Source organism: Benincasa hispida, chromosome 7 (genome assembly GCF_027475165.1).
Source record: "Benincasa hispida cultivar pf3 chromosome 7, pf3_genome.v1.1, whole genome shotgun sequence".
Lineage (NCBI taxonomy): Eukaryota > Viridiplantae > Streptophyta > Magnoliopsida > Cucurbitales > Cucurbitaceae > Benincasa > Benincasa hispida.
In genome coordinates this window covers 14,044,653-14,116,741 of record NC_143484.1, presented here as the reverse complement: position 1 = coordinate 14,116,741, position 72,089 = coordinate 14,044,653, and the positions used below count along the sequence as shown (strand labels likewise).

Here is a 72,089-nt window from a genome sequence, read left to right as displayed (position 1 = left end):
ATAGATACATTTTAGTTAAAAATGTTTATTATATTCCTTCCTAAAGGTATTAAGAATTGTTCTTCAAATTTAGAAAATAACTTATACGTGTTAAAAAAAACTAAGGTAAAAGCCCTTTTGAATATAGAGATGTGTAAAACAGCTGAAACTCATAAAAGAAAAGAAAAATTTATCCAAAATCCTATGTTTGGCACCTAAGACTAGGTTACATGAATCTCAATATGATTGGAAGATTGGTTAAGAGTAGACTTCTAAACCAGTTAGAAGATAGCACCTTACCGCCATGTGAATCTTGTCTTGAGGGTAAGATGACCAAAAGATCTTTTACATGAAAAGGTCTTAAAGCCACAGAATCCTTAGAGCTAGTACATTCCATTGTGATCTGATGAATGTCAAAGTGAGAGGATGGTATGAATATTTCATTAGCTTCATCGATCATTATTCAAGATATGGCTACATTTACCTAATGCATCATTGAAGGAAATGTGGAGATCGGAACCAATTTTTCTTATTTCCTAGAATTCTCAAAATCACATAATATTCAAGAAGAAGATTATGAATTCAAATATTGTTTCACAGCATGCTAAGAAAGGGAAAAAGGAGAAGGAAAAATTTTACCTTTGAAGAAACTTTTTATTCACATAATCCCTCGAACAAAGTCACGTACGGATCTCCCAAACAAAAATCCCAATTGGGACACCACCGAAATGGAGTCTTCTGTATTCTCCTTAGTGTTTGAGAATTTGTAGGAGGTGTGGACTTTGCCTTAAATTTGGTGGAGGGAAAGAGAGGATTGAGAGAGGGAAGAGAAGAATCCTTATTCTTTATATTATTTTTGTAGAGATTTATTCTTTTTTTTTTTTTTAGAGAACCAATGTCAAATCCATTTTCTATGGAAGAAGATAACCCAACCCTCTGCACGTAGATGAGAAAATGGGGCGAGAGAGTTATAACTCTGGTAAGCCGAGTTTACCGTCACACATAAACCCTTACAACACAAATAATATTTTTTAATCACCAAACAAACTACTTATACTGACTGGTAGTCAAGCGGTAAGTCTAAGGTCGAACCTCAGATAAACGCGAAAGATTAGTTCATCGAAGGGTGTTTTCATTTAAAGAGATAAATTGGGGGGGGGGGGGGGGCGGGGTTGGTGGGGATTGATAATTGAAAGTGCATAAAATAAAATGCAAGAAAAGTAAAGATAGAAATGCAATTAACCAAGATGTCTTAGCTTAGAGGAATGGATTCACCAAATGTATTATGTTCTAGGGATTATGCTAAGATGAGTGTTTAACTTCCAACGCCTAATTATTTATTCAATATGGTTTTTCTCAATTAGCAATTTAAATCATGAAATTTATAAACACTAAATTCAGTCAGACCCATAGACAAGTCTGTATATATCATAAAATCGAAATCTCCCAAAATAACATTGAGTTCCTCCAAATCCGTAGGCTAAGAAACCAAAATCTTACCTTCTCGTGAAGGATGAGAAGCTACAATCCGACATTACTCGATTAACTACTAAAGAAACACCTAAAGAACAAGTGGAAGAGAGAAGAGAAGGAAAAATCGGCTAGAGGTCGACAGTGGGCGTCTAATTCTGACCTAAAGTAAAGAAACATATATATAGTGCAACATCGCAGTGTTGCAATGCTACACAGTTGAAAATTTTTAGCGTTGCAATGCTACTCTGCCTCACACGTGCTTCAATCTTCAATTTGCAGCGTTGCAATGCTGCCATATTTTGCACAAAATAGGTAAGTACTGCCTTATAGCATTCCATGACGCTCTGTTCAGAGTGTTTTTGTCCTCTCACGTCCTTTTCAAGCCCGGTTGCTCAAATTAGTTCTTAATTACTCCAAATTAACCCCGACTAGCTATAATTAATAAGTGGAAGATAGCACATTTTTTGTGCTATCAAACACCCCCAACTTAATTCTTGATCATTCTCGAGCAAGATAGAATCACACATTTACACAGAAAATTATGCTTACTCAATCACATAGGTCGTTACTCTAGTCTCAACAGTCTATAAGGATGAGATTTGCAATAAAAAATGAAATCCAATTACAATCAATCCATAAAGCACATTTTAGAAAAGATTCTAAACTATTCATGCTCAATTGAGTTAAAAGTCATACTAATTACACTAGCAAAACTCGGAATGGTTTTATAAGGCCCTCAGTTTGTTTTCCCCCACACTGGCTCGAACGTTCAAGAGCTAAGCTTCCTAGGCTTAACTTTGTAATGACACACTTAAGGAAACCAAACTTTTATTCTATTTTTTTATTTTTATACTTTACACAAAAGAGGAAACCTTATCTAGACACGTCACCTTCGTTTTGGCTTGCCCAAATGGGTGTTATGTAGGTCATCCAACTACTAGCAATGTTTCCTAACAAGGTGCCGAAGCTTACTAATTCCTTGGGGTACTTTAGCTCAGAGGGACATTATGGGTGTCATAGCCGCCCTAGGTTAATCATAACCCCAAGAAAGAGGAGTAATCCCCTTTAAAAAATAACATACAAACTTGTTTTTACTTTACAACATGCTCTGCCTTTTACAAACTTTCTTTTTACATATTCTACACTTGACTTTTACAATACAAAACAGGAGTTTGGCAAAAAACTTAGGTATGCATTACTAGGTCGAGCTTCAGTCACTTAACACGTATCACCTAGGCCTTTCGAAATGACAACAAAAATATAAGCCCAATAATACAATTCTAAGCATGCAAGTCCTAATTTTGTTGGACAAGGGACTTAAAGATGCATGTGTGATGAGAATTTTTTTTTAAAACAGGCTAAAAAACATGATCATGCTCTTTAAACATAGTTTCATGCAAGCCTAATCACCTTCCAACTACTCATCATAACAAACCAAGCAAGAGAGAAAACAAGAAAATTCAAGCACACAAACATCGTCTGAGCATAGCGCTCAAGGATCCCAACAGTCAAAATATACCCCATCCCCAACTTAAGATGATACATTGTTCCTAATGTATCTCTAATCTAAGCTCAAAAAAACAAGAGAGTCAAGGGAAAAAAACTTCCCTTGATGACATTTCCGCACACGGGATGGTGGTAAGAAGGCTGCCTTAAATCGACCTCTTCTTTAGGGTAGTGGGAAAGAACCTACAAAAGAAAAATATGAAGTTAAACTAGAAAGCAGTAAAGGAAAGCAGTAAAATTTTCACCTAGCTCCCTCTAGGAAGGGCAAATTTTTAATGTCGATTGCTCGAAGTGGCATGTCCCTATCAAGGTACAAGGAAATTCTCATATTTTTATAGTCCTTTCTTGGATGAGTCAATATAGCCCGATAAGGCTATAAGGCTTCTCATCTTTTGAAGAGAACCAGACAGGTCAAATTTGGGTTTTTTGGAATATGGCAAAAAAGGTAAAAAGAAAGAATCAAAAGACTCAAATGACCCAAAAGTGTTGAAACAAATCAAAGACCCAATAGACTCGTGAGAGATAGGGGAAGAACACTCAAATATATACGAAATAGCAGGAGTCAGAACAGGGTGAGGTCTTTTGACTTCATAACTCTATCACCTGGATGTCGTCGGATTCAGGCTAAAATTCTCCTTAACCTGACAAACTTGTAAGCATAGAGTGATGTCCTCCGAGGTACAGACGACGGGTTGCTCTGGCACGCTCTCTAATCTCTACATGGCCTCTGTGAGCTGGGCAACATGAATGATCAATTCTTGCAGCCAAGCTTCAACATCCTGCTGAAACTCAAAAGTAGTGTTAGTAAGTTTAGAAATTAAAAACTCCAAACTCAAAAGCACGAATCTCCAGGAAGTGGTTCCTGCTCCTCCACTGTGTCGACATGGACTACCTCATGCCTTTGGGCCTCTAAAAAATCAAAGGAATTGTATGGCAATGGCTCGTCCGACCTTCCAACTGAGGTTGCAAGCTGAGCAAAAAGGTCACTCAGACTTTATAAGTTAGTTCTAGCCTCTGCCCCAGGGTTGCTCTCCTGTTGGAAGCGCTCAAACTCTTGCTACCTATGGAGGTTGTCTTGCTGAAAGCTCCATAACCAAAGCCTCTAAAAACCTACCTGACCTTGATGACTAAACATGAGTCGACTAGTGTGGTGTTGTGAAATCTTGGTAGTCGAAGCTCTACTGCCATCCTGAGTATCCACGGTCAAAAGACTCCTCCTATATCGGATGATGAGACTCGTAGTCCATATGAAAATAATACCCCTCCTCGGCAAATCCACATAGTGTTGGCATCCACTGCAACCTCAGGCATGCTTGCGTGAGAGGCCCCTCGAGTAGACAACTCCCGCACACTTCTACCTGTTGTGAACTCCTATCCACCAAGTGGGCAACTAAGGAAGTTAACTCGGCAATGCGGCATCGAAGGCCACTTACCTCGTTGTCAAAATCTGTAAGTTGACTTTCGGACATCCAATATTGATTCGAAAATCCCGTCATGCTCAACTGACACAAAAAGAAAACAAAGAAAAAGAAAAAGAAACTTCAACTAAAAACTTACTAAACAACGACGCCAATTTTGTAAGCCGAGTTTACCATCGTCCGTAAACCCTTACTACACCAATAATATTTATAAATCATTGAATGAACTACTTATACTAACTTGTGGTACAAGTGGCAAGTCCAGGGTCGAACCTCAGGAAAGTTCGGAAGATTAGTTCATCGAAGCATGTTTTCAGTTACAAAAAATAAGGTGGGGGGGGGGGGGGGGGAAGGGGGGGTGGATTGATAATTGAAGTGCATAAAGTAAAGTGCAAGAAAAGTAAAGATAGAAATGCAATGAATCGAGATGTCTTAGCTTAGAGGAATGGATTCACACAATGTAATTTAGATCATTGAACCAAATTATGATTTAAACTTCTTGTTTATGTTTCACCCAACTGAATGGAATCTCAACTAATGGTCCTAATTATCTAATTAATCGACAAGCATAGAAAATGAATCCGCTCCATACAAATTGATAAATTGCATTATGTTCTAGGGATTATGCTATGATGAGTGTTTAACTTCCAACGTCTAATTAAACATTCAGTGTTGTTTTTCTCTAGATTGATAGGAGTAATACTATTCTTTTTAGACGACAAATCTCGGCCTAATTAATCACAAGCCTAACTAACTTATTGCTTTCATTGGGATTAACTTATAATTAAATTTCACATATTACAAGTTATCTCAAAGCATTAGAATTACACAACAAAATCATTGGGCGTCAATCAACAATTAAAATCATGCAATTCATAAATACAAAACTTGGATTGAAACCCATAGACAAGTTTGTATACATCATAAAATCGAAATCTCACAAACTAGCATTGATTTCATTCAATTTCTTTGGCCAAGAAACAAAATCTTACCTACCCATGGAGGATGAGAAGCTACAATCCGACATTACTCGATTAACTACTAAAGAAACACCCAAAGAACAAGTGGAAGAGAGAAGAGAGGGAAAAATCGGCTGGAGGCCAATGGTGGGCGTCTATTTCTGACCTAAAGCAAAGAAACATATATATAGTGAAGTGTCGCAGTGTTGTAACGCTGCACAGATAAAAATTTGTTGCGTTGCAACATTACTTTTCCTCGCGCGCGCCTCCATCTTCAATTCCTAGCGTTGCAACGCTACATGCCCTGTTTTGCACAAAATAGGTAGCTATTGCCTTATAGCATTGTACAATGCTCTGTCCAGGTATGTTTTCGTCCGTTCACGTCCTTTTGAAGTTCGGTTGCTCAAATTAGTTCATAATTGCTCCAAATTACCGTTGCTCAAATTATCTTCTGATTGCTCCAAATTAACCCCTGAATAGTTCATAATGATGGATTCTACCTCCAAGATGCTCGATAATTGTAAAATCACTAAATAAAAATATTAAACATAAAAAGACCTAGAATTAAGAAGTGAAAAATAGCACATTTTCGGTGCTATCAAACTCCGTCCCTTTAATTAAATTAAAATCAATTTAATTAAATTAATAATAATATATAATAACTACTTTCTTATATATATGTACACTATATATTATATCAAATATAACATATAACCTATAGTTTTATATTGTATTGAATATAATATAACCTAAATATTTATTTTCTCTCATTAATGCATGACATTTAATATAAATCATAATTATATTAAATTTAATTATGAATGTCATCCATATAATTAGTATTTGAATCATATTCAAAATATTTAATTCCTCTCAAAATACTTTATATTATAATGTATCAAATACATCATATTAATTATATCACATATATAATTAATTTCATGAATTATATCTTATATCATTAATTCTCTCAATTAATTTGAACACTTCAAATTAATCAAAAAATAATTTTCAATTACATCCCTGTTAAGCTACAAAGGGGACCGTATGGACCTGTAGATCGAAACTCCAATGGTACTTGTGTTCATGTTGATGCCTTAAATCTCGTAGGGTTCTGTAGTTTGTAAACATCTATATGAACAAACAGTTTTGGTGATTTATAATATGAGATATTTTATTTACTTCAGTCTATGAAATATGAGATATTTTAGTTGTATTAACCACAAACCAATAAACTAAGATGTTTACACTATGAGTGTAGAGAAATACAAGTGGATCGTGATTTAAGTGATAACTTAAATGGTCTGTAGTATATGTATAAAGAAGGAAAACCTTATCCTTTTGATACTACGAGTGTGGCCCGCTTTGTTGGTGTATAAGTGTTGGAAAGTGCTGTAAATGGTCTGATCCTGACCATTCATGTATTAGACATGTGAGTGGAGATACTCTATACAAAGGCGTTTGTATAAGACCAGACAATAAAATGTTTAGTCTCGTTATATAACACAGTTCATGACAGAGACTTTCATTTCACTAAGATGACCATAGGTAACATGACCTTAATCCTGAGTGAGTTGTGAACTCCTGCCTATGAGGGCGGTCCTTTGATTTGCATGGGTAAGAGTGGCCAGATCGCCGACTCAACAAGCCTACCATTTTAGGGATTCGTTTGATTGCAGAGCTGGGAACTCAGCTACACAAGACAAAATTCACTCCTTCCCGAAGCAGGGGTAAGTAGATAAATTTCTCCCTTAAGAGCTGTTCTAGGGCTTGAACAATGTGGCACCACACCTTTCTTGGCTTGAGAAGGGTTTACTCATTGTGGGATTATGATGTATTATTCATTAGAGGAATCAGTGGTACTTAGGGAGTGAAATGGTACTTAAGGTGTTAGATGTAACTACAAGAATTAGTGGCATTTACGAGCGATTTGCGAAGGGTCATCATACTGTTACTTGGTTATATCCGATGGACACAAAAATACATCTGTAGTACGAAGAGTGCAGCTATCGGTCTTCAGTAGAGTGCCCGGCAGTTAACAGATGGTGGATATTGTGATTAAAGAGTTTAATTAGTTATTTATGTACTGTTGGAGCGTCAAGCTACAGGTCCATAAGGTCCCCTTGGTAGCTCAATGGATGCATGTTAAGAATAAGTTTTTTTGGTTAGTTTGAAGTGTTCAAATTAACAAGAGGTAATTTGATTATATATGATATAATTAAATTAATTTAATTCAATTATATATGATATAATTGATTTAATGTATTTGATACATTAGTATTTGATTGGTAGAATTAATATAAATATGATGTGATATTAAAACTATAGGTTATAAATATAATATGATAATTAGTTATTATATTTATTTATAATAAATTAATTATAAGGTAATTGATTTTTGTTTTTCTCTAGATAACCACGTTAGTGGGTTGTTTTAGTAAGGATGTGGCAACTAAATGGGTAAAAGTGAAAATAGTTTTTATTTAAAAAATTCAAGTGCAAAAAAATATCAAGTTATACGATAGCTTGGTTGAGAGAGTAAAGGATCAATCTAGGATTATATATAATAGATACTCGTTACTAAGCGATCAAGTACCCAATTCTAAACGACAAACTTCTTCCTTCTCCACTTACTCGATCGTCTAGTTATTCCATCCCTCTTCCAAATCCATACAGAACCTACACCTCATAGATTCTCACACTGAGAATACCAAGGTAGCCTAGTGCTGGTGTCGAGTTTCTGTTCGAGGGTCGAGGATCAGGTTTCACTCGTTGCTGTTCGATGATATTCTAAAGGTGTGTTGCGTTCGTGCTATTGGACGCGTTGCTGGTCTCAATAGAAGAAATACTAGAAGAAAAGGTTCTTCAAGTGTATGTTTACTCGATACCTTTGTGGTTATTCTTAGTAGCATGCTGTAATTTTATTCTTGATGCATAACTGTTCTATTAGATTGTAAATGTTCGTGTTCTTTGATAATGGGATTTGGAATGATATGCTTCCGCTCAATGGTTATCTAGATTTAGAGTTCCTTCAACTTGGATTATTAATAAACTCTTTAATTAAATTACACAACTTCCATTAACTGTCAGTCATTTTACTAAAGACGAGAGCTGCATTCTTCGCATTACATATATATTTATGTGTCCATTGGATATAACTAATCAATAGTGCGATGACCCTTTACAAATTGCTCGTAAGTACAGTTGAGCCAAAATTACCATTTTTCCCCCATAGTTACATCAAACTTCTTAAGTATCACTAATTCCTCTAATGAACAATAAGTCAAAGTCGAAGTATGACCAAGTCCTTCTCGGGCAAGGAGAGGGTGTGACCACTATGTTGAAGTCATAGAATCAGCCTTTAAGAGAGAAATTTATCTACTTAACCTGATATCGAGGATGGAGTGAATTTCATCTTGTGTAGCTATGTAACAACCCGACCCCCTAGGACTCAATCTAGGCCATTACTAACGCATCATGTATGTAAGTTAAAACGAAATTATTTTTATAGTGAACTAAATGCTAAACAAATGAGATAACTAAAAAGATTTCCATTAAATTTAAATATTTAAAGTCAAAGGATAGGGTACCTATAAATCATCAAAGGAAACAAATAACTTTGAAAAAAAAAACTTAAACAGTAGTCTCAAATCTCAAAACTAAAAATGTAAAACATAAAAGAAATACTAAAATATGAGCAGAAGCATTTAAACTGTTCCTAGTGGTTTGATCACTGATTTCGCTTGTCAATCGTTGGTGCATCTCTACCCTTACCTGAAATAGCAACATGAGAAATGATGAGTATAAAATACTCAGTAAGTAACCTCACAACTGGGGTCAGACTAGGCATCTAGATGCCTTTCTCTAGTGGGGCATTAATGCCCTCTAGTCCCCATGGTACAAATATCAACATTCAAAACTAACCTCTCATCCTACTGTAGTTAAGTGTACCTATTACCTGTTGTGAGTCCTGTAGGATCCACAACCTCTGGTGATCCCGAAGGAGACACCACCTCTAATGAATCCCGAAGGAAACACAACCTCTGGTGAATTCCGAAGGATAACACCACCTCTAGTGAATCCCAAAGGAAACACAACCTCTGGTGAACTATCAAGAACTTACCATTGTAAGACTTCAGGTCCAAATCCAATCTATCAAGAACTTACCAAAGGAATTAAAATCACTTCCACCGTCTTTGACGATGCCTCCTTTAACTGCCAAACTCCTTGATGGCTTAAGCTTCAAACAAATATCCAACAAAGGCGAGTCATAACACTGAAAAAAATATTAATGGCCAAAAGAACGAACCGAACCGACACAACCTTAACCCAACAGATTTGACGAAGACCAAGATGAACCCGATGCGGCAGGACGACGGTGACAAGCAGCGACGCGTCTGGTGCGATGGAAGAGGCTGGCTAGACGAGCGGCCCGATTGGAGCGGCAAACGGGAGATCGGTGGGAGGCGGAGATGGCTGAGTGGCAAACGCTTGCGAATGGCCGAGGACCTCAGCTGGCTGGTAGACGCTTGCGAATGGCTAGGGAATGGCGAGATCAGTACGGGCGACGCAGGTAGGAGACAGACTGACAGCGGGGCGAGGCTGACAGATCTGGCCGGTAGCTAGGTCCAATCGACGGAAAGAGAAGAAAAAATTCGGGGGGGTCTTAGGCAGTGCGAGGGTGAAGAGAAGAGGAAGGGAACGGAAAAATAAAGAAATAAAAAGAAAAAAAAATGAAAGGAAATGAAAATATAAAAAATAAAATAAAATAATATATATTTATTTTATTTTATTCTTTTCCTATTCCACTTTATTCTATTAAATTCCTTACCTTCTCAAAATGAAATTAATTCCTGCCATTGATTTCCAAATTGAATTATGTGAAATGAAAATTCCAATTTCCACAATAATTAAACTTCAACAATTACACTTAAATGTTAAAATTTTCAAAATCGACATTAGGTAATAAAAATTACTGAAATTAGACTACCACAAACTTTTGGAGTGTTACAAGCTATGTTCCCAGCTTCTCAATAAGACGAATCCCCAAAATGATAGGCTTATTGAGTTGGCATTCTGGTCACTCTCACCCATACAAATCAAAGAATTACCATTATGAGTAGGAGTTCACAACTCACTCAAGATTCAGGTCATGTCATTTATTGTCATCCTAGTGAAATGTAAGTCTCTATTATTAACGGTGTTATATAAAGTGACTAATCATTTCGTAGTCCGGTCATATACAAACACTTTGTATAGGATACCCTTGCTCACATATCTCCGTATGAATGATAAGGATCATATCATTTGTAGTACTTTACAACACTTGTAACACCTACAAAGAAGGACGTATATGTACTATCACCAGAATAAGGGACGACGCTTTATCTATCTACTGCAGACCATTTAGGTTATTATTTAAATAGAATCCACCTGTATATCTCTACATATTTGTTTAAATTATATAAAATAACATGACTTTAATTTATTGGATTGAGTGTATGCTAATAAAATACAAATTATTTTATTTATAAGGAGATGTTTATACAATTTGACAAACTACAAAATACAAGATATTTATGAAATCAATCCCAACAATCATAAGTTTGAAATTCTTGAAAAGTTCAAGGAATATAAGGCAAAGGTTAAGAACCAATTACGTAAAAAGATTAAAACACTTCAATCAGATCGAGGTGGTGAGTTCATGGCCTTAAAATTCCAGGACTATTTAATAGAACATGGAATTCAGTCACAACTCATAGCAGCTAGCACACATCAACAAAATGGTGTAGCAAAAAGGAGAAATAGAACCCCGTTGGACATGATTCGTTCTATGATGAGTTATGCTCAGTTGCCAAGTTCTTTTTGTGTCACACAGTAGAGACTTCAGTGTATATAGTGAACATGATTCCCTCAAAAAGTGTTTCAGAAACACCTTACAAGTTATGGAGAGGATGTAAAGGTAGTTATGTTAGTTCAGGATTTCGGGATGCCCAACACATGCATTAGTGCAAAATCCAAACAAACTGAAACACCATTCAAAAGTTTGTCTATTTGTAGGCTATCCTAAAGAGACAAAAGGTTGTTACTTTTATGATCCTTTGGAAGATAAAGTATTTGTGTTGATAAATGCAACATTCCTTGAGGAAGACCACATTTAAAAATCATCAACCTCGCAGTAAGCTAGTATTAACTGAGATTTCTAGAGAAACTACAGATAGATCGACAAGAGTTGTTGATTGAGAAGGTCCTTTAATAAGAGTTGTTGATGAAACTAGTAGTTCACATCCTTCTCAAGAGTTGAGAATGTCTCGACGTAGTGGGAAGGATGTGCAATGGTCTGATTGGTATGGGTTTAACAGAAACTCAGGTCGTCATACCTGATGATGGCTTAGATGATCTATTGACTTTCCAACAAACAATGGAAGATGTGGATAAGGACTACTGGATAAAAGCCTACTTCAATTCGTATGGGAATTCTTGTATTTTATGTTCTCCATTTGAAAATACGAGATATTGGGTCAACTAAAATTTTAATTGTTTGTAATGTATTAATTTTTTGTTCTTTTGTTTAGGTGGTAAACATTCTCTAGTTCGTTTTTTTATGAGTGCATGGTTGATTGAACGAATTTAATGTTTCGGGGGGCCAGGGGGAGGGGGAGAATTTCATCCTTTAATGGTATTTCATTCTCTCTATCAATTTTCCTTTATTTTCATCTTTATCATTGTATTTCCAACCGATCTAATAATATTAATCTAATTTTTACATTTTGAAAAAATAAATGTTTGTTTGTGTTGTGTAGTTGGTTATCACATTAGTCTCACACATTAAATGTCCCTAGTTCGAGAATGGGCTTAGAACATTTCTTTCTTTCTTTTTTTTTTTCTTTACTTCTCATTATTTATTTTTGGAAGATTCAATATAATCATCTTTAAGAAAATTAATGGTCTAACTTTAAGAAAATTAGTAGTTGTCTATAGATGTGATTGTTGATTCACTTTTTGGATTTTGGGACCAATCAAGAACCAAATGAAACCAAGTGATTTAATAAAGAAGTGGTCTAAACCGATGTCCGTTGAAGAGAGGTTTGAAAATTTTCTTTTCATGGTTAGGATGCGTAGCAATAAGTCCACTAAGATTGTATCCAAATTTTGTTAGTTCTTAGGAATTTAATATTTTATTTAGTGTTTTAATAGATAACGGAGTAAAGGAGACCATCAGGATGTTCCAATATATTTTGGAATGGAGAAAATAGCTGCAAAAGGAGCAAAATTACCCTTTCCCCATGGAGAGAGTGTAGTGAAGCCCTACTTTGCATTGTGCGCTGCGCTCAAAGGTAGAATGCCCACTTGCCGTGATCGAGCTGCACTCTCCAACACGCATCTGCACACTACACATCTAGCAGCATGCGCAAGGCAGGCACTACGATAAAAAAAAGCCTAAAGCATAGCTGCACTCTCCAATAGTGCAGTGCAGAGGCACTCGACAACTTTCTATAAATATTCCCTCGATTTTTAGTGCACATGGATGGATTCTTTAATAGAAAATGCAGCCACCAATAATTTTTCTTTTCTTTTTTACCTTTTAGCATAGGCTCTCTATTTTCTTTTGGATTGTAATAATTTAATATGACGGATATGAATATCTTTTATGCTTTTCTTTCTAGGCAAGCAGCTCAACGTAAGGAAGAACAAGATGTAAGAGAAATAAATGAACTTAAAAGTCACATTTTTCAACTAACCTCTCTTGTTCAATATTTGGCTATTAGGCAAACATAGGTTTTGTATGGTCCTATCTAGCTAAACACGAATTTTGATACATGCCTCTTCCTCAAATTCAGGTACTTCGCTAGAAGAATTAGTTAAGGAGCTTTCTAACAATTCATGTGAGATTGTGCAGGAATCCTCCCTTGGTCAGCAAGAATCCTCTAGTTTCCAACAAGATCGCTTCAGTTTTGCAACTAAAGTTAAAAATGAATTTAGTAATTTGAGTAACCACGTTGCTTAGATTACTAAATCAGTAGGGAGACTAGAAGAGTCTTGGGAACATCAATCTTCTAGTAATACGAAATCTTGCAGCGAAGTTGCTTGCATCGACCAAAATGCTGAGCAACTAGTTCCTCAAAGTATAGGTCACGGTAAGACTTTGGACTTCATTATGTGTGAACTTCCTAATTCTTCTTTTCAGTGTGTGCAGGAACCTATTGAGTCTCACATAGGGACTCAAACCCTTATGCTCATTGAGGTAGAGTCTCTTCCTCAACCTACACATCTAGGGCTTGAAGGAAATCGAATCTGAGGATTTCCATGAGCAGCGAAATAGATAATTCCAAATTAAATCATGTATGAACATTACAATTACAGTCGTACATAAAACATACATTTATGCAATCAATACAGAAATTACATCATGAATACTATAAATGAACGAGGAGAAATCTCTATGAACATTTGTAGACTCGTCTCCATGCTCCTTGCTCATGAATGCTCGAACACAACAACCTCGAACGCTCAAACAACACGACCGCTCCACAGCACGAACAATGCATACTTGAACTCCACGATCGCCTCGATCACGAACTCCCCAGCAGCACGGATGGCCTCCACAGAATAACACAGGACTACGATGGTGTCGAGTTGAGTATGACACCACCAAGAAGGCTACCTTGGTATTCTCGGTGTGAGAATCCAGAGGGTGGGCTCTGTGTGGACTTAGTATGAGGCAGACGAAGGAGGAAATACAATCTTGTACACGATTTGGTAAGTGCGAGATGGCTGAGACCTATCGTATAAGTCGATGCCCAATCGTTTAGCAGAAGCTAAGCGATTGTCTAGCAAAAGCTAAGTGATTGTTTAGCTCATAGCTTAGTACCGTGTCTGTCGCCTACAAACACTACATGATCATTTACTAAAACAAGCTGTCACTTAGTAAATCTATATTTACTTAACAAGCTTCCATGAGTTTCTTTTTCCGAGAGAGAAATCTAAAAATTACTTTTGCCAAAACTTTTCAATACTTACTAAAATTTGAAAAAAAAAATTCTTTTTATCTCACGGTTACCATGAACCACCAATAACCTCCCACTCAATTGGTTATTAGAGAAAAAGATTTAATTTTCTAATAATTAATATTATTATAAATATAAATGATAACCAACTTATCATACTATATTTATAACCTATAGTTTCAATATTTCATCTCATGAAACATATAAACCATAGTTCTTTTTCTATTCCATGGTACTTAATGTAAATCTCATTTACATTAATCCTCCACTAGATGTATCTCATACATCATACCGATTATATCAAATATAATCAAATTACCTCTTATAAATTTGAACATTTCAAATCAACACCAAGAACTGATCCTCAACTGAATCCATTGAGCTACCAAGAGAACCATATGGACCTGTAGCTCGAAACTCCAATGGTATGTGAATAACTGACTAAACTCTTTAGTCACGGGATCCACCATCTGTTAACTACCAGGCACTCGACTAAAGACTGACAGTTGAACTCTCCTTACCATAGGTATATTATGTGTCCATCTTAACCAATCAAAAGTGCAACAACCCTTCACAGATCGCTCGTAAGTATAGCTAGGTCAATAACCGTTATGCACTCGTAGTTACATCTAACTCCTTAAGTACCACTAATCCCTTTAATGAACATAAATCGTAGTCCTACTATGACTAAGTCATCTCTTCCAAAGAGAAGCTATCACCACTATGTTCAAGCCCCAAAATAAGCCCTTAAGGGAGCAATCTTTCTACTTATCCCTGCTTTGGGAAAGAAGTGGATTCCATCTTGTGGGTTGAGTTCATAGCTCCCAGATCAGACAAGTCCCCAAAAAGGTAGGCATGTTGAGTTAGCAATCTAGCCACTCTCACCCATACTAATCAAGGACCATCATCAAAGGCAGGAGTTCCGAAAACACTCAGGATTAAGGTCGTGTCACCTATGGTCGATTAGGTGAGATGTAAGTCTCTAGTATCAACGGCGTTACATACAGAGCCTAGTCATCTTGTGGTCCAGGTCTTATAGAAACTCTTTGTATAGGAAACCTCCGCTCGCATGTCTCCACATGAATTGTCAGGATCTACCATCTGTAGTAGTTTACAACACTTGCAAACCTCTACAAAGTGGGTCGTATCCGTAGTATCACCAGGATCAGGTATCCCACCTTAATCCTTATACTACAGACCTATTTAGGTTATCACTTAAGGCATGATTCACTTGTATATCACATATACATGCTTAAGTTCACATAAGATAACCAAGGAGTTTTGTTTATTGGATATCAGTAAATGTCATAATTAAATAACACTTATTTTATTCATCAAACAATGTGTATCTTTACAAAACAACGAGACTCCGAGAGAATTAGGACACCAATCTCAACAGGGCTTACACTAGAAAGTCGTTCAGAGCCTTCCATTGTCTTGCACGCATATCGATACATTTTAGGAATTCTCTCGATCAAATGATGGAGAAGGTATTTACTCCTCACTGTACCAAAAACAAGTCAATAAGGTAGAATATGAGTTTGAGCCTCATATCAAGGAGTCTCAAGTAAAATAGTTAGAGGCTTCCAAGCCTAGAACCGTACTTTCTTCTAGTATTTCCAAGCCTAGAAATAAAATCTGAGTACACAAGAATTTACGTGGTTATCACCCTAGTCTCACACACTAGAGGTCCCCAGTTTGAACCTGGACTCAAACATATATTTCTTTTACTTTTACTTTTCATTATTTATTTTAGTCGATTCACTTTTTCAGTTTTGGGACCAACCAAGAACCAAATTAAACCAATAGATTTAGTAAAGAAGTGATCCAAACGGATGTCCGTTAAAAGAGAGGTTTGAAAATTTTCTTTTCATTGTTAGGATGTGTAGTGATAAGTCCACTGAGATTGTATCCAAATTTTGTTATGGTTCAGACATTTATCGAAAAAAAAATTGGCCTTCTATCGAATGGTGCAATTGTTACTTCTAGATTTTTACAGCATATGACTTCATTCAATCATTGCTTCTTTTATGATGGTAGTAAACATCCAGAGTCTATGCCTTTTCACGTCTGGCTAGAAAATGCAAGTAAAATGAGTACTGATCAAACATTCATTATCTATCTTGATCTAGTTTGATGAGCAGAACCAAGTGTCCATAGGATAGATATTGCGGATTGTTTTAATTTCTCCATTCGTTGCTATTGTTGAATATTCCCTTTTGATTCAAACATCCAAAGTGCTTTTGTTGTTTAACTATTTCATGCCATGCTTGCTTGCTTCTTACTTTTCCCTTTTTAATTGTTTTTAGGAGTTTGAATCTTTGTTTTATTCTATATAAAGTCTACATTTGGGACATGTTTTCCTAGAAAAGTATTTGCATGAATAATGAATGCTTAAATATTTAAAGTACTTACATCAAAATAGTTTTCCTTTTGTTAATACTTGATCAATATTCTATATAAATTTGTTGTTGCATTTAGCTATTGGCCTCACTCTAGGTTAAATTTTTACAGGTTCTTATACGTTGTTCACCCTTTAAATAACATGAAGAGAAGTAATCATGTTTTAATACAAAAAGTGCATATAAGCAAGAAGAGATTAATGAGGTTCAGACAGAATGGGCAAGTTTTGTTTGATGATTTGTGTAAGGCATAACTTATGGTTTTTTTTTTTCTTAATAGAATGTAAATACTAATTTATAAATATAAAATGTTAATTTAGATACTGTTTGTAATTTGTGGAGAGACAAGTGGTTGTTCATTCATATATTATAGAAGTGCTTTATGTATTGTAGCTTTTAGAAGAGTGGGTAGTCCCATATGTTTCTAATTGTAGTTTTATGGAAGTGGGTTTTTATTGCGTTATTTGGTGTTGTTTTCAAGTAATTGTTTTGATAACTTATTCGTATGTTTGTTTAATTATAATTTTTTGTTTTGACGTTTTATGTTTGTGTTTCTTTTGTTAACATTTTCTCTCTTTTTTTTTTTTGGCGTTTTATATTTGCTTTTCTTTTGTTTTATCTTTTCTTTTTGTGTCAAAGAGTTGTGTATGAATCCTGAGTGATGGTTTAAATTTGCCATTTGTAGGATTGATGGTGAGGTGACTACTTCCAAATTACGTGGTCGAGGGCTAATCATGTTGGGTTGTATGTCCTAAAACTCGTTTGTAATGTTAAATATATTCTATTATCAATAAAGATGTTATTGTCGTTTATTCAACAAAGTTGTTGTTGAATATGTAAATTGTACTTGTAAAGACTAAATCTAATAAACTAAAGATCCATGACTATTATATGAATACTTGAAATTTATGTGGCGACATAAAGATGGATCAAGTTGAAATAAATAGTCAAAACGGTCTATAGTATATGAATAAGGTTGGGTTCCTTATTCTTGTAACACTATCAGATGCAGCCAACTCTGTAGTTGTTACAATTTGTTGTAAAGTGCTACAAACGAAGTGATTCTGATTCGATCATTTAGTGACATGAGGAGTAGGGCATTCTATGCAATGAATTTACAAAAGATCGGATTAAGATATAAGTCACTCTTATTTTATAACGTTGTTTACTATTTATGACCGACGGTTTCAAATCGATGACCTAGGTAACTCGACCTTAATCCTAAGCTAGCTATGAACTACTGTTTATTCGAGATTATCCTTAGATTTACATAAATGAGGGTTGGCTCAACAGTGTCAGCTCAATAAGCTTCCCATTTGAAGGGTAAGATCGTGTAAATAGCTAGGGACAAAGGGTACAAGATGAAATTCACACCTATCCAATTTAGGGATAGTAAGATTGTTCCCTTAAGTACTGAATCCAAGTCTTGAACAATAGACCCCACCCTCTCATTGGCCCGAGGGGGAATTGATTTAGTTATTGGATCACAAAACCAATTATTTATTATAGGATCAGTGGGACATAAGGAGAAAGATGTAATTTCGGGGGTAAAACAACATTTGACCTAGCCGATATTACAAACAACCTGTGAAGGATTGACTTACTGATTGCGGTTAAATCAATCAAACATAAATATACCTATAGTCAGGAGAGTGCAACTATTGAGCTATAGTGGTGTGACTCAATAGTTAAAGAATATTGATTAATTTGGTTTAAAGAGTTTAGCCAATGATTTGTAGGTCCATAAGGTCCCTTTACTAGCTCCAAAAACATGACACCTTGGATTAACGAATTGGGTGGCTTTGAAATGTTCAAAATCAAAATCAAAGTTTTAATATGAAGTGTTCAAATTTCCATTTCGGGTTTGAATTTGAAATGTTCAAATTCAATTTAGGGTTTGGATAATTACATTCGATATAATTAATGTTTAATTTTGTTGAAACTAAATGTAATTGGAGAGTTTAAAATATTTAAATGTTGATTTAAATATTAATTACATGAATATGATGCATGTACGATATAGGTGTTGAATTAATTTAATATTTGATATTAAATTATTATTTAATTAATTATATTTGTTTAATTAATTAAAATCAAATTCATTTTCAATTTTTAAATTCCATTTTAGAAACTGTATTTTGTATTTGTTTAATTTTGAATTAAATTAATTTTTTATCATGAAAATTTTCGAATTCTAAATTTGAAAATCCAAATAGTTAGTGATTTTTTCAATTGAAGTGGATTCTCCCTAAACTTAACACCTAGCTCACATCTATGTTGCTTCTTGATGTGTCAAGAGACTAATTGAGTTAGTAGTTGCATGTAATTGTTACTTAAAATCTTCAATTTTTTTACTTTGAATGAGAAGAATGATGAATTTGGGAAATTCTATAGAAAGTCTCCACTATCTCTCAACTTTCTCCTTACTCTCACCTAAGTGATCTCAATTTTGAGATTTCACCTCTCAATCCAAGTTAGATAATAGTAGAGAAGACTTTCTTGGTGGTCTACTGTTGATTTGAAAGTTTGGATTTTGTGGATTTCTTCAAAGATATAAGTTCTTGAAACTCTTTTCTCTAAAAATTGTTTTCTTGCATGCTTTGAAACTCAAATTAAATGTAATTAGAGTGCTTATTGATTCTCATTGCTTCTGTTGTATGCTTGTACATTCCATCAAAACAAACATTTATGGACAGGTGTTGAAGATGCAACTTTAGTGTCAACGATAATCGAGCTACGCTTGAATAGTCATGGGAATTTTGTAACATGATTCAAGAATGAGAACTTAAGTCAAATCGAAAGAATGGTGGTAGAAAAGATACCGAGATGAGTACTGATGACTTCACCTCATATAGACTCTTGTCTACGCACATCGAAGGTGAAGTACAATGTCATCACAGAAATGCTTAACAGAAGTGGCATTGATTGGATTTTGGAGACTATGATACTGTAGTCTAAGAATACAATTTATGGTGAATGAGTGAAGATGTAACAACCCAGCTCCCTGGGACATAAACTAGGTCTTTACTATAGACATGCATGCATATAATTCAAATTGACATCTTTTCATGATTTGGTAAAAATCGATTAAATGAGACCAAATAAATAACTTTATTAAAACTAAATAACTGAAATAAATTTAAAAGGGTGCCCTTAAAACCATAAAACAAAACTAGAAATTTGAAAGCACAAATACCGAAATTTCAAGTTCAAACATCAAGACTAGAAATTTTAAAACATAAACGGACGCGTAAAACTAGTTCCAGTGGCTCGATCACGGATTTCGCTTGTCATTCGGTGGCGTTTTCTTATCCTTACCTGAAAAATAAACATGAGTATAAAATACTCAGTGAGTAACCCCAGTACTGAGGTCAGGCAAAACATTTATGTCCAATAAATGCAATATGAATTGAAACTCTATACTAGTAGGACCAGGAGATTTCTCTTACTTGACTCACTCTTTTACCTTCTCCTTAGACGTGTGTCACTTTCACACACATCAGGTCTGATGTATATCTCTTTCGTATACATTGTATCCTTTGCGAATGTATCACTTTCATACATCCCAAGTATTCTATATGAATGTAGGGATGTGCAGGTCTTTCGTGCACATCGTTATGTATACACCTCTTTCGCATACACATAACTCACTGAGCGTGCACCTCTTTCGTACACCCCAGTCTCCTCTAGGTATGTATCACTTTCATAAATAACAACCTCTGTACATCTCTTTCATGCACTTGCGCCCTAGGACATGCACTGTAATCAAAGACTATGGAAAGAAAAAGAGATCACATCTAAATTCATACTATATATAACATTCACATATTCATGAGTTCCATAAAATATCATAATGAATGTCATGTTAATCAGTCTCAACATACATGTTTAATGTAGTATTAATGAATCATCCCCAGTACATCACTTTCATGCACTAGATCATGTACATAACAAAACAGACACAATTTCGTAATATTTTGCATGGTACACATTTATACTTACATAATAAGTCATATGAAGTTATGCTCATCAACACATATCTCTTTTTTTTTTCCTAGCGCCATGGCATTGTAATAGTAGTGTCATTTATCTCCGAATTTAGGTCCATGCTCGATCGTCCTCTTAATATATCTCATAAAATTCTAAATCATGTCCATACATATAACATGCTTCAAACATATTTCATGCTTATTTAAGTATCAGAACCAACAAAATTATTCTTAATTTAATTGCCTGACACGAAGGCGGTTCCAGTAGTAAGATTACTTACATCCAAATTAATTTCAAATGAATCCAAGCAAGTTTATCTACTTCTTTCCAAGCAAGACCTTGAAGCAACACCAAAAATAATAAATCTAGTATTTAAATTAATCTTTTGGGTCTAACTCCAAATAACCATTTTTCTCAAAGGTCTTCAATTTAACTTTATGAAATTGTTGCTTGGTCAAAAGCTTAAATCTATGGCCCAAACATAATGTATTTATGGCCCAAACGTAATGTATCTTCATAACATATGCTATGTAGATTTAAAATTCCACCATAGGAAGCATGTTACATGTATTGAAAATATATTATAAAGAATAATATATAGTATGTATGTTTAGGGTTTCTAAAGTTTAATATTAGTATTATATTCAAGTTTGAATGCTTTTGATATATGTTATGGATGCAAAGAATGTCTATTATTTCATAAGCTGTTATAAAATTGGATTAGACATTAAAATCCATAACAATGATATGTTGCATACTCACGTAGGTTAACCACTCATTTTAATAGTTAAAATAGATCATTATCTTATAAAACATGGGTTACAAACTCAACTAGTATATAATCCTATCTAAGGCTGGGGGTTAAGTTGATGCTCTACAGAACACCTCCTACCTGGGGATATGATCGAATACACTTTAGCAATTTTAATCGGTTTTATGAGCACCATGAGCGATGTGAGGTGTAAAATTGGTTTATCAACAGACATCATAGGTTAAAATCCAATTATAAATATTGTACTTGGATAAGCCACATGGACGTAGGTTGTTTAATTAGCCAGAATAAACCTAAGTTAAAGTATACCTAAACAAGTAGAACACTTCCGTGAGATATAAATAACATATATGATATGTTGTTAGAATACATCAGTGGGAGATTAATAACATATACGATATGTTGTTTTTAACTCTCACTTCCCTAAGAGTTCACACCATGAGATTCATACTTGTGTCACCCTGGGAGTGACCTCCATTAGGAAAGTATTTGCATGGGTCAACATCAAGGTGAATGGGGGAAGTAGTTCATAGTATGATTAAATATATACGATATATTGATCTTAGTTCTCTTGTCTCTAAGAATTCACACCGTGAGATCCATGCTCGGCTTCGTGTCAATTTTACCTCGACTGCTCCACTCGGAAAGTGTTTGCATGGGTTAATAGCAAGGTGAATGGGGAAAGTAGTTCATGTGGGTGAAGGATATGTGTCAATGTGTTCTACAGTCTCTTTTGTTAATTTGGATCGTGAGATTTCTATGTTGCGCATGCTTTCATTTTTAGGTGGCATTAGTTAGTCGTTAGCCACGATTATCCTCTTGGAGGATTGTAACATAGGATTTTGAATAACTCAAATTCTAGAAATAGATAGGATTTGTTAGGTCTATTCCAAACCCTGACTTTCCAATTCGGTAGCATCATTAGGCCAACCTCTGAAGTCTTAAAATGGAGGGTTACACTTACAGAATTACTAAGTGTTAGTAAGTCCTTGACCAAAAATGGTAACTAATTGGCTATCGGAATAAGAGTTATTCTGGAGATAGAATTTAGTGAAGAATGTCTTGCTTTAGTGAATGAGTATTTGACTACACCACGGTAGCAGTTAATCTGACCGACTGTAGTATCGTTGCAAATAAATAATGAATTTTTTGGTACAATATTACTTTTGTTAAAATTGAATTGGGTTTAAAAGCAGTTTACTAATTAGAATTTGTTTAAATTTTTAGCATGTCGAATCCTTCAAAATTTCATGCTTCCACTTTAGTTAACAGTCTTAATAATCAACATGGAAATCGAATATACAAGCGAAAAATAATTTGAAATTTGTTTTAACAGAGGAATGTCCTCGATCTCCCAGTTCTTCTGTAGACCAAAAGAGTTGGTATGCATATGACAGATTGATTAAGGCTAATGAAAAAGCCCGAAACATTATTCTAGCAAATATATTTGATATATTAGCTAAGAAATTTGAGAACATGACTTCTAATAAAGAAATCATGAGTGTCATAAATGAAGTAACACAGAAAGCACAACGTAGTAAATATGATTTGCTTGTAAATGAGAAATGTTTAGTGGAAAATGATAAAATAATCTAGATAACTGATTCAAATGCAACTAATCATATCTGTGCTTTCGCTTAGGAAACTAGTTCCTGAAAATAGCTTATAGAAGACAAAGCAACCTTTATCGTAGGGATCAGGGAGGTTGTTTTAGCTAAAGTAGTGGGAGATATGAAGTTATTTATTGGAGATAGCTACATTTTACTTGAAAATGTTTATTATATTCCTTCTATAAAAGGGAATTTAATTTTTATCTCGTGTTTGCTACAACATAATTATAAAGTTTCTTTTTAAATAATGAAATATTCATTATTTCGAAAGGTATTAAGATATGTTCTGCAAATTTAGAAAATAACTTATACATATTAAAACAAACTGAGCTAACAGTCATTTTGAATATAAAGATGTTTAAAATAGCTGAAACTCATAATGAGAAAAGAAATTTTCTCTAGATTTCTATCTTTGACACCTAAGATTAGGTCACATTAATCTCAATAGGATTGGAAAATTGGTTAAGAGTGGACTCCTTACTGCCATGTGAATCTTGTCTTGAAGGTAAGATGATCAAAAGATCTTTTACTGGAAAAGCTCTTAGAGGCAAAGAACCTTTAGAGCTAGTACATTCAGACCTCTATAGTCTAATGAATGTTAAAGTGAGAGGAGGGTATGCATATTTCAACAGCATCATTGATGATTATTCAAGATATGGCTACATTTACCTAATGAATCATAAGTCTGAAACATTTGAAATATTCAAGGAATATAAGGTAGAGGTTGAGAAAAATTAGGTAAAAGGATTAAAAAACTTTGATCAGCTTGAGGTGGTGAGTTCATGGATATGAAATTCTAAGACTATTTGATAAAATATGGAATTCAATCCCAACTCATAGCACCTGGCACACCTCAACAAAATAATGTTACAAAAAGGAGAAATGGAACCATGTTAGACATGGTTCGTTCTAGGATGAGTTATGCTCAGTTGCGGTGTTCTTTTTGGGTCATGTAGTAGAGATTCTGGTATATATATTGAACATGGTTCCCTAAAATAATATTTTAGAAACATCGTACGAGTTGTGGAGGGGACGTAAAGGTAGTTTACGTCATTTCAGGATTTTGGGATGCCCAACACACGTGTTGGTGCAAAATCTAAAGAAGTTGGAATGCCGATCAAAAGTATGCCTATTTGTAGGCTCTCCAAAAAAGACAAAAGGTTTTTACTTTTATGATCTTGAGGAAGATAAAGGTGTCGATAAATGCAACATTCCTTGAGGAAGACCACATTAAAAATCATCAATCTCGCAGTAAGCTAGAATTAAGTAAGATGTCCAGAGAAACTACAGATAGATCAACAAGAGTAGTTGATCGAGCAAATCCTTTAACCAGAGTTGTTGATAAAATTAGTACTTCACATCCTTCTCAAGAGTTGGGAATCCCTCGACGTAGTGGGAGGGTGTGCAACAGCCTGACTGGTACATGGGTTTAACCGAAACTCAGGTCATCATACCTGATGATGGCTTTCAAACAAGCAATGACAAATATGGATACGGACTAGTGGTAAAAGTCATGGACCTCGGAATGGAGTCAATGTACTTTAATTCGTATGAGAATTTTTGTATTTTATGTTCTCCATTTGAAAATTGGAGATATTTGGTCAACAAATGTATTTTATGTTCTCCATTTGTAATATTGATGGGGAGAATTTCATCTTTTAATTGTATTTTATTTTCTCAATCCATTTTCTTTTATTTTTTTTTTCTTATACCATTGTATTTCCAATACTTCTAATAATATCAATCCATTTTTTTTCCTTTATTAAACAAAAAGTGTAAACTTAAAACATTATGCTTTAAATTGTATTTTTGTTAGAAGTTGTTTGGGTGGTGTAGTTGGTTATCATACTATTCTCACACACTAAAAGGTCCTTAATTCAAACATGAGCTTAAACATTTCTTTCTTTTTATTTTACTTCTCATTATTTATTTTTGGAAGATTCAATATAATCTACTTTAAGAAAATTAAAGGTCTAAATGTCACACCCCTTCCCGAGGTCATAACTCTAACCTGGAAGGAACTTCTACAATCTAGGATTTATTTTCTTTTTCTATTACAAATCATAACTGGGCCTATTTCAATTATAAGTTTTTTATACAATACATTACCGTCTATCAGTTATTAGATTACACTACTACCATGCCTAATATAGGTGTCGAGTCGGGATGATTTTCGCAATCACTCCGTCGACTGGTTCTATGCAAAATCCATCACCTTCATTCTGATATCTGGGGGGGGGGGGGGGGGGGGGGGGGGAATTTTGAGAAACATTTGAAAAACATGAGCAAGAGTGCTCAGTGAGTGTAAGTTCGAACTAAAATATTATTCTCTTTCAAAACAATTTCTAGAAAGCAATATCACAACACATACGGCCATCGAATATATTCATTCAATCTAATAGATGAGATGAAGTTGGCACAATCACATAATCCTCCAATTACGTAGCAAATCACCATGAACTGGTTTGAGGAAACAATTTTTAGTACCCCAAACAACCCGTCGAGTGTGCACATGTTGATAATTCCAGCTAGATATACTCGGACACATGGATAACTCAAGTCAGATATACTGACAATTCTAGTCAAACATCCCCAAAGTATACTAACAACATCACATGTACAATTTCTAGTTTGAAGTCAAACCAATAGGAACAAAATTTCAAACCAAGACTCACAGAGAAAATAGTCATCCAAACAAAAGAATAATAATTATAATCCAGGAAAACATATTTTCAGATCATGTCGAGTTTAACAATTTGGTATAAATATATAATACATCCAAACATTAAAAAGTATAAACCACTCACCGTTAATTTGCTTTCCTTTCAAACTCCCCGTCCACTGATTTTTTTTATAAATCTTGAAATTTAGTTAATACTCTTCTGATCATTCTCGACATAGTCACAAACCAATCAATTGTGCTTACACTTTTCCAAAATCCTAATTTGATTTATTGTAGAGTTTACTTTTCAATTTGATCATTTAGTTACTTCAAAATTTATTTCAGGATCACCAACATTGATTTTCAATGGAAATTAATTCCCATCATTTCAAATTTACCCATAGTTTAATTCTCTTGATTATTAAAAAAATTATTTTCCAAATTACTCCAATTGATGTTCAAAGTATCTTAATTAGAACTAAAATTAAGCTTAAATGGATTTAATTTTTCCAAATCCTAATAGCATTCAATCTTAGGGTTTTATTTTACACCTTCATACTCAAATTATCTTAAAATCAACTTAAGATTCCAAACTAATTGAATCCCAAGATTAAAATATTTTATTGTTGTTCATTAAAACTTAAGTTAAGTTTGGGAACACCTTAGTTAATATTAATTCAGTGCAATTTTGCATAATTTTCCTATTAAGTCTAATTAGGGTTTACTTTAAATTAACCCGTTAATCAACTTCAAAATTGACTTAAGATCTCAATTTCTTCTAATTGGATACTAGAAGTATCATATTAATACCAATTGGACTCCTAATTATGTTTACAAACACATTAATTAACTTAATTTTAATTTTCCAACCGAGCACTTCCTCACTCGCGCCTGGCCCTTACACGAAGCACGATGGCCTTTACTCAATTCATGATGGTCTTTACTCAATGCACGATAGACTTTACTCGATGCATGATAGCCTACTCGATGACATTTTGGTAATTACTCGATGATACTCGATGGTAGACTCGATGCCTGATCCCTTCCTCGCCCATGTATAATTGATGCACGATTCTTTCCTCGATTATGCATAATTGATGTACGATCCTTTCCTCGATCATGCATGGCTTTTACTCGATGCTTACCTAATGCTTATTCGATGATTACCTAGTGTTTAGTTGATGCTTGGCCACCTTTTTCACGGCTAGCACTTAGCCAAAAATTTTTCTTGCTCGGCTAACTTATAAACACCCGAGAGTCAAGTTTCCAATACTTAAGTATTTTCCTTCTTCGTCTCCTTATCCTTTACCCATTTCCCTACCATTTCACATCATCTTAAATATTAAATCCTTCATTTTACTAATCTCAACAATAAACATATTTAAGTAGGGAAAGTAGGATTTGGGTTTCACACTAACTTTAAGAAAATTAGTAGTTGTCTGTAGAGGTGGTAGTAGGTTAACTTTTTTGGTTTTAGGACCAACCAAGAACGAAATTAAACCAATTGATTTAATTAAGAAGTGACCATAAAGAGATGCTTTAAAATTTTCTTTTTATGGTTAGGATGCAAAGCGATATGTAACACCCCGAATTTTTATTATTTATGTACTTTCAGTAATTTGTATTAATTGAGGGCATTTTTGGAATTTTGGACTTAAAGAAAGAAATGGGACGTAGAAGTCAAGTCTATTTGAAAGTGTAATTGCGGGAATTTAATTATTAACATTTAAATTATTTAATTTTGAAATTAATGGATTGACGTTGAAATTATGTCACACAAATTTAATTTGAAATTAATGCAAGAATTAATTTCATTTTGGAAGGGGGTTATGTCATACAAATTTAATTTGAAATTAATGTCATGAATTAATTTCATTGTGGAAAGGGGTGAGTTCAATTCTTTGTGAATTAAAAATTTTACAGGAGAAAATGATTAAAAGTTGGAAGAATGGTCTGATTGAAGGAAGAATTTGGAGATTGGAATATTGAGGGTGGTTGTTGCTCAGGCTTCGTTGGAGAATTGAATTCAAAGATTTATTATTGAAGATTGCTGCTTGGATCGATATCTAAATCTAGTATCGAAGTAAGAAATTTTACTACTGGAACTGTCCACGGGCCAGGCACTGGATGTATGCTAGCATGATGGATGAATGTTATGGTAGAATGACAGCATGATGAACTGATAGTTTAATATAACCGATGTATGTTCTTGCTTGAGGATCTAAAAGATGTATTTGTGCACATAGACACTTGAATGCTAGCATGGGATGATATCTGATTTCATGAGGTTGTATGTGATATGTGGATATTGAGGCATGTGTGTATGTTGTAGAGCCATGATGTTGAGGCATATATGTATGTCATATAACTATATTGTGATAATTATGGTGTTGAGCCTATGATAGTGATTTTATTGATTAGTTAGAATGTCCATTAAGTTTTTGTTTCCTTTGGGATTCACCAGTTTTTGTTTCCTTTGGGATTCACCAGTTTGTGTTTCCTTTTGGATTCACCAGTTTGTGTTTCCTTCGGGATTCACCAGATATTGTGTCTCCTTCGGGATTCACCAGTTTGTGTTTCCTTCGAGATTCACCAGTTTGTGTTTCCTTCGGGATTCACCAGAGGTAGTGGGTATATTTAGCTACAGTAGGATATAACTCAGTTTTTAATGTATGTATGTGTCCCATGAGGACTAGGACAATTTATATATTCCACCAGAGGTAGGCATCTAGAGGACATAGATGCCTAACCTGGCCTCAGTAGTGGGGTTACTTATTGAGTATTTTATACTCATTTTTTCTCATGTTGTTATTTCAGGTAAAGGTAGAGATGCACCAGTTACGGACAAGAGGAATTCGTGATCGAGCCACTGGGATTAGTTTTATGCTTCCGCTCATTAGATTTAGATTTCTTTTCATGTTTTTCTTAACTTTCAATTTTGATGTTTAAAACTTACTATTAAGAATCATTTTTAGACTTATTTATTATCATTTATGATTTATGGGTACCCTACTGTTGTTTTTAATGTTTGAATTTAATGAAAGTCTTTTGAACTTTCCTTATTTAATTAGCATTTATTTCACCATAATAGAGTGTCATTTTAAGTTCCATGCATGCTTGTATTTAGTAACGGCCTAACTTAAGTCCTAGGGGTTCAAGTCATTACAGTTGGTATCAGATATAAGAATCGCGGGAAACATTTTGAGAAATTGTCGACTGTCAATCGATCTTATATGTACACTGTCTAGCTTCTTACTCAAATTCTATGGATTAGTCTACATTTTTCACTAATTTGACAAACTTTCCTAAGCCCCTGAGCTCATCAATGAAAATATTCCATCAAGAACAGCGCGATGTTCCGAAGTCTCGTCTGAGCACACAGAAATGCCGCAGACGGTCATCGATATCGTGCTCCCTCCCCGTGACCACTAACCCTCCCGTCCAGAGCGAAGAGAAGGAGAAAAAGCGCCGTCGAAGCAGCATGAGCAGGCTTCTATTGCTACGCAACAATAGAGCAGGATAGCATTTTGCGCTGGAACAATCTGTTCTTCCTTCATACCTGGATTCAGTGCCAAAGAATTTCCTATCGCTACCATATAATATTCATCTCGGCTCTCGAAGCGATCTTGAATGAGAAACTCCATTATGTTTTTCTTCCTTGTTCTTTTGCGTACCGAAAGAATAAGAATATACGAGATTTTGATGCTAAAGATGTTGGATGGCATATTTTGGGTTCTATAGACTGACTTACTATGTAAGTCAAGATTGTTCCTGTGGCCTATGAACGGATTCCTTGTCATCGCCAGGTATGTCTTATCAATTGTAAGTTTTATGATAGTTCTGCATTAAAATATTTGTTTAGCTTAAATGCACCAGTTATGTTATAATTCTAGGTCAGTGACTCGTTAGAAGTTATTATAAGTTGCTTATTCAGGTATGACACTACAAAAGGAGAAAAAAAAAATTATGAGGTCACTTGGCACTAGTTTATCTCATGGAAATTCTATTAGAAACAAACAAATATATACCTCAGTTCAAAGATCTTAAAGGTTGATGAAACTATATAGAGTTATGAAAATTCAGGAATAAAGGTATTTAAATGTTCAAGCCAAGGATTAAAATTGTCTAGATTAGAATACATTAAGGATTAGTGTTACGTTTTTTTGTTGAGTAGTGCATTGGTGTTAGTACAAATAAATTCCTTCATAGGCTATATACTCAAGTTTAAGGTTAAAGGTTGTTTTATGGATAAGAAGGAAAAAGAGAAGAGAATATGGATTTATTAAAGTTTCTGCGATATTAAAACCAAACATTTTTAGAGGAATTTTGGAAATGATTAATAAGTCATAATCACTTTGGTAATACTATGACTTGATGGACCAGGTAAAGTATATGTAGTGATATGAAGGATTCTTGTAGAATATCAGCTAAGTTGATGTTATTAAAGGAAGCAAAAATAGTTGGACATGAGTTTAGACTTAAAAGGGATAAAGCAATTTTTTTTTTTTTTTTTGTTTAGGTTGAAGGATAATTTTAGAGTACCTAGATTAATTAAATCCATAGCCTTGTTGTGATAAGAAGATCAAAGGTTGACAAATTTGAACAAATGAAAGTCTTTTGGAGTTTAAAGCATGAAAATTGACAAAGGAGAATTCTACAAGATAAAAATTCTTAGTGAGAGAGATAAGACTTATGGAAGAGTTAAATAAATATACTTTAGTAAAAATATTATGTTCCACTTGGAAAGTGGAAAAAAAAAGTATCCAAGAAAGTTTACTCGTTTGGAAATAGAAAGGAATTTAATGTGTTCAAAACTCCCAGTTAAGTATGGTTTTGAGGTATGATATGAGGGGTTACAAGGAATTTGTTTTGGTTTAAAAGATAAATATCTCATTATCATGTGGAACTTTAGGAAAATATGAGTTGGATGGAAAGATAGCTAACATAGGTGATCGGTATGGAACTTTTTTTAACACAAGAATCTTTACAAAAATAAAAGTTTGAGAAGGGATGAACTAAAATGGAGTTACTAGTAACAGTAGTTGTTGAATAACTATTGACATGTTATGTTGAGGTTTCATTAGTTAAGAGGTAAACCATTGAGGGCATTAGTAAGATTTAAAGGATTTTGACGTATTGTGCAAGTTCGAAACATGAACTAGCAAGACCATCAATTTTATTGAAAAAGGAACTTAATCCAGCTCGAGGTAGGAAAAAGTGGTATATGCACAAAAGTAAGTAAGTTGGATCTTCCAATATCACCATTGGGATAAGGGATAGACATGTAATAAAGTTGAGTTGATAACAAGATGTTGCAATAGGTGGGTTTGGAGCAGTACGTGATAGTATGTTTTCCCTTGCATGGGCAATGAGTTAACTAGCTCTAGGGAGTATGAGTAATTCAAGATATGACTTATGAATCAAGAAGGTTTTATCGTAAAAACTAACTTCATAGATCAATTATGGTTATTACAAGGTTATGAAAATATGTTATCAATTGACCGATGCTTTAGCATCTAGGGACTTCAAAACCTCATTTTCAAAGGAAATTTTAGACTCATCCGCAACAGGGTCTAAGTAATGATATGTGATTGTTTTAAGGCTAAAGAATAATATGAGGATTGGCTTAAGTAGTTTTCTAGCCCATGACAGTATAGAGCCTCATGATGAGTTTCTCATGAATGTGAGACTTAATTAGACAGAGTTATTCTCCAACATGTAGACCCTAAGAGAGACTAAGAATCTTACCCAAAAGAGGTGTGACAGTAACCGCAACGACGGTAGGAGCTGGGCGACATTGGACGAAAAAGCGTCGCCAGACGAAGAAGCAACGCTGGACGACAAGGCGGATTAGCAACGACGTCGAACCCACGATCTTCGATCTGGCACCCGCGGACGGCTGAGAGTCGACGACGACCGTTACGGCGTGAGCAAAGGCATGCGAAAGGCCGGTGACGAGGCGAGGCGTGGACACGCAACTGAGAAGGGAGAGGCCGCGTGGTTTGGGTTGCCGAGAGAGAAAGGGATGCGAGCGGCTGGGATTCGTGGCTGGCGGCGGACGTTCAGCGTCCGATATGGGCGGTTGTGATTTGTGACTGGCAGCAGACGTGAGGGACAACTCGGGATGAAGAAGGGGGGGGGGGGGTGCCCTTTTTATTTTTAAAGAAAAAAATAATAATAATAATAATAAAGGAAAATAGTATATTTTTAATTAAATCATTTCCTTAACCCACTTTATACTATTTAATCCCTTTCCTTTTTTCAAAAATAATTAATTCCTGCCATAACTTTTTTTAAATTGCATTTGAAAATTGAAAATTTTGTGAATAAATTCCATGACAACACTTAAGTCCTCGCATTCATACTTTAAATTCGGAATTCCAAATATGCCCTTCAACTAAGGACAAATCCTGAAAAGGGGAAAAGTTTTACATTAATAATAAATAAATAAAAAGGTGTGGGGTGTTACATCATACTTATTGCATTCCGAGCTTAAGTCGAATGCTTTTTCTTAATGTAGGGATATGCTAAATGTATAGATGAATTCATGAACGTAGTAGTGTTATTATTGGGAAAAATCTCCCACTTCTGTTGCAGGAAAAAGCATAAAAATAATAGAGAAATAAAAGAAAAACAATAAAAACTGAGAATACAAGAATTTATGTGGAAAACTCCTAATTTGAAGAAAAGACGGACCAGAAAAATCCACTATGTGAAAGATTACTACAATTCTCTCAACCAGACATAATTACAGTAGAATGCTCTCAAAGCTTTGGACTATTTGCACCCCTTTTCTCACTCCCAAACTAGAGAATACAAAAGAAATTTAATTAAAGTTAGCACACTAAACTTAAAGTGTTTCTAACTAGGACGACTTCAAACTAGATACATAGGCTCCTTTTATAGTGTTAGGAGCTCATAACTTTCTTCAACTTTTCCAATGTGGGACAAGCTGCACTTCTAATATTTTTTCCAAAAACTCAACACCGTAATAAGATTTTTGGAGAATCTACAGCTTCTACTACATCCATTATCTTCACTGACATTAATAATTCTGAAGTTAGAGAACTATCACCTACTCCATGAAAAGTAGATACTTGGAATACCAGCTCCCAAGATTTTCCTTTTTCGTCACATGCCGTTAAACCTTGCTGGTACAACTTCCACCAACTTAGCTCACCAGGAAGTCCTTCAGCCATTAACGACTTCCACTATACACCTTGCATAACCACAAAATCAATCCACGTGAAAAAACTTATGGAACTGCTAATATTGCATCGTCTATCATGGTAGTACATCTATATAGCAAAGGATAAATAATGCATTTACAGATATATAGCAGAGGATAAATAATGCATTACTTCGATGGAAGATATTGTCATCTTCCATGACGATAAAGACAACATTAGTATCCAACTCAGTCTTTTTGACGAACAGGCTCTGTTACAACAATCCTTTTTCATGTGAACAAACTGTCCACATTTCTAACAAACCTTTTTATGCACTACCTCTTTCTTTTTCTTCCACTTCCTAACTACCAGTGTTGAATCCTCTAGTGAAGTATGCCACTCACTCTTAAGTTTTCTTTTCTTTGACAAAATTTACTAATAGCCTCAACAAAATCTAAAGTTTATTTATTATACAGAAAGATTGGCTTGATGTGTTCATAAGAAGAAGTGATAAGATGAGTTTGATTTCCTTATATTTATCTTTTATCATCGCTCCTATCACCTCTAGATCATAAATGATGCCACTGAGATTATCCAAATGATGTTAGATTTTCGTACATTCCACCATTTGCAATGTGTAAAATTGCTTTGTCATGTACAACCGGTTTGAGATGCTTATTGCCTAATACATTGCATCAAGCTTCTTTAAAAGCTCATTGGCTATCGAAATTCCATGCAAATTCGCAACAATATTTTAAGCAAAATTTAGCTTGAATGCACTAGCAATCCTCAAATCCGTTTCCTCCCAATCTTCATTGCTCATGTAGGACTTTTTAGAACCCTTAATGTAATCGTCGTTGGACTCTTTTGGAACACCATCACTGCTTAATTCTTAAAAAGTACCATTGTTTGGTCTTCCTTTCAAGGCCTTGTGTAACCCAATTTGTAGCAGCACACCATTGACCTGCACTTGCCACAAACTGAAGTTGATCATTCCATCAAAGTTCTCTACATCAAACCTTACTAAACTCATAAAGGTTGACATATTTGCTTCTCATCCTAGCAAACAACAAATAGTGAACAACCTACACTATTCACAATACTGTAGTCTATTTCAAGAATTCTTTTCTGATGTGGAGGGTCAAACAATGCTGCAACCATATTACATACTAAGGAATTCAAGAAACTACAAACCTAACACTATGATCATTTGTTCAGAAAAACCTTCCACTTCTTTCACAGGAAAAAGCAAAAAAAAAAAAAAAAAAAAAAAAAAAAAAAAAAAAAGAAAATTGACAGAGAAATTAAAATAAAGAAAAAAACTGAGTACACGAGCATTTACGTGGTAAACTCCTAACTCAAAGAAAAATGACAAACCAGAAAAATCAACAATGTGAAATATTGGTACAATCACAAAACACAATTCTCTCTCTTGATCCTAATTACAATAGCAGTCTCTCAAAGCTTTTGACTACTCACACTTCTTTTCCCATTCTCGAACTAGAAAATACAAAAGAAATTTAATTAGAGTTAGTACACTAGGCTTAAAGTTTTTCTAACTATGACGACTTAAACAAAAATCCCTTAGCTTCCAACAAGATAGCTTCAGTTTTGAAACTAAAATTAAAAATGAATTTAGTAACTTGAGTAACCTCGTTGCTCAGATTACTGAATCAGTTGGGAGACTAGAAGGATCGTAGGAACATCAATCTTCTAGTAATACTGAGACTTGCAGTGAAGTTGCTTGCATTGACCACAATGTTGAGCAGTTAGTTTCTCGAAGTATAGGTCACAGTAAGACTTTGGACTTTATTATGCTGAACTTGCACATCTAGGGCTTACACTAGAAATTCGTTCAGAGCCTTCCATTGTCTGTTGCACCGAGATCGACACGTTTGAGTAATTCTCTCGATCGAATGACGAAGAAGGTATTTATTCTCCGTCGTACCAAAAACAAGTTGGTAAGGTAGAATATGAGTTTGAGCCTCATATCAAGGAATCTCAAGTAAAATAGTTAGAGACTTCCAAGCCTAGAACCGTACTTTCTCCTAGTATTTCCAAGCCTAAAAATGGAAACTGAGTACACAAGAATTTATGTGGTAAACTCCTAACTCGGAGACAAACTGTGGATAAGAAAAATCAACTATGTGAAAGATTGCTACAATCACATAAAACAATTCTCTCCTAACTAGGACAACTTAAACTAGGGGTATAGACTCCTTTTTAGTATTAGGAGTTCATCGCTTTCTTCAATTGTCAATGTGGAACAAATTGCACTTCTAAAATTTTGTAAAAACTCAACAATTATTTTGTTATAACGACACCATACTTATTTTGTGTAGTTGAGCAAATGTGCTTCATTTTTTTTCCATGTAGGAATATGCTGAGCTTATTTAATGTTGTTTTTGCTTTTCTATGACTATGAGTCTTTAGTTTGTGACAGCGGTTGAAAGTAAGCTTTTGTTTATTTCTTTATTTGAAGGTTTCGTATGGGAATTCTTCTATTTTATTTTTGAAAATTGGAGATATTGGGTCAACTAAAATTTTAATGGTTTGTAATGTAGTAACTTTTTTTTTTTTTTTGTTTATTTGGTAAACTTTTTCTAGTTTATTTTTTTTTTATGACTATATGGTTGATTAAACGTATTTAATGTTTTGGGGGACCAGAGGGAGGGTGAGAATTTAATCTTTAAATGGTATTTTATTCTCTCAATCCATGTTCTTTTATTTTCATATTTATCATTGTATTTCCAACCCTTCTAATAATAGCAATCCAATTTTTTCCTTTATGAAACAAAAATTGTAAACTTAAAACATTATGTTTTTGTCAAAATTGAAACTCAAAATATTTTAATTTTGTCCAAAGTTGTTTGGGTGGTGTAGTTGGTTATCACGCTAGTCTCACACACTAGAGGTCCCCAGTTTGAACCTGGGCTCAAACATAACTTTCTTTTTCTTTTACTTCTCATTATTTATTTTAGTCGATTTATTTTTTCAGTTTTGGGACCCACCAAGAATCAAACTAAACCAATAGATTTAATAAAGAAGTGATGCAAATCGATGTCCGTCAAAGAGATGTTTGAAAATTTTCTTTCCATGGTTAGGATGGGTAGCTATTAATCCACTAAGATTGTATCCAAATTTTGTTATGGTTCAGACATTTATCGAAAAAAATTGGCGTTCTCTTGAATGATGCAACACTTCTAGATTTTTACAAAATGTGACTTCATTCAATCATTACTTGTATTATAATGGTGTAAACATCCAGAGTCTATGCCTTTTCACGCCTTGCTAGAAAATGCAAGTAAAATGAGTACTGATCAAACATTAATTTTCTATCCTGATCTAGTTTGATGAGCAGAACCAAGTGTCAGTAGGATAGATATTGCTGACTGTTTTAATTTCTCCATTCGTTGCTATTGTTGAATATTCCCTTTTGATTCAGACATCCTTAGTGCATTTGTTGTTTAACTATTTCATGCTAATGCTTGCTTCTTCTTCTTCTTCCTTTTTTTAATTGTTTTTACGAGTTTGAATCTTTGTTTTATTCTGTATAACGTCTACATTTGGACATGTTTTCCTAGAAAAGTACTTGCATGAATAATGAAATGCTTAAATATTTAAAAGTACTTGCATCAAAATAGTTTTCCACTTTGGTTAATACTTTATCAATATTTTATATAAATGTGTTGTTGCATTTAGCTATTAGCCTCACTTTAGGTGTTAAATTTTTACAGGTTCTTATACATGTTGGTCTGAAATAAACATGGTTTAATACAAAAAGTGCATATAAGCAAGAAGAGATTAATAAGGTTAGAACAGAATGAACAAGTTTTGTTTGACGACTTTTGTAAGAATTAACTTGTGGTTTTTTTTTTCTTTTTTTGTCTTTAATAGAATGTAATAGTAGTTTATATATATAAAATGTTAATTGATACTGTTTGTAATATGTGTAGAGACAAGTGGTTGTTCATTCATATTTTATAGAAGTGCTTTATGTATTGTAGCTTTTAGAGGAGTGGGTAGGGAAATATGTGAGATATAGAAGTGTTGGATATGATGTTTTTAATCGTAGTTTTATGGAAGTGAGATTTATTGCATTATTTTAGGTAACTTTGTGTCTAGTGTATGGTAGTGTATTAAATTATTGTCCATTGCCATATTTTAGGCTAGGATTTTGCATTTACAGGTGGATAATAAATATTGTTGGTTTATCAAGTTGACACTCGTGACCACAAATAATTATCAGTTTACCTATTTTTAATAAAATGCGATGATGGAAATTTTTTGAATAAAGTGGAATATTTAATGATTAATTTTTAATTTTCAGACCGACATTAAAATGAATTGGATATTTTTAAACAGTAGGCATTAAAATACATGCATCTTTTTTTTTTTTTTTAAAGTGAATGGATCACCTTTCATATCGGACAGTTAATGACAAGAAGCAAATTAGCCAATATCTTTAATGTCGAACAAAGTCATTTAATGTTGGTTAGAAGATCGGCATCGATGATGGTGTTATTAAAGGTATTCAATGTTGGTCATCTATAATGTTAGTTGAAAAGTGACGTTAAAGTCATCAATAATTTCGGTCGAAAGTCAACATTAAAGAACACCGATATTGAACACCTTTATTAACATCATCATTGCTGTTAGTCACCTAAATGAGATCGTATACCTATAATATCTATTTTCAATTTATAGTATAGCCTAGTTTTGCACTAGTTTACTTTAATGTATCATTTTTTGGATCATGTTTCACCTTTCTATTTGTTCTTTAATATGTAGGTAATTATTATTTGGTTGATTTCAGTTACACCAACAACGAAGGATTTTGCATGTATCAACTAAAAATGAGAAGATGTGTTCGGCAATACTCCACCGTCCTTTTCATAATATCATAACACAATGAAGGATATTTCGCTTGTTGCATGTTACACGGTTTTATATGAAGTGAAATAACAATTGCACTATGAAAGATGTAGTTTCAAAACAACGTTCTCATACCTTGAAAGACAATGAAAATGAAAATAGATAGCCAAAACGGATAAAGATGGATCCTTATCCATTATATGAATACTTGAAATTTATGGTAATTATATGAATACTTGAAATTTATGTGGCGACATAAAGATGGATCAAGTTCGAGTAGATAGCCAAAACGGTCTATAGTATATGAATAAGGTTGGGTGTCTTATTCCGGTAACACTATCAGATGCGGCCCACTCTATAGTTGTTACAATTTGTTGTAGTGTGCTACAAATGAAGTGATCCTGATTTGATCATTTAGTGACATGAGGAGCAGGGGCATCCTATACAATGAGTTTTCAGAAGATCAGACCAAGAATGTCGTTTACTGTTGAAGTCTAACTGTTTCAAAATGATGACCTAGGTAACTCGATCTTAATCCTGAACTAACTATGAACTCTTGTTTATGTGGGATTATCCTTAGATTTTCATAAGTGAATGTTGGATCAATAGCACTGGCTCAATAAGCCTCCCATTTAAGGGGTAAGACCGGGTAGATAACTGGGGACATAGAGTACAAGAAAAAATTTACACCTACCCGATTTACACTTATACTTACAATTTCACAATTTCATAATAATTTCATAATAATTCGCATGGTACACATTTATACTTACATAATAAGTCACATGAAGTTATGCTTATCAACATATATCTTATTTTTCCTAGCGCCAAGGCATTCTAATAGTGGTGTCACTTATCTCAAAATTTAGGTCCATGCTCATTCATCCTCTTAATATATTTCATAAAATTCTAGATCATGTTCATACATATAACATATTTCAAACATATTTCATGCTTATCTAAATACCAGGACCAACAAGGTTATCCTTAATTTCATTGTCTGACACGAAGGCGGTTCTAATAGTAAGGTTACCTCAAAATTAAATCCACATAAACCGAAGCAAGTTTATCTTCTTCTTGCCAAGCAAGACCTCTAAGCAACATTTAAAATAATAAATCTAGTATTTAAATTAATCTTTTGGGTCTAACTCCAAATAACTAATTTACTCAAAGGTCTCCAATTTAACTTTACCGAAATTGTGGCTTGGTCCAAAATTAATTCTAAAAGCCTAATTCTATTAGCAAACCTGTGAAGGAAATCAGAACTTGAGATTTCCATGAGCAGCGGAACAAGACTACTCCAAATCATAATCATGAATGAACATATATTTACAGTCGATTTGAAAACAAATGGCTATACAATTACAATGCAAAAATTATAGCATGACCAGCAAATGTACACAGGGAAAAAATGTAAGAACAAATGAAGCAGTGTCTACACGCTTCGATGCACACGGCCGCTCGAACAACAGCAACCTCGAATACTCGATCTACACAACCGTAACACCGCACGAACACTTTGCGCTCGTTCTCAACAACTTCACCGGTCACGACCTCCTCCGCAACATGAATGGCCTCCACAGAACCACGAACATCCTCCAGAAAACCTCGACGGTGTTGAGTTGAATCTGACACCACCAATAAGGCAACCTTGGTATTCATGGTATGAAAATCCATAGGGTGGGCTCTATTCGGACTTGGTATGAGGCAGATGAAAAGAGGAAACAACAATCGCATACACGACTGGGTAAGTGGGAGATGGCTGAGACCTATCATATAGGTCGATGCCCAATCGTTTAGATAAAGCTATGCGATCGTCCAACAAAAGCTATGTGATCGTTTAGCTCGGTCTGTCGCCTACAGACACTACACAATCGTTTACCTTGAGCCACTGGTCGTCTAACAAAACTATGTGATCGTTTAGTAAATATTACACGATCGTTTAGCGCACCCAACTTTCGTTTAGTAAATCCGAATTTACTTGATGACTTTGTGATAACCAACTTATCATACTATATTTATAACCTATAGTTTTAATAATTCATCTCATGCAACATATAAACCATAGTTCTTTTTTTATTCCATGGTACTTCATGTAAAACTCATTTACATCAATCCTCCACTAGATGTATCTTATACATCATACTGATTATATCATATATAATCAAAATACCTCTTATTAATTAAACATTTCAAATCAACACCAAGAACTGATCCTCAATAGAATCCAAGCTACCAAGAGGACCTCATGGACTTGTAGCACCGAAGCTCCAATGGTACGTGAAACTCTTTAGTCACGGGATCCACCATCCGTTAACTGTCGGCACTCCACTAAAGATCGATAGTTGAACTCTCCTTACTACAGATATATTATGTGTCTATCTTAACCAATCAGCAGTGCGATAACCCTTCACAGATCGCTCGTAAGTACAGCTGGCCAATAACCGTTATGCCTCTGTAGTTACATCTGTCTCCTTAAGTACCATTGATCCCTCTAATGAACATAAGTCATAGTCCTACTATGACTCAGTCTTCTCTTCTAAAGGGAGCAATCTCTCTACTTATCCCTACTTTGGGAAAGAATTGAATTTCATCTTGTGGATTGAGTTCCCAGCTCCAAGATTAGACAAGTCCCCAAAAAGGTAGGCATGTTGATTTGGCAATCTGGCCACTCTCACCCATACTAATCAAAGGACCACCCTCAAAGGCAGGAGTTCCCAAAACACTGAGGATTGAGGTCGTGTCACCTATGGTCGTTTAGGTGAGATGCAAGTCTCTAGTATCAACGGTGTTATATACAGACTCTAGTCATCTCGTGGTCTAAATCTTATACAGACCCTATGTATAGGACACCCGCGCTCCACATCTTCACATGGTTAGGATCAACCATCTGTAGTAGTTTACAACACTTGCAAACCTCTACAAAGCAGGTCATGTCCGTAGTGTCACCAGGATCAGGTATCCCACCTTAATCCTTATACTACAGACCTATTTAGAATATCACTTAAGGCATGATCCACTTGTATATTACATACACATGCTTAAGTTCACATAAGATAACCAAGGAGCTTTGTTTATTGGATATGAGTAAATGCCAGAAGTAAATAACAATTATTTTATTCATTGAACAATATGTATCTTTACAAAACAACGAGACTCTGGGAGAATTAGGACATCAATGGCAACAATCTCCCACTTGTCCTAATGACTCGGGAGACTAATGTACAATACAATATAAAAATGTACAATATACAATAAACTAGGGCATACCCTAGTATCATCTCCCATTTGCCCTAGACAAGATGTCGCATGTCCGCAGACCCAGACCTTCCAGGTGACCCTTGAACACTTTAGCCGTGAGGGCCTTTGTAAAGGGATCAATAACGTTGTATCCCGTAAGGATCAGATCCTTAGCTCCATATACAAGCATGTAATCCCTCGTTCTTCGAAGATACTTGAGGAACGTCTTAACAATTGTCTAGTGATCAAAACCTCCATTGCTTTCTTAAAAGATAACGGATCCTTGGCCCTGTCATTTGTAATGAAATTTTGGGTTTCAGTCAAACCCATGTAGCGATCCGGTAGGTTCATAACTCTCCCACTACGTCGAGGTAGTCTCAACTCTTGAGCTGGTTGACTAGACGTCCCAACCTCAACAACTTCTCAATCCTATTGTGGTTGATGTGACCTAACCTAAGATGCCAAAGATGGGTGTTTTCCTTTGGAGAAACCTTTGTTCTTTTAGCTGTTATTGTCATACTAAATATTTAAGTGTTAAACAAGGTTTTTAGGACTAACGGCCTCAGTACATATAAGTTATTTTCCATTGAACCATAACCAATCTCCATTCCATTCTTGAAAATAAATACTTTATTCTAAAAAAAAGAGACGGTATACCTTGTTCAATGAGAAAAGAAACCGAGATTAAGTTCCTCTTATATGAGGAACTACAAAACATTATCCAATAATAGATAACGTTTCTTGTCAACAAATAACTTCAGTCTGCCTACAACAATAGCTGAAACAACCTCACCAGTACCAACTCGAAGAGTCATCTCTCCCTATGCCAACGTTTGCTAGGAACTAAATCCTTGGTAACAGGAACTGACATAATTTGTAGCACCTGAATCAAGGAACTAGGTAGAATCATTACTCTCTACCAGATATGTCTCCAAGACCAATAAATCATATTTACTGTCTTGTCTCCTTTTATGGAGAGTAACGGGATGGAGTTCGTTTGCCACGAAATTTGTTTCACACGAATCTTTCCACTGTAAATAATCAGTCATTTTTAAAAGCTTTAAATTGAAATACTAACGAGTTGTTGAATAGAAAAACACATTGACCTACGTTAGGTTTTAAGCAAATACCCGTTGGAAAACAAAACAACATCCAACAAGGTTTTAGAAAAACTAACATGAACCCCGTATGACATCTAGTTTCGCAATGACACTTCAAAGGTTTAGGACAAAAGCCGCTGAAGGGAGGTCAATTATCCCTCATCTGAATCGAGAAGTTCTCAACCAGTCATTAATACCAGAACAACTCTTGTTCCTATAACAACAAGCCATCATTGATTTGAGAAAGAGATCATTAACTTACTTAACAATCTCCCTAAGTGTGACCCACCATTTTAAGCCTTAGAGGTCCGTCCCAAAAGGCCAATCCGAAGGGACAAAATCTGATTGGGGAAAAACCTAAAGCGGCCCTATCCATTTCTGGAGTTCACCTTGATATTGACCAACTGCAGAAAACCCAATCGAAGGGGGACGCTCTGAAGACGACACGAGGGCGTACAGAATGATCTCACGGTGTGAACCAATGACAGAGACCATAGGATATGTTGACACAAACCCTTCACCTACTTAATATAAATACTCTCTTCGTCCACCTTGATATTCACTCATGCAAACACCATCCGAAGGGGGATGCATCCTGGGCATCTCGAGGCCAAGCATAAATCTCACGATGTGAACATACATGGAGAAACATGAGTGGAATCATAGACATATCTGATACGCCTCCTCCTCCCACTGAGTATTTTATAACCTAAGGTTTAGCTTACTTTGAAAAAACACGGCTAAGGATTTTAACTAAGTGACTTTTAGGTTTTCCCAAGAGTAACATTTACCTTAGATAGTTGAACAACTTTTGATCATCATCCATTAAACGCTTTAACGGAGTCTTTGACCAAAACGTCGCATGCTTGTTGAAAATCTATCTAATTCACCTTTCCAGGTAGGTTCCCAGGTAGGGGTGTTACATTTCCGTCAACTTAAGAACTCCAGCCTAGCCAGAACCCGCCTTAGACAAAAGGTCCCTTATAGATAGGTTTACAACAAATTTAATCTTTTATTCCAACCAATTTAATCCTATTAAACCGATTTTAAAAGTTTAATCTATGTTACTAAACTATTTAGAACCACTTGAACTTAGGTCTATCTCAATCCAATTTTTAAAACCCTTTTTAAAAAACTTGAGTTCACCCTATGTCTGCATGCCACTCTGAATTATTGATTTTAGGTCTAATTTCCTTTATAACACTTATAAATTGAAACAACCACAATGCTAAGCTAACACATGCAAGGAACTTATAACCATTATAAACAACCTCAGTGTCATGCTCAATGCATTATCCATTCATTGCTACTTCTTTTAAATAACACTTATACGAAACTGCAATGAAATAAGAAAAACATGCTTCTATTAACCCTTAGACTATAACACTTATAATAAAAGGATGATGCATGATAATGCTCACTGCATGCAAAATATAACTCTTATATTTCATGATGCATGCGCATGCTTTCAAGTAATTTCTTCATGCAATATTATAACATTTATAATACATGATGCATGAATAATTGCACAACCTAAGGTGGGTTTTTAACTATATGACAAACACTTTGGCATATAAGTACCATACATCACATGTATAAGCAATAAAAGTTGATGAGCCGAGTAAAATTTCCTTAAAACACAAAAAGGAAAGCTAACTATTACAAAGACAAGGAGTCTCCAGTTCAAATAGGCGAACCGGGTCTTGAACCGCTCAGCAAAGCATCGCTTCTTCAACCATCGTGTACTAAGCACCCCGCGATCGTCTACACGATAAAACAAACACTTCGTTCTATCGCTTGCCAGTGCTCTAGAGTTAAACGACCGTTTAGCATATACTATACGATCGTCGATAAAAATCCAAACGATCGTTTAGTTATTACTACATGATCGTGTACCGTAAATAATCGATGAAGCTTAATGTACACGATCGCGTAACGTGCTCAGCACAACGCCTGCCTTCCGTGATCGTCTAAGTGACTACAATGTCGCGAAGCATCATTGCCTAAGCGATTGCTTAGCTAGTGTCTCCGTATCGCATATGCACGATCGCATAGGTAGTAACTTAGCTGGCTAACTACGCGATCGTCTAGTGCGCGTCTTCTACTAAACGACGAGCATCGCATGCTCCCACTATGATCGCCTACCTCTAGCGCCTACGTGATCGCATAACCAACGCTATGCGATATGGTAAACAATTTATCTCATCGCTTAACATTTGCTCACAGATCGCTCGTAAGTATAACTGGGCCAATAACCGTTATGCCCCTGTAGTTACATCTGTCTCCTTAAGTACCACTGATCCCTCTAATAAACATAAGTCATAGTCCTACTATGACTGAGTCTTCTCTTCCAAAGAGAAGTTGTGGCCACTATGTTCAAGCCTCGAAATCATCTCTTAAGGGAGCAATCTCTCTATTTATCCCTACCTCGAGAAAGGAGTGAATTCCATCTTGTGGATTGAGTTCCCAGGTCCCAGATTAGATAAGTGCCCAAAAAGGTAGGCATGTTGAGATGGCAATTTGACCACTCTCACCCATACTAATCAAAGGACTCCCCTCAAAGGCAGGAGTTTCCAAAAAACTTAGGATTTAGGTCGTGTCACTTATGGTCATTTAGTTGAGATGCAAGTCTGTAGTATCAATGGTATTATATGCAGAGTCTAGTCATCTCGTGGCTTAGGTCTTATAAAACTCTTTGTATAGGACACCCCCGTTCCACGTCTCCACATGAATGGTTAAGATCAACCATTTGTAGTAGTTTACAACACCTTGTAAACCTCTACAATGCTGGCCGTATCCGTAGTGTCACCAGGATCAGGTATCCCACCTTACTCCTTATACTAAAGACCTATTTAGGTTATCACTTAAGGCAAGATCCACTTGTATATCACATATACATGCTTAAGTTCACATAAGATAACCAAGTAGCTTTGTTTATTGGATATGAGTAAATGCCAGAATTAAATAATAATTATTTTATTCATTAAACAATATGTATCTTTACAAAACAACTAGACTCTAGGAGAATTAGGACACCAATCCCAATAACCTGAATATATGTAAATTCCAAAATTAATAACTTAATTTTCAATAATTACTCTTAATCCAAAAGAAGACCAGATCAGGTACTCACCCGAAACTGCAACAAAGTCAATCCTTCGTAATGTCGGACAGCACATTTCGTCCTTAAAATTCCTCCAAAGCTCAAATTTATGGCCCAAACATAATGTATCTGCATATTGTATGCCATGTATATTTAAAATCTCTCCATAGGAAGCATGTTACATGCATTGAAAATATATTATAAAGAGTTATAATATATAGTATGCATGTGTACGGCTTCTAGAGTTTAATATAAGTGTTATATTAAAGTTTGAATGCCTTTTATGTATGTTATGAATGCAAAGCATGTCTATTATATTATAAGTTGTTATAAAATTAGATTGGACATTAAAATTCATAATAAAAGTAAGTTGCATGCTCACGTAGATATACAATTTGTTGTTTTTAGCTCTCACAACCCTAAGAGTTCACCACATGAGATTCATGCTTGGCTTCGTGTCACCCTGGGAGTAACCTCCATTCGGAAAGTGTTTGCATGGGTCAACATCGAAGTGAATAGGGGAAGTAGTTCATTGTAAGATTAAATATATACAATATATTGATCTTAACTCTCACGTCCTTATGAGTTCACACCGTGAAATCCATGCTCGAATTCTTGTTGATTTTACCTTAACTGCTCCATTCGGAAAGTATCTGCATGTGTTAATAGCAAGGTGAATGGGGGAAGTAGTTCATAGTAAACGGCTGAAGAATATGTGTCAACGTGTCTTGCGGTCTCTTCTGCTAGTTTGGACCATGAGATTCCTATCTTGCGCCTGCTATAGTTTCTAGGTGGTATTAGCTATTTGTTAACCATGGCCATCCCCTTGGTGGGTTGTAACATAAAATTTGAAACAACTCAAACTCTAGAAATGGATAGGATTTCTTTGGTCCGTTCCCATTCTCAACTTTCCAATTCGGTAGCATCATTGGGGTCGACCTTTGAAGTCTGAAAATGGAGGGTTACAGTTGCAGAATTGCTAAGTGTTAGTAAGTTCTTGACTGAAAACCGTAACTAAATGAATATAGGAATAAGAGTTATTCTGGAGATAGTATTTAGTCAATAATGTCTTGCTTTATTTGACTGCACCTCAGTAGCACATATTCTGGCTGAATATAGTATCATTGCAAATAAATAATGAATTTATGGGTACATTATTACTTTTGCTAAAGTTGAATTGGGTTTAAAAGCAGTTTACTAATTAATTTTTTTTTTTTAAATTCAACATGTCAAATTCTTCAAAATTGCACGTTTCCAGTTTAGTTAACGATCTTAATAAATAAACATGGAAATCGGATATACTAGCGAACGATGATTTGAAATTTTTTTTAACAGAGGAATGTGCTCAAACTCCAAGTTCTTCTGCAAACCAAAAGAGTTGGTAAGTATATGACAGATGGATTAAGACTAATGAAAAAGCCTGAAACATTATTCTAGCAAATATACCTAATATATTAGCTAAGAAATTTGAGAACATGACTTCTTCTAAAGAAATCATGAGTGTCATAGATGAAGAAACACAAAAAGCACAACATAGTAAATATGATTTGCTTATAATTAAGACATGTTTAGTGGAAAATGATAAAAGAACCTGATAATTGATTCAGGTGCCACTAATCATATCTGTGCTTTCTCTTAAGAAACTAGTTCCTAGAGAAGACTTACAGAAGGAAAAGCAACCTTTAAGGTAGGGCCCGGGGAGGTTGTTTCAACTAAAACAGTGGGAGATATGAAGTTATTTGTTAGAAATAGTACATTTTACTTGAAAATGTTTATTATATTCCTTGTATGAAAAGGAATTGAATTTGTATCTCATGTTTGCCAGAACACAATTATAAAGTTTCTTTTGAAAATAATGAAATGTTCATTATTTCGAAAGGAATTAAGAATTGTTCTACGAATTTAGAAAATAACTTATACGTGTTAAAAAAATACCTAAGGTAAAAGCCCTTTTGAATATAGAGATGTTTAAAACAGCTGAAACTCATAAAAGAAAAGAAAAATTTATCAAAATTTCTATCTTTGGTGCCTAAGACTAGGTTACATTATAGGATTGGGAGATTGGTTAAGAATGGACTTCTAAACAAGTTAGAAGATAGCTCCTTACCGCCATGTGAATCTTGTCTCGAGGGTAAGATGACCAAAAGATCTTTTACATGAAAAAGTCTTAGAGCTAAAGAACCCTTAGAGCTAGTACATTCAGACCTTTGTGGTCTGATGAATGTCAAAGTGACATCGATGATTATTCAAGATATGGTTACATTGACCTAATGCATCATGGAAGGAAATGTGGGGATCGGTCCTAATTTTTCTTATTTCCCAAAATTCTCAAAATCACGGAACATTCAAGAAGAAGATTATGTATTCAAAATATAATTTCATAACATGCTAAGAAAGGGAAAAAGGATAAGTCACGAACCGATCTCCAAAACGCAAATCCCAATTGGGACACCCCAAAATGGATTCTTCTGTATTCTCCTTAGTGTTTGAGAATTTATAGGAGGTGTGGGCTTTGCCTTAGATTTGATGGAGGGAAAGAGAGGATTGAAAGATGGAAGAGAAGAATCCTTCTCTGTATTGTTTTTGCAGAGATTTTGATTTTTTTAGAGAACCAATTTCAAATCCACTTTATATGGAAGAAGACAACCTAACCATCTGCACTTAAAAGACGAGAGAAAATAGGGTGAGAGAGTTAACTCTGGTAAGCCATGTTTACCGTCACCCATAAACCTTTGCGACACAAATAATATTTATAAATCATCGAACAAACTACTTATACTAACTGGTAGTCAAACGGCAAGTCCGGGATCGAACCTCAGTGACACGCGGAAGATTAATTCATCGAAGCGTGTTTTCACTTAAAGAGATAATGGGCGGGGGGGGACGGGGGGTTAGTGTGGATTTTTAATTGAAAGTGCATAAAATAAAGTGAAAGAAAAGTAGAGATAGAAATACAATTAGTCGAGATGTCTTAGCGTAGAGAAATGGATTCACCCAATGTATTTTAGAGCATTGAACCGAATCATGACCTGAACTTCTTGTTATGCTTAGCCCAATTGATTGGACTTCGAACCAATGGTCCTAATGATTTAATTAATCGACATGCACAGAAAATGAATCCACTTCATTAAGATTGATAAATCCCATTATGTTCTAGGGATTATGCTAAGATGAGTGTTTAACTTCCAGCGTCTAATTAAATATTCACTATGGTTTTTCTCTAGTTTGATAGGAGCAATACTATTCTTTTTAGGCGACAAATCTCATGTCTAATGATTTGCAAGCCTAGCTAACATATTGTTTCCATTGAGATTAACTTATAATTTAATGTCACATATTACAAGTTATCTCCAAGCATTAGAATTATGCAACAAAATCATTGGGCGTCAATCAGCAATTAAAATCATGAAATTCATAAATGGATTAGCTTTAGAGTAGCGTCATAAGTTAGGAATCAGTAATTATACGAGATATAATTAGACGTTTAATTTTATGGATTAAATGGAATAGGAGAATTAATATTTAAATATGATTTAAATATTTGAAGGTTTATTTCTATAAAATTAATTTAATATTTGATATTAAATTAATTAGAATTATTTAAATTGTTTAAATAATTATTTCTTAATAATATTAGAAAAATTATTTTATGAAATCAATTTTGTAAAATTAATAATATTTTTCATTTTTGAAATCAAATTGATTTTTAAAATCATATTTGGAAAGTTATAAAAACACAAATGGAATTTTTGTTTTTTCCATTATATCTTCAACTTGATCCCACAAAACCCACCAACTTTGACTTCAATAACTCCAAGCATGAGTTGCATCTCGTGCAACCATCTTCTTTGTATGATAGTCTGCAATATATTGAGAAGATTAGAGTGGAATTGGGGCATGCATCTATAGAACATAATTTGGCTGAAAATTCGTATTGAAGAAGGTGTTCTTCAAGTGGGTTGAAGCAATGAGCTTCTCTCTAAGTTCCTTTCGTTCAAGATTATTTTGAATCCCACAACTCAATCTAAGCTCCAAGAGAATAGTGGGGAAGTACTTGAGGTAGTCTACAGCAAGATTTGGAGAAGTTTGCAACTGAGAATTAAGAGTTGAAGAAGTTGTACAAAGGTATGGCTTGAAACCCACTTGTTTTAGTATGAGCACGCTTTAGTTACTGCCAAAATTAATGAATTAAAGTGCTTATTGATCCTTGTTGCTTCCGCTGTTGCTGATACATTCCAACAAATCTTACCTTCCCATGGAGGATGAGAAGCTACAATCCGGCATTACTCGATTAACTACTAAAGAAACACCCAAAGAACAAGTGGAAGAGAGAAGAGAAGGAAAAATTGACTGGAGGCCAACGATGGGCGTCTAATTCTGACCTAAAGAAAAAAAAACATATATATAGTTCAGCGTCGTAGCGTTGCAATGCTGCACAGTTGAATGAAGCATACATAATGGACAAATGAAGCATACATAATACAAGACAATTGCAAAGAATGAAGTTTCCCTAGTTGTGTTAGCTAAATACTTCTCAACCCATTCAACTGATTTAGCTACTTATGCGTGAATAACAGAGAGTGAACAGATATTGGAAGGAAATTCCATTTTTATAAATGAGTTTGGGTACAAAATAACAATGGGAGTTAAAGGTAGAGAGCCTGGTAGCAATTCCTTGCTGACCGAGGCTTTTACACTGAAATCTTTATTTTGTTCTAAAGATGTTCCCGCTTTGACAGACGTTGGCCCTCTCTCTGTCCTTGAAGCATCCGGTGCTCTCCTAAGCTTATCGAAACGATCTGCCAGCATAACTTCATTCCTCGCGCCCACCTTAAAATGAAAGAAAACTATGAACAAAAGCATGCGAACTGAAGTATGAAATCTCTAACTGTTGAACCCCTTCTCTGAAGAATGCCCTTGGTATTTATAGACATCGAAGGTGAACGACGGCTTCTCTCTTATGATTGTAGAGATGGGACGACTTTAATTCCTGACTGATGCACCGAATATTTGTCACCGAAAAGTTGAATGTACTTTGTGACCGTTATTGACTGTCAACTTAATTTGGATTCGACTGTCATAAGCTTTTTGTCCCATCGCGATTAATTTGCCTTTCACCCAGATGCGCCCGCCATGTTGCGCTGACAAAGTTGCAGCGATCCTTCTCAGGCGAATGTTTGCGAACACAATCATCACAAAGCCTTGCGATGAATTTGTGCTCGACCAAAGATTTCCTATGATTGCAATTCTTGCATTTCGTGAACGCATATTCTACACAAAAATATAAAAATCAATTGTTCTAATGCATTGAACGCATGCGACCACATATTATGAAATTGTTGCTTCGTAAATTATCATATTTCATCAACGCAATCCTACATTGTTTAAGAACTTAGCGCTATGATACCGTGCATTTCTACCCGTTATAACACCCCCGAATTTAAACAATGCTTGTCCTCAAGCTAAGCTAAAGATTCTTTTAGCAAGTCAACCACAATGTTCTTTTCCAAGATTTCTTAAGAATACTCCATTCAAATCCTATATACCAGAATTTCTTTAAGTCTTATTCAAGTCTCTTCTTAAAATATTTCTAAGACCTAGGGACTACAAGTTTACCTTTCAAAAAGACTTTACTAAATTCCAGAACATTGCATGATCTAAGTGCCTTGCCTTCGTTTCGGCTTGCCCCACGGGTGTCATGCAGACATCTAACTACAAGCAATGTACTTTTTCTCAGACTAAACTCATACCTATTTGGCAGTGGAGTTACGGTCATTTATTTATGCGTTGATCCTAGTGACTTACTTTTGTTTTGGCTTGCCCCCACGTATGTCATTCGGACATCCAACTACGGGTAAGTACCTTTCACAACTTAACTCTTATCAACATGGGTTTCCCATTGCGTTGACAGTGGAGTTGTTATTCTCAATTTTTTTTTCAAAATAGCAAGGTTGAAAATAAATACTTCCCCCCCAAATTTAAAATTCGGCAATGTCCTCATTGCCAAAAGATTAAAATAAGTCATGCGATGTTCTAGAATGCGTTGCAAAGAGAGTTTGAAAGAAAGCTAGCAAACCCTTAACTTCGAGAAATATTTTATGAGGTGACTATCTTAAAATTAAGTTGACTCTAGTATATATGAAAGACATAGAAGCATATTTTTCATCATTGAAATCATACTTGGCAAAGAGACAATATGCGGAAACCTACTATCTATGTCAAATGATTGCGGTGATCAAAGAGGATTCAGTGATAAAACATTGAAAACTAAAACGCAATGTGATAGCACAAAATTTGAAATAAAGATAAGGAAGAATATACCCCCAAATATTGCGCTATCGCCCGCATTATGTATTGACGCATCCATCTTTGCAGTGATCTATCTTATGTGGATTGCGGTGATGGAGTAAGATAAGTTCTTCTTCATGTAACATCTCCACAATTCTGCGCCTTAATCGTTGTAAACAAACAAAGAGAGGGTTAAATGATTTAAAAAAAAACAACAAGTTTTTTTTTTTTTTCATGAAAGTAAAAATGAATAAGATGCAGATAGCTAAATAATAGTAAAAGTAACGAAGGAATAAAGGAATAAGAGTTCAAGAATCAAGTAAGGGGTGGTTCGGGTTTTTCAACTTCACGGAGGCTTTTTCTGGCTAGAAATCACCTCCACAATATGCTTTAACTCGCTGTCCATTAACTTTAAATGTTCGGCTGCCATCTTCAATGATCAGCTCCACCGCACCATGTGGAAATATTTCTTTAATGATGAAGGGACCGGACCAGCGTGATTTTAATTTTCCGGGAAGAGGCACAGTATTGAATTGAAGAGTAAGACCTTTTTCCTGATTTGGAGGTTCTTACCACATATGCATTTGTCATGCCAGCACTTGGTGCGCTCTTTATAAATCTTCGAATCTTCATATGCATTGTTCCTCCATTTTTCTAGCTTGACCAGTTGCATTTTTCGCACTTCTCCTGCTTTCTTCAAATCAAAATTCAGTTTCTTTAACACCCACGGTGCCTTATATTCTAGCTCCAAAGGCAAATGACACGCTTTGCCAAATACCAAAGAATATGGGGACATACCTATTGGTGTTTTAAATGCAGTCTGGTATGCCCATAACACATCATCAAGCTTTGTTGCCCAATCTGTTCGTGAAGGCCTTACTACCTTATCAAGTAGCTCCTTGATATTGCGATTGACAAAATGGGATCCTTCATCACTTATGATGGCACGGGGAGTGCCAAAATGAGTGAAAATATTTTTCTTCAGGAACTGGGAGACTACCGCCGCGTCACTTGCGGCGCATGCTATTGCCTTTACCCACTTGGAGACATAATCGATGGCTAATAGAATGTAATGTTTCCCATTCGAAGGAGGGAATGTCCTATGAAATCAATCCCCCACACGTCGAACAATTTAAGCTCCAAGATAGTGTTCATTGGCATTGCATTTTTCTATGAAATGTTACTTGTGCGTTGGCACCAATCACATTTCATTGCATAGTCAGCCGCATCCTTGAATAATGTAGGCCAAAAGAATCCACTTTGCAAAAACTTTGGCTGCGGTGCACTGCCCACCATATGGTGAGTCGTGGCATTGTGACTATATCCGTTGTTGAGCAGCATTTGGTATGTATAGCCGAAAAACTTTGTTTACACCTATTTTAAACAGATTTGGCTCATCTCAATAGTAGTGTCTGCATTCATTCTTGAGCTTCTTCTATTAGTGGTAGGTGTAATCTTCAGGAAATTGCTCATAAACCAAATAATTGACTATGTCTGCATAGCAGGGCAATTCTTCTATGTGGAACAGCTGCTCATCCGGGAATACGACACTCACCTCAGACTCATTGCGGTCTACCTCAGGATTTTCCAGTCTAGACAAGTGATCCGCAACTTGATTCTTTGTCCTCTTCTGGTCAATTATTTCTATATCAAATTCTTGAAGGAGAAGAACCCATCTGATCAACCTTGGCTTTGTGTCCTTCTTTTCATTAAATATTTGATCGCCGAATGATCAGTGTGGACGAGTACCTTTATTCCCAACAGATATACCTGAAATTTTTCCAACGCAAAAATTACTGCCAGGTGTTCTTTCTCTATGATGGTATAATTTTTCTGAGTAGGGTTTAATGTCTTACTCGTATATTTGATGGGACGCAAGATTGTTTTTTCTTTTGCGCTAAAGTTTTCCCATCGCATACCCACTTGCGTCGCACATTATTTCAAATGGCAGTGTCCAATCCGGCGCAATCAATACGGGTGCAGTTATTAGCACATTTTTTTAAAACTCTGAATTCGTTGAGGTAGTTGTTATCGAACTCAAATTTCCTGTCAGCCTGTAACAACGCACTCAGTGGTTGTGCTATCTTGGAAAAGTCTTTGATAAATCGTCTGTAGAATCCAGCGTGCCCCAAGAAGCTTCGTACAGCCTTCACGCTGGTTGGAGGTGAAAGTTTTTCAATTGCTTCGATTTTTGCTTTGTCCACCTCCAACCCATCCCAGGAGACCTTATGTCCAAACACTATGCCCTCCTTTACCATGAAATGACATTTTTCCCAATTGAGCACCAGGTTCGTCTCCTCACATCTCTTCAGAATCTTCTCTAAGTTGGCTAGGCAGACTTCATAATTGTTCCCATAAACGGAGAAGTCATCCATAAATATTTCCACAAAATCCTCGAGATAATCTAAAAAGATCGCCATCATTCACCTTTGGAACGTGCTTGGCGCATTGCAGAGGCCAAACGGCATGCGGCGAAAAGCAAATGTCCCATATGGGCAGGTGAATGTGGTCTTGTCTTGATCTTCAGGAGCTATCAGGATTTGATTGTATCCGGAATAACCATCTAGGAAGCAGTAAAAATCATTTCCAGCTAGACGATCTAGCATTTGGTCGATGAATTGCAGAGGGAAATGATCTTTCTTTGTGGCCACATTCAGCTTGTGGTAGTCCATGCATATGCACCATCCAGTGATGGTCCTTTGCAGTATTAATTCGTTGTTCTCATTCGGGACTACCGTCATTCCGCCCTTCTTCGGCACACATTGCATGGGGCTGACCTACGTGCTATCTGCTATTGGAGAGATAATGCCCGCATCTAGCCATTTAATAATCTCCTTCTTGACGACCTCCTTCATTGCAGGGTTAAGTCTGTGTTGATGTTCAATTATTGTTTGTGGTCATCTTCAAGACGAATGCGGTGCATGCAGTACGCAGGGCTGATTCCTCTGATGTCAGCGAGCGTCCAGCCAATTGTTCGCACATGTTTCCTAAGAATGCTCATCAACGCATTTTCCTGATCTTCGTTAAGCGCAGAGGAAATGATAACTGCCAGCTTCTCATTCTGCCCCAAAAACGCGTACTTTAAATGGGTTGTTAGGGTCTTTAATTCAAGTGTTAATGGCTCCACTAGGGAAGGTTGCATTGTTTTTCGTTCTTCTTTTTCTGTTGGCTCCACTTCTTGCTTTGCGATCATTTCTTCTTCATTGCTTGTTTTTGTTGTGATCGCATTACATGAAGCAACGGATGCCCTGACATCCTCTTCTTCATTCTCTTCATCAATATTTTCTTCTTCAATTGAATTCTGGTCATCATCAGAGTCATGTAGGTCTTCTTCATCCGAAAACTTCATGGCATGAATTATATTAAACTTGAGCTTTTGTCTGTTGATACTCAAAGTGATTTCCCCTTTATGCATATCAATTTGAGCATGACCCGTTGATAAAAAAGGTCACCCCAGAATGATGGGCACATCTTTGTCGGCCTTATAGTCTAAAATGATGAAGTCAACTGGCAGGACAAATTTGTCAATTGTTATCAGCACATCTTTCACCTTTCCTTCTAGATGAACCAGAGATCTGTCGGCCAACAAGAGAGTCACTGTTGTGAGCACAAGTTGCCCCAAATTTAGGTGTGTAAAGATTGAAAGAGGCATCAAATTTATGCTAGCTCCCAAGTCACATAGGGATACCCAATGTATAGTCCTCCTATGGAGCATGGAATGGTAAAGCTCGTAGGATTGCTCATCTTCAGTGGAATTATTGACTTGGAACTTTGCATTAATGCCACCGTGGCAAATTTACCAGCTCCCTTCTTCTTAGTTACCATATCCTTCAGAAACTTGGCGTAGGCAAGTATTTCCTCAATCACTTCACTAAAAGGAATATTAACATGTAATTGCTTTAACATAGATAAGAAGTGTCGGTACTGTACCTCTTCGTTCTTTTTCTTTCTTACTCTCTGTGGGAAAGGGGGTAACTGAACTTTTACGGTTCCCATTTCAGTTGGCTTCAAGGTCGACGCAACCTCTGGTTCTACTGCTTCTTTTTCTCTTTCTTCTTCTTGCGTCACTGCAATCTCAGGTTCATCCGCAATGGAAGTTGTTCTACTAAGCTCCTTCTTTTCTCCATCCACAGTCTTCCAACTGTGCAATATCACAACGTGACATCGCTCTTTACCTGATCCCCCCGGGTTGCGTGGAAGTTCAGTTGAACTTGGCATAGCCCCTTGCGGTCTACTTTTCAGCTCACTCGCAATCTAGTCCATCTGTAATTCGAGATTGTTGATGGACGTAGCCTGACTTTGAAGCACAGTTTCGTTTTTCTCTATGTATTGCTTTAATAGGCTCTCCAAAGAAGAGGATTGCGGTGGTTGTGAGTTACTTACTTGATTATTCATTTGACCGTTGTTGCATGGGAAGAATCCCGGTGGCCATTCTTTTTGCACCACATGTTGGAAATTTTGTTATTGATTCTTCCAAGCAAAATTGGGGTGGTTTCTCCACCCGGGGTTCTAGGTATTTGAAAAAGGGTTATTCTTTACAAAGTATACAGATTGTGGATTTTGCGAGCAATCTTCCATCGCATGCCCATCTCGCAAGTTGCATACCTTACGGTGTTTTGACTGATTGCATTGATTTGTCCATTTTGCGGTGTTGGGCTGCTGATTGCAATTCCTTGGATTAAATTCATTATTGCGGTCATCTGGTTTTGTAATGAAGCAATAGCATCATTATTTGCATTAGTGTCTTTAAGTCTCAATCTTTGGTCACTCTCTCTCCAATCTTCATGGTTCTTAGAGATACGATCCAAGATATTCTTTGCCTCGTCATATGTTTTATCAAGCAAACCACCAGCGGATGTCGCATTGGCAGTGGTATGCGAGGCGGGATTCAAACCATTATAGAAAATATCCATTTGAAGGCAATATGGTAACCCATTATTTGGACAATCCCGAACAAACCTCTTAAACTTCGCCCAAGCATCGCTGAGCGATTCGTCCATGTCTTATTCAAAATTTGTGATAAGTTTCCTTCCTCTGGCATTCCCGGTAGGTGGAAAATACTTCTTCATAAATTTCTCCACTACCTGTTTCCAAGAAGTGATCTCTCCCGGCTCGAGAGAATATGCCCATTTCCTAGCCTGATCACAGAGAGAAAATGGGAACAACGTTAGTCGGACTTCTTCGGTAGAGATGTTCGGGAACACAAAAGTATTGTAGATTTCAATAAAACTCTGGAGGTGGGCATGCGGGTCCTCGCCACGTCTTCCTCCGAATTGACCTACAGTCTGATCATCTGCAGCATCACCGATTTCATTTCGAATCTACTTCCATCGAGGGCAAGCCTCATGATTCCAAGAGAAAAATCATAATGGTTTGGCGATGCATAGTTCTAATGGGCCTATTGCGATCGTTTGCCAACAGAATTGGATTCGCCATGACATTGTTATCATTTGGTGCTTTATTTCTAGGCTGCTCCGCCATCTCTTCCTTATCTGACTATGGTTGCTGTTGGCGGTCTCTCAATCTCCTTCTAAATATTCACTCAATCTCCGGGTTGTAGTTCGCCAGAGACTAAGAGTCTGCAAAGAAATAAAAAAAAATACCGTTAGCACTCTATTTTGCAAAAGTCCCCGACAACGGCACCAAAAATTTGATGCTTGGTCTTATAAAGTGGAAATGTAGATGCTATGCATTGATGGAATTGCATTGTGCACTCAAGTTTCCCCAATGGAATCTAAGCGTAAATTTCTCTGAGTTTCCTAGTAAGTCTAGGGTCGAACACAGGGACTTGTGAAAACAGATTGCGTTGGTAATTTTTATGAAGAACTTTGCGGTAACCGGATAAATAAATAAATTGTTGGGTTTGTTGTTTGCATTGATGAAAAAGAAATAAATAAATGTGGCGGATTTGAGAAAAGACAGTTATGTGATAGATGCAATGAGTATGCGATGAACGGGTGAAGAAGAACTTTAGCTAGCGTTACTTGGGAATGCGTCAAGACTATGTGATCATGTTACAACCATGCACAACAAGTCATTTTCCAATGCAAATGCGATGCTCCTAAGGCTAAGACGCATGTGTTGAAAGCAAAATGTAAATAGAGCTTATCCCTAAGTCTCTACTCTTGTCCTATGCGATGATGCAAAATGCATAAAAGCAAGGTGACCGCATACAATCATATCCTATCTCTAAGATGCATGCGATGCGTTGATAAAAAATAGTGCTCATTCCTAAGCTCCTATTTCTTGATTATGCGTTCTAATCTAGCTCTTCCGAGCCTAAATTCTAACCTGACCTTCCTAAGTCTAGATCATGTCCTTAGACTACCTTCTCGAGTATCTCTAATGGATGAATGAAGCATACATAATACAAGATAATCGTAAAGAATGAAGTTTCCCTAGTTGTGCTAGCTAAATGCTTCTCAACTCATTCAACTGATTTAGCTACTCATGCGTGAATAACAGAGAGTGAACAGATATAGAGAGGAAATTTCATTTTTATAAATGAGCTTGAGTACAAAATAACAATGGAAGTTAAAGGTAGAGAGCCTGATAGCAATTCCTTGCTGACCGAGGCTGTTACACTGAAATCTCTATTCTGTTCTAAAGATGTTCCCACTTCTGCAGGCGTCGGCCCTCTCTCTGTCCTTGAAGCTTCCGATCCTCTCCCAAGCTTACTAGAATGATTTTTCGGCACAACTTCCTTCCTCGCGCCCACCTTAAAATGAAAGAAAACTATGAACAAAAGCATGCGAACTGAAGTATGAAATCTCTAACTGTTGAACCCCTTCTCTGAAGAATGCCCTTGGTATTTATAGACATCGAAGGTGAACGACGGCTTCTCTCTTATGATTGTAGAGATGGGACGACTTTAATTCCTGACTGATGCACCGAATATTTGTCACCGAAAAGTTGAATGTACTTTGTGACCGTTATTGACTGTCAACTTAATTTGGATTCGGCTGTCATAAGCTTTTTGTCCCATCGCGATTAATTTGCCTTTCACCCAGATGCGCCCGCCATGTTGCGCTGACAAAGTTGCAGCGATCCTTCTCAGGCGAATGTTTGCGAACACAATCATCACAAAGCCTTGCGATGAATTTGTGCTCGACCAAAGATTTCCTATGATTGCAATTCTTGCATTTCGTGAACGCATATTCTACACAAAAATATAAAAATCAACTATTCTAATGCGCTGAACGCATGTGACCACAATATTATGAAATTGATGCTTAATGGATGCAAATTATCATATTTCATCAATGCAATCCTACATTGTTTAAGAACTTAGCACTATGATAACATGCATTTCTGCCCGTTATCATGAAACGCTGCCCTATTTTGCACAAAATAGGTAGCTACTGCCTTATAGCATTGCACAACGCTCTATCCAAGGGTGATTTCGTCCGCTCATGTCCTTTTGAAGTCTGGTTGCTCAAATTAGCTCCTAATTGATCCAATTTAATCCCGACTAGCTTGTAATGATAGGTTTTACCTCCAAGATGCTCGATAGCTGTAAAATCACTAAATAAACACATTAAACATAGTAACGACCTAGAATTAAGAAGAGGAAAATAACACATTTTTTATCTATCAAACACCCACAAGATCATCCTCGAGCAAGATAGAATCACACATTCACATAGAAAATTATGCTTGCTCAATCACACAAGTCGTTACTCTAGCCTGAACAGTCTATAAGGATGAGATTTGCAATAAAAAATGAAATCCGATTACAATCAATCTACGAAGCACATTCTAAAAATGATTCTAAACCATTCATGCATGAGTGAGTTAAAAGCCCTACTAATTAAGCTAGCAAAACTCGGAATGGTTTTATAAGCCCTCAATTTGTTTTCCCCCACACTGGCTCGAAGGTTCAAGAGCCATGCTTCCTAGACTCAATATTGTAATGACACACTTAAGGAAACCAAATTTTATCCTTTTTTTTCATTTTTCTACTTTACACAAAAGAGGAAACCTTATCTAGACACATCACCTTCGTTTTGGCTTGCCCACATGGGTGTCATGCAGGTCATCCAACTACTAGCAATGTCTGCTAACAAGGTGCCGAGGCTTACTCATTCCTTGGGGTACTTTAGCTCAGAGGGACATTACGGGTGTCATAGCTGCCCCAGGTTAATTATAACCCCAAGAAAGAGGAGTAATCCCCTTAAAAAAATAACATACAAACTTGCTTTTACTTTACAACATACTCTGCCTTTTACAAATTTTCTTTTTACAATACAAAACAAGTGTTTGGCAAAAAACATAGGCATGCATTACTAGGTTGAGTTTCAATCACTTCAAACATATCACCTAGGCCTTTAAGAGTGGCAATGAAAATATAAGCCCAATAATACAACTCTAAGCATGCAAGTCCTAATTTCGTTGGACAAGGGACTTAAAGATACATGAGAGATGAGATTTTTTTTTTAAAACGAGCTAAAAATTATGATCATTCTGTTTAAACATAGTTTCATGTAAGCCTGATCACAAAAAAGGTGCGTCATCAACTACTCATCATAATAAACCAAGCAAGAGAGCAAGCAAGCAAATTCAAGCACACAAAAATCGTCTGAGCATAGCCCTCAAGGACCCCAACAGTCACAACATACCCCATCCCTAACTTAAAATGGTACATTGTCCCTAATGTATCTATAATCTAAGACCAATAAAATAAGAGAGTCAAGGGAACACAAAATCTCTATTGATGACATTTCCGCACATGGGATGGTTTTAAGAGACCTACCTTAAATCGATGTTTTTCTTCTTTAGGGCAGCAAGAAAGAACCTACAAAAAAAAAAAAAAAAAAAAAAACAAGAAGTTAAACTAGAAAGCAGTAAAGGAAAGTAGTAAAATTTTCACCTGGCTCCCTCTAGGAAGGGCAAATTTTTAACATCGATTGCTCGATATGGCCTGTCCCCTTTCAAGGTACAAAGAAATTCTCATATTTTTCTGGTCCTTTCTTGGATGAGTCAATATAGCCTGGTAAGGCTATAAGGCTTCTCATCTTCTAAAGAGAACCAGACAGGTCAAATTTGGGTTTTTTTGGAATATGGAAAAAAAGGTAAAAAGAAAGAATCAAAACACTCAAGTGACCGAAAAGAGTTAACAGACTCGTAAGGGATAGGGGAACAAAACTCAAATACATATGAAATAGAAGGAGTTAAAATAGGCTGAGGTCTTTTGAGCTTATAACTCTATCACCTAGATGTCGTCGAATTTAGGCTACAAACTTGTAAACATAGAGTGATGTGTTCATCATCATTGGAGTAGTAGCACTCCACTTATGACTCTGCCTTCAGGTACAGACGATGGGTTGCTCTAGCACGCTCTTCAATCTCTACATGGACTCTGTCAGCTTGGCAACATGGATGATCAATCCTTGCAACCAAGCTTGAACATCCTGCTGAAACTCAAAAGCACTGTTAGCAAGTTCGAAAATTAAAAACAACAAACTCAAAAGCACAAATCTTTAGGAAGTGGTTCCTATTCCTCAACTGTGTCAACATGGACTACCTCATGACTTTGGGCCTCAGGAAAATCAAAGGAATTGTCTGACAACGGCTCGTCTGGCCTCCCAACTAAGGTTGAAAGCTGAGCAAAAATGTCACTCAAACTTTGCAAGTTAGTTCTAGCCTCTGCCTCGAGGCAAAGACTCTCCTGTTGGAAGGCTCAAACTCTTGCAGCCTACAGAGGTTGTCATGTGAAAGCCCTATAACCAAAGCCTCTAAAGACTTACCTGACCTTGAAGACTAAACATGAATCGACTGGTGTGATACTGTGAAATCTTGGTAGTCGAAGCTCTGCTGCCATCCTGAGTGTCCATGGTCAAAAGGCTCCTCCCATATAGGATGATGAGACTCATAGTCCATATAACAATAATACCCCTCCTCAGCAAATCCACATAGTGTTGGCATCTACTATAACCTCGGGCATGTTTGCGTGGGATGCCTCTCGAGTAGGCAACTCCCACACACCCCTACCTACTGTGAACTCCTATCCACTAAGTGGCCAACTAAGGAAGTCAACTCAGCAATGTGGCATCGAAGGCCACTTACCTCGTTGTCAGAATCTGCAACTTGACTTTCAGACCTCCAATATTGATTCGAAAATCCCATTGTGCTTAACTGACACAAAAAGAAAACAAATCAAAGAAAAAGAAACTTCAACTAAAAACTAACTAAGAAGAACTACTTGGCTTCCCCAGCAACGATGCTAATTTGGTAAGTCGAGTTTACAATCGTTCGTAAACCCTTGCTATACAAATAATATTTATAAATCACTAAACGAACTACTTATACTAACTGGTAGTACAAGTGGCAAGTCTAGGGTCGAACCTCAGGAAAGCGTGGAAATTTAGTTCATTGAAGCACGTTTTCAATTAAAATATATATATAGTGGAGAGGAGGGGGGAGGGGGAGGAGGGGTGGGTGTGGATTGATAATTGAAAGTGCATAAAATAAAGAGCAAGAAATATGACTTAAACTTCTTGTTTATGCTTCACCCAATTGAATGGAAACCCAACCAATGGTCCTAATTATCTAATGAATCGACAAGCACATAAAATGTATCCGCTCCATACAAATTGATAAATCGAACTAGGGATTATGCTAAGATGAGTGTTTAACTTTCAACATCTAATTAAAAATTTAGTGTAGTTTTTCTCTGATCGATAGGAGCAATACTATACTTATTAGGTGACAAATCTCAGGCATAATTAATCGCAAGCCTAACTAACCTATTGCTTCCATTAGGATTAACTTATAATTAAATTTCACATATTACAAGTTATCTCCAAGCATTAGAATTACACAACAAAATCATTGGGCGTCAATCAACAATTAAAATCATGCAATTCATAAACACTAAATTTGGATTGAAACATATAGACAAGTCTATCTACATCATAAAATCAAAATATCACAAAATAACATTGAGTTCCTCCAAATCCCTGGGCTAAGAAACCAAAATCTTACCTTCTCATGTTGGATGAGAAGCTACAATCCAACATTACTCGATTAACTACTAAAGAAACACCCAAAAAACAAGTGGAAGAAACAAGAGAGGGAAAAATCAACTGAGGCCAATGGTGGGCATCTATTTCTGACCTAAAGCGAAGAACATATATATAGTGTAGTGTTGCAGCATTGTAACGCTGCACAGATGAAAATATGTAGCATTGCAACGCTACTCTTCCTCACGCGTGCTTCCATCTTCAATTCCTAGCGTTGCAATGCTACATGCCCTATTTTACGCAAAATAGGTGGCTATTGCCTTATAGCGTTGCAACGCCCTGTCTAGATGTGTTTTCGTCCGTTCACATCCTTTTGAAGTCCGAATGCTCAAATTAGCTTCTAATTGCTCCAAATTAACCCCGAATAACTCGTAATGATGGATTCTACCTCCAAGATGCTCGATACCTGTAAAATCACTAAATAAACACATTAAACATAGTAAAGACCTATAATTAAGAAGAGGTAAATAACACATTTTCAATGCTATCGAACTCCCTCCCTTTAATTAAATTAAATTAATAATAATATATAATAACTACTTTATTATATATATGTATACTATATGTTATATCAAATATAACATATAATATATAGTTTTATATTGTATCGAATACAATATAACCTACAGATTTATTTTCTTTCATTAATGCATGGCATTTAATATAAATCATAATTATATTAAATTTAATTATGAATCTCATTCATATAATTAGTATTTGAATCAAATTAAAAATATTTAATTCCTCTCAGAATACTTTATACTATAATGTATCAAATACATTATATTAATTATATCACATATATAATTAATTTAATGAATTATATCGCATATAATTAATTTCCTCAATTAATTTGAACACTTCAAATTAATCAAAAAATAATTCTCAATTACACCTCTTGAGCTACAAATGAGACCTTATGGACCTGTAGATTGAAGCTCCAATGATACTTGTGTTGGGGTTGATATCCTAAATCTCGTAGGGTCATGTAATTTGTAATTATCTGTATGAACAAATAGTTTGGTGATTTATAATATGGTATATTTTATTCACTTTAGTCTATGGAATATGAGATATTTTAGTTACATTAACCACAAACCAATAAACTAAGATTCTTGGTTATCGTTGTAACTTAAGCATGTATGTGGAGACATACAAGTGGATCGTGCTTTAAGTGGTACTCTGTCAGCTTGGCAACATGGATAAAGGAGGGAAACCTTATCCTAGTGACGCTACGAGTGTGGCTCGCTTTGTAGGTGTTACAAGTGTTGTAAAGTGCTACAAATGGTTTGATCCTGACCATTCTTGTATTAGACATGCGAGTGGAGATACTCTATACAATGGAGTTTGTATAAGACCGGACAACGAATTTTTTAGTCTCGTTATATAATGTCGTTCATGACAGAGACTTTCATTTCACTAGGATGACCATAGGTAATGTGACCTTAATCCTGAGTGAGTTGTGAACTTCTGCCTATGAGGGCAGTCCTTTGATTTGCATGGGTGAGAGTGGCCAGATCGTCGACTCAATAAGCCTACCATTTTGGCGATTCGTTTGATTGGGGAGCTGGGAACTCAGCTACACAAGACAAAATTCACTACTTCCCCGAAGCAGGGATAAGTAGATAAATTTCTCCCTTAAGAGCTTATTTCAGGGATTGAACAATGTGGTGCCATACCTTTCTTGGCCCGAGAAGGGTTTAATCATAGTGGGACTATGGTGTATTATTCATTAGAAGAATTAGTGGTACTTAAGGAGTTAGAAGTAACTACAGGAATAAATGGTATTTATGACTGATTTACGAAGGGTCGTCGTACTATTGATTGGTTATCTCTTATGGACATAGAAATATATCTGTAGTGCAAAGAGTGCAGTTGTCGGCCTTTAGTTGAGTGCCCGACAGTTAAAGGATGGTGGATATCGTGACTAAATAGTTTAGTCAGTTATTTACGTACCGTTGAAGCTTCAAGCTACAGGTCCATAAGGTCCCCTTGGTAGCTCAGTGAATTCATGTTGAGAATTAGTTTTTGGGTTAGTTTAAAGTGTTCAAATTAACAAGAGGGAATTTGATTGCATATGATATAATTAATTTAATTTAATTCAATTATATATGATATAATTGATTTAACGTATTTGATACCTTATTATTTGATTGGAGGAATTAATATAAATATGATTTATATTCAATGTCATAAAGGAGAAAAAGAACAATGGTTTATAGGTTGCATATGACGTGATATTAAAACTATAGATTATAAATATAATATGATAAATTAGTAATTATATTTATTTATAATAATTTAATTATAAGATAATTGATTTCTATTTTTCTCCAAATAACCAATTTTTGTTTTTCTCCAAATAACCACCTTAGTGGGTGGTTTTAGCAAGTTTACGGCAACCGAATGGGTAAAAGTTAAAATAGTTTTCATTTTCAAAATCCAAGCACAAAAAAATCAAGTTATACGATAGCTTGGTTGAGAGAGTAAAGGTCAATAAAGGATTCTATAGAATAGATACTCGTTACTAAGCGATCAAGTACCTAAGTCTAAACGACAGACTTCTTCCTTCTCCACTTACTCGATCGTCTACCTGATCGTCTAGTTTCTCCATCCCTCTTCCAAATCCAAACAGAGCTCACACCTTCTGGATTCTCACATTGAGAATACCAAGGTAGCCTATTGGTGGTGTCGAGTTTCTGTTTGAGGGTCGAGGATTGAGTTTCACTCATTGCTGCTCGAGGATATTCTAGAGGCGTGTTGCATTTGTGTTGTTGAACGCGTTACTGGTTTTGATCGAGGAAATACTAGAAGAAAAGGTTCTTCAAGGGTATGTTTACTCGATCCCTTTGTGTTTATTCTTAGTAGCATGCTCTAATTTTATTCTTGATGCATAAAAGTTTCGTTAGATTGTAAATGTTCGTGTTCCTTGACAATGGGATTTGGAACGATCTGCTTCCGCTCAATGGTTTTTTAGATTTAGAGTTCCTTCAACATGGATAATTTATTAAACTCTTTAATTAAATTACCCAACTTCCATTAATTGTCGGTCATTCTACTAAAGACTGAGAGCTGCACTCTTCGCACTACATAAATATTTTCGTGTCCATTGGATATAACTAATCAACAGTGCGATGATCATTCACAAATTGCTCATAAGTAAAGTTGAGCCAAAATTATCATTTTGCCCCCATAGTTACATCAAACTCCTTAAGTACCACTAATTCCTCTAATGAACAATAAGTCATAGTCGAACTATGACCAAGTCCTTCCTAGGCCAGGAGAGGGTGTGACCACTATGTTCAAGCCCCAAAATTAGCCTTTAAGAGAGTAATTTATCTACTTAACCCGATATCGAGGATGGGGTGAATTTCATCTTGTGTCGCTATGTAAGGACTCGACCCCCTAGGATTCAAGCTAGGTCGTTACTAACGCATGCATGTATGTAAGTTAAAAATGACATTTTTTTTATAGTGAACTAAATGCTAAATAAATGAGATAACTAAAAAGATGTGCATTAAATTCAAATACTTAAAGTCAAAGAATAGGGTACCAATAAATAATGAAAGGAAAAAAATAAGTCCGAAAACAAAACTCAAACGGTAGTCTCAAATCTCAAAACTGAAAATGTAAAACATAAAAGAAATACTAAAATATGAGCGAAAGCATTTAAACTAGTTATAGTGGCTCGATCATGGATTCTGCTTGTCAATCGCTGGTCCATCTATACCCTTACCTGAAACAACAACATGAGAAAGGATGAGTATAAAATACTCAGTAAGTAACCCCACTATTAGGCTTAGATTAGGCATCTATGTCCTCTAGCTTTCTCTGGTGGAGCATTAATGCCCCCTCCAGTCCCCATGGTACACATATCAACATGTAAAACTAACCTCTTATTCTACTGTAGTTAAGTGTACCCATTACCTCTAGTGAGTCCCGTAGGATCCACAACCTCTGGTGATCCTGAAGGAGACACCACCTCGAGTGAATCTCGAAGGAAACACAACCTCTAGCGAATCCTGAAGGATAACACCATCTCTAGTGAATCCCGAAGGAAACATAACTTCTTGTGATCTATGAAGAACTTACAACTATAAGACTTTAGGTCCAAATCCAATCTATCAAAAACTTACCCAAGGAATTAAAATCACTCCCACCGTCCTCAACGGTGCCTACATTGACTCCCAAACTCCTTGACGGCTTAAACTTCAAACAAAAATCCAGCAAAGGCTAGTCAAACACTAAAACAAAATATTAATGGCCAAGAGAACGAACGGACCGACACAACCTTAACCCAATAGATCTGATGAAGACCAAGACGAACTCGACGGGGCAGGAAAATGGTGATAGGCAGTGGCGCGACTGAAGCAACGAACGGGAGATCGTGGGAGGCAGAGATGGCTGAGTGGCAAACGCTTACGAATAGATGGGGACCTCGGCTGGCTGGCAGAAGCTTGCGAACGACTGGGGAATGGAGAGATTGGCGTGGGCCGCACGCACAGAAGACGGACTGACGGTAGGCCGAGGCTGACAGATTTGGCCGGCAGCTAGGTCTAATCGACAGAAAGGGAAGAAAAAATTCAGGGGGGTCTTGGGCAGCGCGAGAGTGAAGGGAAGTGGTAGGGAACGAAAAAGAAAGAAATAAAAAGAAAGAAAAGGAAAGAAAAGGAAAATATAAAAAATGAAAAAAATTATATATATTTATTTTATTTCATTCTTTTTCAATTCCACTTTCTTCTATTAAATTCCTTTCCTTCCCAAAATGAAATTAATTCCTACCATTAATTTCCAAATTAAATTATGCGACATGAAAAGTCCAATTTTCATAAAATTAAACTTCATCAATTGTTGGAGTTGATGCTCTAAAGTCTCGTGTCCTGTAATTTGTAAACAGTTTTTATGAACGCTTGTGATGTATAATATATGATATTTACTTCTTGATTTTGCTTATTTGAATGTACCAGGGATTTTAGTTAATTGGTTTGCTTTACCACAAACCAATGAACTAAAATCCTTGGTTATCTTTATGTTACTTAAGCATGTATGTGGTGACATACAAGTGGATCATGTCTGAAGTGATAACCAAAATTGTATGTAGTATATGGATATAGGAGGGAAACCTTATGTTGGTAATGCTACGGATGCAGCCCACTTTATGGAATATTACAAGTGTTGTGACTTGTCATAGATGGTCTGATTCTGATCATTCGTGTAGGGGACATGCGAGTGGGGGCGTTCTATATAAAGTGTTTGTATAAGACTTGACCACGAAGTGTTAATGTCTCATTATATAACACCATTCATGATAGAGACTTCACTTCACTAGGATGACCATATGTAACATGACCTCAATCCTGAGTGAGTTGGGAATTCCTGTTATTGAGGGCGGTCCTTGGATTTGCATGGGTGTGAGTGGCCAGGCCGCCGACTCAAACCTACCACTTTGGGGATTCGTCTTATTTGAGAGTTGGGAACTCGGCTACACAAGATGGAATTCACTCCTTCCTCGAAGCAAAGGCAAGTAGATAGATAGCTCCCTTAAGGGCTGATTCTAGGGCTTAAATGATGTGGCGCCACACACCTTTTCATGGCCCGAGAGATGTTCACACACAGTTGGACTATGTTGTATTGTTCATTAGAGTGATTAGTGGTACTTAAGGATTGAGATGTAACTACAAGAGCAAAATGATAAATTAGCTCAGTTGTACTTACGAGCATCTGTGAAGGGTTATCATACTCAAGATTGGTTATATCCGATGAACACAGAAATAAATCTGTGGTAAGAAGAGTTCAGTTGTCGATCTTTAATAGAATGTCTAACAGTTAACGGATGGTAAATCTCGTGGCTAAAGAGTTTAGTAAGCTATTCACGTACCGTTAGAGCTTCGAGCCATAGGTACATAAGGTTCCCTTGGTAGCTTTGATACAAGATCAAAGTCGGTTTTTTGGTTAGTTCAAAATGTTCAAATTGACAAAGGTGAGGTCGATTATTTATGATATAATTGGACTGGTTAATTATATATGATATGATTGACTAAATGTATAAGATACATTATTTTGGAGGAAATTGGATATAAATATGATTTATGTCAAGTAGAGGAGAAAACACTATAGTTGGATATCAAACTATAGGTTAAGAATATAATATAATTATATTCATTATTTTATTAATTAAGCGGTTATGAGATAATTGGCCGAAGTTTTCTCGGATTTCGTGAAATAGTGGGAAGTTCAATTAAGTTCTAGTAACTGAAGAATAAAATGAAAATAGTTTTCATTTTGCAAATGACACGCTAATTTGCCCATGGTGTGAAAGTCTTGTATCGCTTAGTGTTGAGAGCCTATACGATAGCGCCCACCTACTAAATGATCGTACACCCACATTTCCTCAATGATCGTCCGCGATTTCTTAAACGATTGCTTATCTTTATTAGACGATTTCTTAGCAATTACTACATGATCCTGTACCCCCACCTAAACAATCAAGAACCCAACTAAATGATAGTCATCCCTTTCTCCCACTTGCTTGTTCATAGTACACGATGACCATTCATCCTCTCCTTTACCAATTCTATCAAAGTCTACCCTTTATTATCTCACTCCGAGAATACTGAGCACTTCGAGTGGTGGTGTCATTCCCATTGCCTTGTGTTCGTGTGTTGCTCTTCGTGTAGAAGACCGTGGTTTTGCTAGGCGATTTCTTGTTAGATGAGAAAGAGCGTGAGGAGTTTGGTCACGGTGAGTTTGAGATTTGTGAAGAAAGTCTTGAACTGGTAAGTCTCTCAGTCTCTTGTAATTTATCTTTTAAAGCATTCTAGTAATTAGTGTTTTCAATGCATATTTCTATGATAGAATGTATGTAAAATTTTGTAACAATTAATTGGAAAGATCCACTTCCGCTCATAGGTACTCTTGTATAAGAGTTTCTTCAATTGGTATCAGAGCTAGGTTTTTTATATTCCAATTTCATTGCTGCAAAGAATTGCATATACATTCTCGGTGAGTGCAACATATCTACTCTTTGTTTTAATAGTTAAATCGTTTGTGGATGTATGGATTAATGAAGTTTTCTAGGATGAAACCACGGTTTGTTAATTCTTTTACATTTTTAGTTAATTGTAAAGGCCCTTGCGTTTTTGGGCATAACTAATTGCTATGTAGTCTATATTCAAAGTTAGTTTGAGTTTTGAGTTGTTCGTGAAGAAGTTCTGAGCAAGGGTTGTTTTTCTTCGAGGAAGAAGACGATCAAGCATTGGTCGGGTCGTGTAGACGATGGGATAAGTGATCATTGCATATCGGATGCTCAGGTGTCGTTTAACGCACGTGCACACTAGACAATCATTTAGCTCAGCAAGCCTCACCACTTAGTTACTGACTATACGATGTGGAGTAAAGGCAGGGTAAATCGTTTACTTTTTTGTATGTTAAGCGATCGTCTAGACGATCAGGCTTCGCAGCCTCGTTGTTGTCTAAGCGATCGTTTAGCTTTTCGTGCTATCGTCTAGTGTGTACTAAGCGATCGTTTACCTGGAGACATTTACTAAACGAAGGAGCTTCACCCGGTGGTTTAAGACCCAGTTTGCTTGTGAACTAGTTTGCTCGATGGAAAAATGTTATAGATAGAATTTTTTATTCCGGTTTTGTGTAGGTCCATCCTGTTCATTAATCTTTGGTTTAATACATAAGATGTAGGTTTATTTATATGTCATATGGTATACACATATAGAAAATCCCACCTTAGATTATGCATTGGTCATGCATCATCTCTTTATTATAAATGTTATGATTTAGAGAAGCATGATTTAAATTACGTAAGAGCATGCTCATGCATCATATAATATAAGAGTTATATTTATACATGCATAAAAAGCATTGGCATACATCATCTTTATATTATAATTGTTATAGTATAAGAGTGTATGGAAAGCATGTTTGTTTGGTTATTACATGTATATAAAAGTTATGTATAGTAATGAATAGACATTGCATGAAGCATGACACATAGGTTACTTTATAAGCGTTATAAATACCTTGTTATGTGGCAATGTGTTTTAGTTGTTTTTTTTAAAAGGTTAAAGAGAAATTAGAACTAATAGCAATAAGAAAGACATGCATGCTCACTTACGTTTAATTCATGGCTTTAAAATGTTTAAAACTTGGATGACATAGACCTAAGATCACGGTTCTAATATGATTAGCAACCCTTAGACTTTAATCTTTTAATCAGTTTAATAGGATTAAATTGACTAATAAAAGGTTAAAGTATGGCAAATCTATATATAAAGGACCTTTTTACTAAGACGGGTTCAGTCTAGGCTGGGGTATTTAAGTTGACGAAAACATAACACCCCTACTTGGGAGCCTACCTGGAAAGGTGAATTAGATAGATTTGATGCATGCATGCAAGTTAAGGACAATCCATTAAAGTGTTTAAAGGTGATTACTTGAACTTTTTTTATTTCATAGACAAATGTTGTTTATGAGCAAACTTAAAAGATGACTTAGACTAAAATCAGTAGCCGAATTGTCTAGATTAATGAACCCCTAGGTAGAACATTCAGTGGGAGGTACTTGGGGCATATGATGCTTCATTTATACCTTTCACGTTTCTCCCATATAGTCCACACCGTGAGATCTACCCTCGGCCTCGTGGAACCTTAGGAGTGTCCCCCTAAAGGAGGGTGTTTGAGTAGGTCAATATCAAGATGGATGGAGAGAATGTGCATAATAAGTGGGAGTGGGAAGTGTGACATCATATACCACGGTCTCCCTCGTTGGATTGAATAAAGCTTCTGTGCATCGCCTCGAGGCACCCTAGAAGTGTCCCCCTATAGGATGGCAGTTTTACACATTTCTTTACTCGATCTTCTGTAAGAGGATAATGTTACTTAGTCTCTTGTCCTAATCTGCTTCTTCCCTACGATGGGCTCATTAGGGCGGGACTCTGGTGCCGAAAGTGAGGGTTCACACTTACGCGGAGTTATTAAAGATTAACAGTTATGGATCAAATAAATGGTGACTGTTAGGTGCAGTTCCAAGAGTTGGTTATGCCTAGTGGTTGAGAATGTCTCATCCCAGTGAAGGGGCATCTGATCACCCCAGGTGACGTTTGTCCTGCCTTGCTGGGGCATCATTACAAAGTAGAAGTCTTACACTTAGGGTACTTGAAAACTATTTTGCCAAAATTAATTGGTTAAAATGTGGTTTAGCAAAATCTTATAAAACTTTGTTCATTTTTCAGCAACAAGTTTTTGAAAATGGCTATAGCCACTATAGCTTTGCTTAGCATTGAGAAACTTACCGGGTACAACTTTTCAACATGGAGACATATGATCACGATGATACTAAAAATTGAGGATCTCATGTTTGCCCTTACAGAGGTCTGTCCTTCTATTCTAGCTCCCAATGCCGCTTAAAATGTTCAAAAGGCGTACGAGCGATGGACACGGACAAATGAGAAGGCCCGAGCGAGCCTATATCTTAGCCAGTCTTAATGACGTGTTGGCCAAGA

At 35.9% G+C, this 72,089-nt stretch overlaps 1 non-coding gene across 1 annotated transcript; it reads left to right on the top strand.

Moving 5' to 3' along the window:
* The first annotated feature begins 35,816 nt into the window (after positions 1 to 35,816).
* TRNAV-CAC (transfer RNA valine (anticodon CAC)) lies at positions 35,817 to 35,890 on the top strand. The gene has a single exon. It is a non-coding gene; the product is annotated as a tRNA-Val (tRNA).
* Positions 35,891 to 72,089: the final 36,199 nt, after the last annotated feature.